Source organism: Myotis nattereri (genome assembly GCF_964212035.1).
Source record: "Myotis nattereri genome assembly, chromosome: 2".
Taxonomy (NCBI): domain Eukaryota; kingdom Metazoa; phylum Chordata; class Mammalia; order Chiroptera; family Vespertilionidae; genus Myotis; species Myotis nattereri.
The window spans coordinates 144,776,752-144,848,840 of record NC_138076.1 but is presented as its reverse complement, the minus strand read 5'-3'; positions in this window follow the sequence as shown (position 1 = coordinate 144,848,840).

Here is a 72,089-nt window from a genome sequence, read left to right as displayed (position 1 = left end):
AAAGTATTAAAGGAACCCAAATTCATATCAAACCAGAGCTCCCTGAATAGACATGATGTTTAGCCATGACAATATAAGAATTATGAAATATTAATCTTGAAATGTATAAAGAGTTAATGTGCAACAAGTGTAGGCTTATTCTGTGTGACTGCAAAGCAAACATTCAAAGATGTGGGAGGTTGTCGAGGCAATAACAAGGAACTGATTTTTAACAACAAAAGCTTTTATTAATCAAAGTTGGAGATTTTCAAAAGTTAGGCAATTCTGTGGTGTTTTGAGGAAAACTAAGAATAGATTACATTTGTCTGCTCTGTTTGTGAAATTCTAGAATACTCTGAATGACCTTTTATGTAAACCCATCAGAATCAACAGATAAATTCAATGTGCAAGTTAGAATTTCTAACAAAACTTTCAGCCTATTTTTTCATAGAAACCAGTTTTTATTTTGATTTGGGAAATTACAACATTTTCAGTTGCATAAGCATAAATACCAAAATGAAACAAAACAAAAATCAATTTACTAATTACTTGTAAAAAAAGAGTATTGATTTGGGGATCATACTTGATTATGAATATCATTTCTGTTACTTGCAATTAGTCTGCATATATTATTTAGCTATTTTTGCGGCTCAGCTTAATCGAATATGAAATGGGGATAAAAAATATCCCAATATTTTTTGGGATTATTAAATGATGTAAAATCCATAGTAAATGTTACTCTGTCCTTGATATATCATTGATTTAGAGGAAATTATTTTTTTCATATACAAATCATATAATACCCACATTAGATAATTGAGGGTCAAAGAGACACTCAAAATTTTAGATCTACTGGTTAGAATAGCCAGAACTAGCACTTGGATTTTTTATTTCTGGCTTCTGTTCTCTCCACGTTACCACATACTTTCACTCATAAGAAAAAATAAAATAAATAAAAGTGAATAAAGCTGATTAAAAAGGTAAAAAAAAAACAAGTAAAATTTATTACCAGCATTAATCATTAAGTTAATGCTTCTGTATTGAGAAGAAGTAGTCAATATTAGCAGAAACCAATTAAAGAATGACTCTCATCTGAAAAAACAAATCCTAAAGATTATAATTTCTCCTTTGCCAGGTATCTTTTTTTAATGCATATTTCAGTCTTTATAACTACAAAATGTCATTAAGTTGGAAATTGAACCAGCAATCTTTGGTCATATTGTGGCTTCACTGGTTTCATCTTGGGCATCAGTCTGCCTTTCACTGTCATAACTAAAGGGTTATGTTCTTTCCTATTGAATACATTTTAATGCTACTGTCCTAATCATTAAATAGGGACAAGGATAAATGTACAAGGTAATATAAATGTAATATGGCTCTCATTATATATTCAATAATGGTTTGGGAGACAAGAAAGTACACAGATACTTAGTATATAGGTAAATGGGTGGAGAGAGGAGATAGAGGAGAGAGGGGAGAGACAAGAGGAGAGAGAGAATTAGACTAAAGGCTGAGCTAACTATGAAAATAGTCAGAAATAATGTTCTGAACTATAACACCAGCACCATAACATGCACAACATTTTTACCTCATTCCAATGGACCTTAGAATGGCAAAATGTCTTAGAATATTTGATGCTAAGAAACAGGCTTGTGTCTTCGCAAGTGTATAGTGCTAGTATTATAAAAGCTGAAATCAGGTATTCTACAAGATAGCACAGTGGAATGAATATAAACTTTAGAGGAAGACAATCCAAGTTATTAATTCTGGTAATGGTACTGATGAGCCATGATAACTGGAAAAAGATTTGCAATCTCTGAGCCTCATTAGCTTCATCTATAAAATAGGCACAATAGCCGAAACCGGTTGGCTCAGTGGATAGAGCGTCGGCCTGCGGACTGAAAGGTCCCAGGTTCGATTCCGGTCAAGGGCATGTACCTGGGTTGTGGGCACATCCCCACTGGGGGGTGTGCAGGAGTCAGCTGATTGATGTTTCTCTCTCATCGATGTTTCTAACTCTCTATCTCTCTCCCTTTCTCTCTGTAAAAAATCAATAAAATATATTTTAAAAAAATAGGCACAATATTTTTATATAGGCTCTAAGAGTTAAATGAGATAATATTTGTAATGTAATGTGCCTGGCAAAAAGCTATACATGATTTATTTTCTTGATCCATAGTTTTTATTGTGTCAATGGCTGTCATTCTTGGAAGATATGTTGAATTCAAATTTTACAACAGTACAAGTTTTAAAAATATACTTAATATATACATTTTATTTTTAACTTAATAATAGTTTATATTAAAGTTCATGAAACAATTATTTTAGTAGATTATATTTACTTAATTTGTTAGTATACAGAGTCTCTTGGCAGAGTTTACTTTATTATAAATTATCTCTTTATCAATGCTTCTATCACTGTATCCATACATACCCATATTACATTTCAGCTACTATACCTGATAAGTATTTCAAATTTGAACCAAACTGCGGGAATGCTGTGTTGCTAGATATATTTATACTTTGTTTCTCAGATTTATATAGAAACAACACAGAATTATTCCATTAATTGCTATAATTTTTCAATTTTTCCATTTCTTTCAATGTCATAAAGAGCTATACAAAATACAAAAAGAAATAAAGTAAAAAATAAAAGCAGCTGTGCTCAAACCCACCACATTGAAGTTTGGTTATTGCCTGTAGAAATCATGTTTCAGTGCCATTTGAAGGATAGAATCTTCAATGTGTATGATATTTGACAAAATGAATTAAAGACAAAATAAAATGAAGATATGTTTTAAGCCTGGAGGTCTTCTGAATGGCAGAGCCTGCAATCAACTAAATGACTAGTCAAAGCGAAGGCAAAAGAGAAGGCAAGCCTGGTTCCCAGCTTGTGCTGTGTATTTCCTCTAAGTCTGGCAATAAAGTGAGAATATTGCTTCTGTGCTCATTAATTATTTATCACCAGCTCTCTGTACTTCTGAACAATTTCTGTTGAAGGAACTACAATACACATGGAGTTATTCATCAAACGCAGATGTTCGCACATTCCCTTTAAGGCTATAAACACAAATGCCAGCTGTCCAACGAGAATGGGCAGAGTGCTGATTTATTAAAAGTAGTGAATTCCCCCATATATTGGAAAGAGCAAAAATATCAGGTTCTGATAAATTAATAGGGATATAATACATATATTGCCACTTGTGGAAAAGATGTAAAGATACTATAGGTAGAGTGGACAATGTAAAAACTGTCTGTTGGAGAAATAACATAAAGACAGATTAAAAACAACATACTCTGGAGTTTACATCACAATGTAGCTGAAACTACTACTCTTCTGGCCTGTTACTTAGACTCATTGCACCAATGACACAAAATCAGAGTTAAAACAAAAATCCTTTATGCCCACGAGTTAAAAGACAGGATTCTCTAAGAAAATTTAATTTCTTAATTAATGAATGAAAGATTTCTGAATGGAATTTATGATAACCAGCACAATAATAATTGTCTATCTCTTTCCTCTTTTTTTCTACATTTCTCCTTATAACTCCTTACTTTCTTTGTTAATATTTGCATTGTTATTCACTCCTTCATCTACTGCAAATTGATTTTTGCCTCTAGATTTGCACTAGAAGTACCCTCTAAAGTAGTGATTTTCTAATTTAGTGTGCTTAAAAAGCACTTGAAAAGCTTGTTAAAATATAGATTCGTGGGGCCCATCTTGCCAAATTCTGATTAAGCAGGTGGGAATTAGTGGGCAGAGGTGGTAAAGCAGTAGGATTCAGCATTTCAAATCGAGGTGACCAATATTCAAAATGAAATTAACTGCAACTTTCCCCCAAATCTACTTTTGTCTTAAATTTATATATACCTTTAATCTTAAATTTCAAGCAGTATAGAGTTATAAAAAATAAACTAAAAATTCTCCTCTCACATTTTCTCACTCTTAAAACCTAAAGTTAAAGCAAGTTAACATTTGGATGAGTGTCATTACATATTTTTTGTTTTGTTTTAGTGTATGGATATGCATAATATGATTTAATTTATGTAAAACAAGAGGAACCTACATAGCCAGGTACATTTCTATTGTTGCTAATAGAAATTCAATTGATCATCTTGATTGTCTATGTAGAAAACTATCTGAAATTCATGAGAATTTTTATACTCTTCATTCTGTATCTCATATAGTTTTTTTAAAAATATATTTTATTGATTTTTTACAGAGAGGAAGGGAGAGGAATAGAGAGCTAGAAACATCGATGAGAGAGAAACATCGATCAGCTGCCTCCTGCATACTCCCCACTGGGGATGTGCTCACAACCAAGGTACATGCCCTTGACCGGAATTGAACCTGGGACCCTTTAGTCTGTAGGCCGCCGCTCTATCCACTGAGCGAAACCGGCTAGGACTCTCATATAGTTTTGTTTTAAAAAACCAGTACTAATAATAGAAAGTCTTGATTTTTTACTCACCAAATAGCATGTGAATTATAAGTTTTTGTAGGGAAACTTCATCTATGAAAAGAAGACTTCCCAAACTACAATAGCATTCCTACATATTCCATTTTCACCTTTCTGTTTGATAGCTTTACATAGATGTTTTTTTCTTTTGTTTTTTTAAAATATATTTTATTGATTTTTTACAGAGAGGAAGGGAGAGAGATAGAGAGTTAGAAACATCGATGAGAGAGAAACATCGATCAGCTGCCTCCTGCACATCTCCTACTGGGGATATGCCCGCAACCCAGGCACACGCCCTTGACCGGAATCGAACCTGGGACCTTTCAGTCCGCAGGCCGACGCTCCATCCACTGAGCCAAACCAGTTTCGGCAGCATAGATGTTAGTCAATACACAAATCTTTATAAATCTAAAATGGAATTTGGCTTTGTTGGGAAGGATGAAAATGATGAGAATAATGTCTTCATTTGTTCTCATAGAATACAATCCTGCCCCTCCTATTTCTTTATGAATTCTATCCATTTCTTATATTCAACTAAACTTTAATCTTTTCTATCCTCCATTATTCTGCCTTGGAAATCTACAACTTTGAGAGGCTCTACAGTCAGTAGGTGAATCCCCAATGCCTATATGCTGCGTCCATAAATCAGAGCACTTTATTGAGTTTGAAGCCACTCTGTCAAGCGTCTTGTTAGCCTGACAGCTATGCAGTTTAAAGTCTTATAAACAACTTTATCCTCCATCTTCAGCTTTCTGTACTGTCTCCCACAAACAATTTAGTATATTACAGGAAGTATAATGGATATAGACAAGGGATTGGGAATATTTTGTGAATACAAACCCTGGCTCAGCCACTTACCAGCTTGTGCCTTTGTGCACGTTATTTATCCTTAATTTCTCATCTGTAAAAGGAGGTTATGTTGGTGTGCCCTGTCCGTAAGGTTGACAGGAGCGAAGGAATAATGTATGCGATACACTGAGGATGCTGAAGAGCACAGAGTTGCACACCTGTGTGTGGTTAGTGCTCATTGTGCTGGACACTGAGCATAATTATGTAAAACCCTCTACAAAGAAAAGAAGAGCTAATTCCCGCAGGCAGAACACCAGTTTGAAATAGAAAAAGGATATTTAGGGAAACTACAGATTAATACATTTGAAAAGAAACAACCTCCTAATATGCTAGATAATGAAAAATAGGTAAGCATTAAGATTACCATATCCAAATTAGATCATTTGTTGACCTTATGCCAGAGAGAAGTAAGAACTCAGATGAAAACTTACACAAAAAGAACATTCCTACCATTTATCAATGAAAGTGCCCAAAACTTTCAATATAACAGTATTTGATATATTTGGTTCTAAACATAATAGGGATGGAAATACTTACAATTGCATCTATAATGATATTTTGTGAACTCTTTTATTCCCCTTCAACACAATGAAATAGTTTCAATTAGTTATCTTGGCATATATTAATTAATTAATTCAAGACATAAATTGGAAAGCTGACATATAAAATAATCCTCTCTGCCATCAAGAGTAATTACCTGGGCTTGTTGGAAAATGAAAATTCTCGAAGGAATGGTTATAATGAAAATACTGTGCCATTCATTAGATATTATTTTCATTGTTGCAAATAAATCAGCTGCATAATAATTTTGGAATTGGTCAGAATTTAAACGGCTTTATACGAAGTATTCACCATTTAACATGGTTTCAGATTTAAGATAATTGTGTTCTCAGTTTTTTGAAAGCTTAAAAAATTTTAATGTTTTTGTGTGTAGTGTGTCTTCATATCTATTGATATGTTCTCTTCTTATTTTGTTTTGTTATGTATTTAAGTGCAATGATTTTAAGTAAACATTTTACAGAGAAATACATAATGAGTAAATATGTATACAAATTGTAAATGTTAAAAAAGTTATATTCAGTAAAATACAAAATACAAAATCTCACATTAGACTCTAAATTATGCATTAGTACTTTAAAACCTCGATAAAAATTAAACATTACCTTCCTTTATGTGAGGATTAAAATTTTGCAGCTTCACTGGACCTAAATAATTACCACTGATTTATCAAGGAAAAATACAAGGGTGTAGATGACTACTGTGTTCTGCTAGTTCTATTTGATTAATCTATGGCCCAGCAAGAGCTCTAGAATTTAGAAAATTTAGTGGGGGAAGTGCCTTTTAAAAACTTTAATAAAATAATGAATGAAGCATATGGAATGGATATGTTAAGTATGAAAGAAAACAACAAACAGCCAGAAAATAAAACCCTAAGCTTTCAAAAAACAACAACAACAAACAACCAAACAAACAAACAAAAAAAACAGGAGTGGGTGCAAAACCATTTGTCAGTTTATAAAATCAAATTGGAGTATAGATTATATCCTTGTCATATTGTCTAACTCCCAAGCTATTAAACTGAAACTACAACGATGATGGGATTTTGTTGATGCACACTAACATCTAAAAACAGAATCTCTGGGTATTCTCAGTGGTGTTGCTACCACTGAAGAGAATAGTGACAGAGATTCAGAAAAGCTCTATCTAAAAGCCAAGCCTTCAGACTGCTCTCCTATCCTTTGTTTTATTCAAGAAGTCACCAGCATCTTCCAGCCAATGCACAATAGTCAAAGTAGGTTATTTTGACTCTGAAGATAAACTGAGTACAATTTATACAAAAGTAAAAAACAAACAAACAAACAAAAAACAAACAAAAAACACCCACTTCTGACTTCTTTTTCAGGTGCTAGGACTCTATTTTCTGGGCAACCATCTTAAACTCACCATTAGATGACTAATTCATCTCCTTATAGGTTCCATGTCATCCCTTAAAACAGGTGATGTTATTTCCTCTGGATTAAACTCTTCTTGAACTGGGTAGTTCCTATCATTCCCAGAATCTTACTTAGCCCTTCTTTCCAAGTTTTTTTCTATAAGTCATTATGATCTCCTTCAAAACAAACAAACCAACCCTAAGCTGCTTCTCCTTGCTTTTAAACCATGAAGTGATTCTCCCATCACTAGTCTCATGTCAATACATACTCTGCCACCAAGAGCTCCCTTATAAACTTTTCACTCTTAATATCCGCCTTTAAGTGTTTTCAGATTTGGCATATTTATTTCTCTTTTTTCCATTTTTGTACATTTTTCTATTTACATTTTACATTATTATTTTACATTTCATATTTTCTTTATCTTAATACATTATTATACTTAAAGTCTATATTTGCATTTTAAAATGTTGCTTAGAACATTAGTGTGAAATAGGCTCAGAATTACTTAGGAAATAGAATTTCAGCACAAACCTAAAGATTAGTTTGACATGATATGACGTGCAATACAAGGAAAAGTTCATAAACTTCCTTCTTGTTCTATTTCTAGAGATATGCAGACTAGAAGATAAGTGTTAGATCAACTACTTGGTCACACATGGCTTATGTTGACAAAGGCTTAATTAAATTATATTTTAAATTTGTCAAAGCAATATTTTTCATTTATTAGACATTTAGTAGCTTATGTAACATTTTAGAACATGATATAATTTATATTATTTGATTTTTATGAAAGCATTGTTATAAAGATTGTACTAGTATGCTGATTTTACTGACACAGACTCAGTGTTAATGGCTACTAGTCTCAGTTCCAAATCTTCAAATTTATACTCTATTACTCTTTCCCCTAAAGTGCACATCTTGACTGAGTAAGACTTTTTGTGTAAGTAGACTCATATCCAAATAAAATTAAGAAAGTTAGAATATTTTTCTGCTTCTGTTAAAAAATCTATATGTAATTGAATTGTATTTGTATTAGGCTTAAAAGGAACTTTTAAAAAAACGAAGAGTAAAAATAATTCATTCTCCGAAATGAGATTGAAACTTATAGACGAGTGAATTTTCCTTATCTCCAGAAGAATCAGGAGCTGGAGAATAGACATATTAATGATGTTTCTCCGATTCCTCTATTTCTGTTCCCTAATAATGGAAACAAATGAAAACCTCACCTTTACATCTTTTCCAGCTCTCAAATTTTCATAGAATACTACATAACAAAATTAAATGTTTATTAATCAAAAGAAAAAGGCCCTAAGAAACTTAAATAACAAAAATTTAATCAAGTAATACAAGACAAACATATACCTTCTAACAATTGTACCTGGATCAAATAGTCAGAATTCTAATGGGACCCAGAAAAGATAATCAGTCACCATATATTAGATTTTCAGCATAATTGATTTCATCATAAACTTTGTAAAAACATTAAATTTTAGATTTGGGGGAAAACAACTGGCAAGTTAATTTGACCACATATTATAAGTGAAAGTTTGAATAAACCAGTCAAGTTTACATAGATTAGAAAGGAGCCGAGACTCAAGCCCATGATCTGATATTCAGTGTTGGTTACATTTCAATAACAAAAATATTAACTTTTGATTAATTTAACATAGGCTATTCCTTAAACCTTAAACCATGAAGAAGAAATGAATGAAGCAGCCCTAACCAGTTTGACTCAGTGAATAGAGTGTTGGCCCACAGACTAAATGGTCCTGGTTTTGAATCCAGTCAAGGGCACATAACTGGGTTGCTGGCTAGCTCCCTGGCCTGGATCTGAGCATGGGCAGAGGTAACAAATTAATGTGTCTCTCTCACATAAATGTTTCTCTTTCTCTGTCTCTCCCCTCCCTTCTACTGTCTTTAAAAATCAGTGGGAAAATGTCCTTGGGTGAGGATTAACAACAACAATAACAACAACACACACACAAATAGAATGAAGCAGCAGTTGTGATATTGGTATAGAAACATTTTCATGACAAACCATTAAAATACATTATGTAATACATTATACAAACAGCTACTTTTTTTTTAAAAAAAGAAATGAGTCAAATTCCCATCTATTTTCAGAAGTGTTTGGAAAAAATGCTTGCTTTGTACAATTTAACAATATGGACAAAGCAATTATGCTATGTACTCTCCATTTGTTGACAGAATTTATTTGCCCATGTCATAGTCAGAGGGTAGTAGACATGAATGAGTCAAGTGCCCTTTCATTTCACTGGGATTCAGATTTAATTGAGAAGACTGCTTGGCTAATTTCCATCTCAGTGTCTCTATGAAATTGCTTGTTAGGTTACCTTTCAATTTTAATCACTTTCCAAAGTGAAAAGGCTCAGCACCTAACACAAGGATTGAAGAAATACAAATTGCTAATATAGTTTCCCAATGAATATCTTTGTAAAACAGATGTACCATTCATATTGAATTTCAAAACTATGATTCTTATTAGTCATATGTAGTTTAAAATGAAAAAATAATTGGCAGCTTTGTTAATTAATTATTAAGGGGGAAATCACAGATTTGATTCCTTGATGTGGCAAATACATTTTCAGATGGCACTGATCTTGTAAGAATTCTATGTAACTTACTATTGATGAAAGTTTTGTTCAATTTTCCAGACCCTCAATACATGTACCTGTTCCTTCATTTCAGGTCATTAGACACAGAATACTAGAAACCTACATTTTTGGGTGAAGAGATTTTCTAAAATACATCAATGCATGAATATATTATTCTCCTACCACCTGACAACAAAGGGCTGCATATGTTCAATGGGAGTAAAAAGAGTATCCTATCTAATAATAGACAAACAGGGCAATTGACCATACCTTCGCTACGCCTCCCATTGGCTAATCAGCATGATATGAAAATTAACCGCCAACAAAGATGGCAGTTAATTTGCATACGTAGGCTCCTAACGGTGGAGCGAAGACTGACGGTGAGCTGGGGCAGTGAAGACGAAAGACAAAAGGCGGCTCCGGCCGGGGCCATGAAGATGGAGGACGGAAGGCGGCTTCGGCCAGAGCGAAGGCCTGGGTCCCGGGTGCCAGAGGAAAACCGGTGCCCGCAGCCAGGAGAAGGGAAGGCCTATTACACAAATCTCTTTGTGCAAGAGGCCTCTAGTGTGTATATAAATATATATAAACATTTTCAGAATAATTGTACTAGTATTCCCTCCATTATTTAATACCATACATTTTTGTAACTTTAGTAGTGATCATCTAGTTTTTTCAAAACTCCTAGATAGAAATTATATTTTCCTCTACTTTGAATAAAGTAAACTGTTGCTATCCACCCAAGAAATGAGAGTAATTAGGCCAAACTTTATAAGAATTCTATGATTTGAAGCATTCCTCTTAGAGTCTTTCCTTCAGTTAGTATTCAAATTGCAGGCAATGACTTTCTAAGAAAATAATTCTATAGGATATTTAAAAAGTCATCACTTTGATCACATATATTGTCAAAGTTCATGGGAAATTATATTTAGATATTACATGTACAACATTGTGTAGTAAGCAGCTTTACCCCCTTTTTACAGATGATGAGGTTGAAGTATAGAGACATCAAATAATTTTCTCCCGGATACAGAGCTGACAAATGATAGAGCTAAGAGTCCGGATTACATTCGTCAAATGCTAAAGCTTGTGCTCCCTGCCCTGACCGACACTGCCAGTCCTGACAAGGTTAAATTCAGTGACAGGTTGATTTCAGATTACCTGATCAAAATTTGAGAAATAGCCACATAATTTATCTTCCACCTAAGAAACAACTTTACAACATCCTTTAGCAATGCAGTTTTGGATAGAGAGATATATATTCCATGTGTTTGTATGACTTACATTAAAATTTGGAAAAGAGCAATATTGAAGCCAAACAAAATAGACCACTATTTGTGTTTGATCTGAAGCCAAGAGATAGTTTAAAACTTAAATAGCATGTTGATTAATATGCTTTCTAATTAAACAGTAGTATCAGTTTTCATAAGTAACTTATAAAACACAGAAAAAATAAACAGCAGGGGAAAAACTAGCAAAAGTTTCATAATTTAAGAACAATTTAAAGAAATATTCTGCTACATTTATATATATAAACTTATATAATATCAGTACATTATACTATTATAGTATATATTATATATTATAGAATATAGTACAATGTATATTATAGTTTAATTATAATTATCAATTTATATTTTGTTATAAGTAGAGAACAATTATACATTTGCCTATAAATCTTTGTCATATATTTGATTATTTTATTAGGAAAAAATTCTAGAAGTAAATAGGAAGAAATTTAATTAACATGACTAGAACTTTTATATTAATTTATACTGCCAACAGCACTGTAAGGGAGTAATTAATATTTTACTATGCAGTGGATGTTAAGGTGTGCAGCTCACATCCTTTTCAGCACTGAGCTCTCATTACCCAAGCTGCTGGGAATACTGGTAGCTGATAATTTAGACCTCAACATAATGCTCATGAAATAAAATCTGCCCATTACAATGCTAAAGAAAATCACGACAAAGAAATGAATATATTGTTGCTGTTTCCCAGTGCTATGATTCTTCTTATTTGTTAAATAAAGTATGACAAATTCCATCTTGTTATAATTTTAAAAAGAGCTCTGTTAGCACCCCCAAAATGAAGTACTTATGTATAAATTTAACAATACATGAACTATACCTATATGAGGAAAAGTACAGAATTAGGAGGAAGGAAATCAAAGAAGACCTTATTCAAAAATTTCTATATTGTGAGTTCTGTTTCTTAAATTAACTGTATGATCAATTGCAAATTTTTTACATATTTTTTTTTCAATTAAGGGACTGTGTATCTTGGCCCGCATAAAGGCTTTATCTGAGACTATTTCTTCCTCAGTTGTTTCTTTGTCTTCTGCAAACAAATCCCCTAAACCAACCTGAAATTCATTCCTATATAGAAAAACTTTTTAAAAAAAGTTGGATGCTTTCTTATAAAGATTCATTTTTTTTATGCTTGTCATTCAAAACATTCCAAAATATTTACCAAAAATATTTTTTTAAAATTTTGTCCTGATTGAGGCAAAACACCAGTTTGAATACACAGATCCCATTTAATTTTTTAAAAACATTGAATCCATGTTACCTAGATTTTATTTTTAGTTTGCATTTCTCATTAGAACATTCTCTCTTTTGTCTGTCTTTCCTATATTTAATATGATCTCTCATGTTCATTATACCTCTGTCCTCTTCCTTTGAAATTTTGGAGAACTTTTCCAAGTTTGACCTTGAATTTGGTGATTTGATTTTCCTTAATGTAAATTTTGCCTTTAATTGATTCCATGAAGATTAATTTTGTCATTGCATTTATTGGTATACCTGCAATCTCTCATAATAATGTCAAATTCCTGTTTCAGCTCTTTCTGAAAGCATCCCTTTCACCTTGTTGACTGTTCAATTCTTCCTAAGAATTTTCATTTTAATATCTTTTGTTCCTATAATTGTTTCATTGTATTTTATAGAGGCCAAGTCATTGGTCATTTCATTGAAAATACTCATAAAAACATTCCTGACATTTTATTCTGTATTTTATAGTGAATTGCTTTTTAAATCCTCACCACTACCTTTTGGTGTCTGGGACAATCCTCCAACCAACTAACCCACCAGCCAAGGCAATGTCGTGAATTATTTTAATAGCTGTGCTCTTCTTCCTTTTTTCTTTCTTCTTGGTTGTCAGTTACTTCAGCCCCTCACCCCACAGTGTTTTCTTAGAGGCAATTTTCTTTCCTTTTTTCCTTATCTCCATTTTCAGTGTCTCCAATAGAAAACATTTGCCTTTGTTTTGGGGTTGTGTTCAAATCGCAATTTTCTGGTACTCAGGAACTCTGAGCCAGTCAAGTACAGGGGTGGGCAAAAAGTATGTATATAATTGTGAGTACATGAAACACAGATTTTATTCTCATATTATTATTTATTATCTAAAGGTTCAGTGCACAAATTCTTGCATGGGTGGGGTCCGGCTGGCTCGCTCCGATGGGAGCCCATTGGTCCGGGTTGCCTGGGGGGAGGGGTCACAGGTCATTCACCAGCCAGCCCTGCCCCAAATTGGGGTGTTTGGGGCCAATCAGGGCCCAGACCAAGCGGGTTGGCGGCCACAGTACGCATCATAGTCACCGGTCGTTCCAGTCATTCTGCATTTCCGGTTGCTGGGCTTTTATATATATAGATTCTTGTACTCATTTATTTTTATTATAATTGTAAACCTACTTTTGCTCACCCCTATATATAGAGACATGCTAAAAGTTATATTTCTTACACACATCACAAACTGATATTTTTCATATCTACTCCCTGCCTATAATGTTCTACTTGTAATACTCACTTTTCAGAAAGTCTTCAACTTTCTGAAAATTAGTTGGGTTAAAATAGTCATATTAGCTAGGTTATGACTATTTATTTTCTGTGGGTGGTTGTCCCTTCCTACATATAAAATAGATGTTTAAAATTAAGAAAACTGATACTGTTGTGTTTTATTTTACTTATATCAGAATAAAAAGATACTTGCATAATTGTTTTTTTTTTTTTACTAATACTGGTTTTTTGAGTCTAATGATTAACAGTAGACTACTTGTGAAATAATTTCCTACATGTAGTTAAGTGGTATTAATTTTACAATAAAAATCCTACACTTTCTTTGGTGAAATACTTAGCTAAGTATTTATCATGGTCAAGATTTTCTGCACAATAATGAACGAATGTTTTTCCATACTGTTGCTTTTAATTAGTTAATAGTATTTGATATTATGAGTCAATTGCTTTAAGTTTACCTAGGTATTTATTAGGATGTTGAGAGTAGCTAAAGATAGAGCTATTAGCCAAATTTTATTTTGAATATCAATAATCTTGTCTTGACTTCTGAAGTGGAGTACATTAAACATACCATGACCTTTTAAAATGTCTCTATCTAGAGCAATTTTAAAGCTATCTTACAAATGTTATGCAATTTAAGTCTAATAGTGAATCTCACTCTCAATCATGCTGATGTGCTTGGGCCACAGGACACATGCAAAGTATTTGAGGAAATTTCTTCATTGATTTCAAGTTCACTTACAGGAATCATAGCTGTGTTTTTCAGAAAATAGATTGTGAAGAATACAATCTTTGTGCATCTGTATGTGGGTAAATCTGTGAGCTAAATACACCAGTTCCCCCTTATGTGTGGTTTCACGTTCCTTTGTTTCAGTTACCTGCAGTCTACTGTGGTCCCAAAAGTGAGATGGAAAATTCTAAAGATAAACAATTCATAAGTTTTATATTGAGCACTGCTCTGAGTAGCCTGATGACATTTTTTCTTGCCATCCTCTCTGCTTTTCCTGGGACAGGAGTCATCCAGTGTATACACATTGTACGCGCTACCAGCCAATTGATCTCTTGGTAGCTGTCTTGGTTATCAGATAGACTTTTACGGTATCTCAATGAACTGTTATTTAACTTTATAATGGCCCCAAAGTGCAAGAGTAGTGATGTTGGCAACTGAAGTATGCCAAAGAAAACCTGTAAAGTGCTTCCTTTAAGTGAGAAGTTGAGTAAAGTAAAATAAAATATTTTGAGAGAGGGAGAGCAAGAGAGACCACATTTACATAACTTTCATTATAGTATCTATATACATAAAACCCTAATATGCAAATAGACCGAACAGCTGAACAACTGAACTGGCCGCTGTGACATGCGCTGACCACCAGGGGGTGTGTGTGGGTGGAACATGGCGAACATGGGCCGTGGTGGGATGGTGTAGAAGGTGAGTGGGGGCATCAGACCAAGGCGGGATGCTGATTGCTGTCATTGAGGTAATTCCCTGGTGGCTACTGAAAATTCTTTGCTCCTGCCCAGTGCTCGTATCCGCTGCCAGCACCAGTGCCCCTGCTCGCACCCGCTGCCGGCACCTGGCGCCAATCCCGATCACTCGGCACCATCAGCGGGTGCAAGCGGCAGCTGCCGGCCCCGAGCTCTCCTCAGGGCTTCTCCACCTCTTGGATTATATCCGCTATAGATAAGGGGGAATTAATATATTGTGATACATATACACTGTATATGTATATACATATGCATTGTGATACATACATCCTATACATAATCACACATTACATTTTATATATATCACTGTATATGTACATATACATCAGACATATATTGTTTTAAACATGTTATGGTTTAAATATCTAAACTTATAAAGATACAAGTATTTATTTAAATAATAAGATTGAATTTATGGTAGTATATTTGCATTTTCATAGAGATAATACATATTTGTTTTTTCAATAAAATGTTAATGTAGCAAATAAAATATTAATACTAAAAAGACACTTTCAAGTATCTGTTGAAAAACAATTTAGTAAAATAAATAATGTAAATGCTAAAATGGTTGTGCCTTAGGAGACCAGGTACCTAAAAGATGAAAAGCATATCTTTTGGAAATAAGTAATGTATTATCTCTAAAGCATGCTTAGAAATGCCCATGTCCATTACAAAAATGCTCTGCAAATATGTGTCATCCTATGTTTATAAGAATAGTGCCTTTTTTCCCATTGTACTCACAAAGATGTAAGGGAATGAAAGTCACCCCGAGGAGACTTTTTTGACAAGTCAACACTGTTGACAGTCATTGCTATGAGCATTTACAATGATAGATGAATGAGGAGTCTAGTGAGGATGTTTTTAAAGCTCCAGTGGTTAGGGAAATGTTATATTGATATAAAATTCAAAGTTGCCATGCTGAAACACGATATGAAAGAAAATATGATAAAATGTGTTTAAAAATGTACTCTTCAACCATTAATCTCAGTTCCTTTAATAAATACCAATATGAGTAAAACAACTTTCTACAGATATTTTGGCATTGTATTCAGCCATTCACTAAATATTTTTCTTTATTACTAATACATATATATATATATATATATATATATATATATATATATATATTTATATATTCTATAAGACCTTAAAAGGATTGTATTCTGCTTTTGTTAGGTGAAGTATTCACTAAATGTCAAATGTGAGGGATTTTTACAATTGGTTTTAAACTATAGTGATGAGAACTGCAAGGCAGATACTGACAATGGATAATGTTAGTAGCTACTTCAGTTTTCCCACTGGAAGGCCTCTCCTTCAACAAATGATTATGCTTTTAAATTCCTAAGGAAGCTTGGGTCTGAGTATTTTAATGTTTTAAATTGAATCTATTTAAAGTTTGTATTCTGTACTGTATCTCCTCAGTGCCCATTCTTTATGAATCATTTATAACATATTATTTATGATAAATAGATTTAGAAAAATATCAAACGATCATTTCCTAAGTAAACGTATCAAACACAATGCTCCATCTCTAATTGTATATTTCAGTACCTCAAACTAGATTTAGTACTCTCTGATTTTGCACAATCAGTAAGAATATGATTGATTCTAAAATACTTCATATTTTTTTAGTTTAATCATTGCAACCAACCAAATACTTCAAGGCCTTTTATGAAGTTCATATGAAGAATTACATATGTAATGCTTAAATATTTATAGAGCTAAAGAAGTATCCGAAATTGAAAGTCACATATAATTAAGGACAATTTATCTCATGGTTTTCCAGTGAAATGTGCTATTCTAAAAAAGGAGGGGGTGGGGCGGGAAGCACAACAAAACAAAAACAAACATCTGATTTAATGTGGTTCTTTTATTTCTGAGACAGTTAAATTGTATAATATTGTACCATACAATGTGTTAGGCACAGAGACATACTCCACTAAAAAGCAGCTGCTTTGTGGAGTTATTATGGATACAGTTGGTAATAATACCGACATTTCTGAAACACACAGGCTTCCTAGAATAAATTTTGATCCAGAGCCACAAAAGCTTGATACCAGATGAAAGTAGACACAAAGATACAACTTCTCCCCATCATGTTTTTTTTTCCCTCTTTTTCTGAAGGACAATAGCTCCTCCTACTGGAGAAAGAAGCAAATGAAAAAAGATAAGCTTAATTTTTATGTCTGATGTAAAATAAACCCGCTATTGTTAATACCAGAATAATATAGGAAGTTGGGGAATAATCCATTAGAGCCATTAGATTGTATTATACATTAATTACCTAAAGGAAGCAATGAATCCTCTTGGTTAATAATCTAAGCATGTGCATTCATGACACAGTGTCTTTTGCCAAACTTGAATGTGGTATAATTGAAAAAATCAGCTCCATTAAAATTTTCTATTGGCTTTTATTATGGGAAGACACAAAATCCCACAAATCATGGGAAAACTAAAGCAAAGAGCACTTTCTTTTTCAATTTGCCAACATCCTGGATGTTCAGCAGTCTGACATCATTCTGATTGAAAGACAGACGAGAGGAAGATGCATGATTCAGAATCTTTTTCACACAAACAAGCAATTATTATGAGCTTGGGCACTTTGTTGGTCTTTTTGTTTGAAGAGCTGGTTTAGTCATAGTCATTTTTACTCACATTTGCTAGTCCCATTTATACTCCTCAAGGCCATAATTATAAGTAGGATTTCAAGAACTTAGCAAGATGCTTTAAAAAACATTTTGAATGTGATTCATTTTCCTTAGGGAAACCTCCAAGTTCTGGATTTTTAAAATAAGAGTCATATCTGTTAAGTATTATCCTGTTCTTTCATTGGTAATAAATGTCATCTTTGTTATTATTGTCTTTGATTGTCTTGGTTTATGCTATTTTTCTATATTTACAAAATAAATTTTCTTCTACTTCCTTTAAATTCTATCACATGCTATCATAGACTGAAATAGAAATCTTTTTCATTTGCTATTGATATCTGAAAACAACCATCTTAGGAAATAGTGTCAAGTCAATTATTTAAAGAATTCTCTCTCAAATGGCCCCTCTCTTATGTTGCAGCTGCCCTAAGCCAACCTACCCCATTATCTCAAAGGCTAGATCATTTCAATAGCCTCCTATTGTTATACTTGCCTGAAGTCTCTGTGCTGAGAGCTTGCTCTGAATTATTATCAAGACTGAAATAATAGTCCTAGTTGGTTTGGCTTAATGGTTAGAGCATTGGTCCATGGACTGAAGGGTTGCAGGTTTGATTTTTGTCAAGGGCATGTATCTTGGTTCCTGGCCCTTGTCGGGATGCATGTAGGAGGCAACCATTAGATGTGTCTCTCTCACATTAATGTTTCTCTGTCTCTCCCTAGCCCTTCCACCCTCTATAAACCAATGGGAAAAAAAATATATCCTTGGGTGAGGATTTTTTTTTAAAAAAAGATTGAAATAATATTGCTCTGTCATTTTATCTACCTGTACAGCTATCACTTGATACAATTCAGCTTATTCATTTATATTTACATTTTACATTTTAAGTTCTACATAAGTTTTACCCTTGACCTTTAAATCTAGGTTTCCAGCCTGTTGAGGTGTTTTGTTTGGCTTATACAAAAAAAAAAATCTGTGTGTGTGGTGGGGGGGCGGGGGCTAGGGGGGAGAGGGGGAGGTGGTGAATTAGTTGCCAGCATTCAAAAATCAGATTTCATATAAAACCTGGATGCCCAGCCTCTCTCTAGGCCGTAGAGGATCTGGCACTTCCACCCCATATTCCCTCCTGCCAACAGTTGGCAAGCGCTGAGGAGCAGGTGTGGCAGCTGCTCTTTCCTGGAGCCAGGGCCTGCTTGCTCTCACAAGTGGCTTTAATTCATCACCTCCTGCCCCAGCCTCACCTCAGTTTGTTGGGCCTCATCTTTCCTAGAGAGGGCAGCTAGCTCTTCAGTAGAGCCTTCTCTTCCCTGGCTCCTTCACTATGGGTCATTTTCAGTTGTCCACCTGCAATGCTAAATTATGCTCACAGAGCCAGATAAAGCCAGAGATTACATCATCAAATTAATTTAAATGCTAATATTCACACTTATGATACAATTTTGTCCAAAGTGAAATTTACTTTAGTTTCACAATCAGCAAATATTATTAAAGATACTATAATGGATTGATCAGTATTGGGGAGAGTGCATACTTTTGAAGACAAGACAAAATGGTAGAAACAATTAAGAAGTATGCAGTTGATCCTTATTATTTGAGGATTTCATTATTGTAAATTTGCCTGCTCACTGAATTTTAGTTTTAAACCCCAAATCAATACTCAAAGGCTTTCACAGCCATTCCATTCATGGACACGCACATGCTCACTATAGCAAAGAAATTGGGTTTCCTGACGCACGCATTCCCAGCTGAGGTCAAAAAAGGCTTCCCTCTGACATCTTGTTTCAGCTTTCATAATGTAAAAGGTGTCCTTTCACACTTTATTTAGTGCCACATTTTTTTGTAGTTTTTCTTGGTGATTTAGCTGTTTAAAATGGTCCTCAAGGCTAGTGTTGAATAGGTATGATAGATAAGTTTTATTTAATCATGAGGTATATATAGTGTTGTTGTCCATGACTTCTATGTTAATGAATCAACAATATACATTAAATAAGATTTCTTGAAACAGGAACACACATACAACAAGATATTCTATTGACCGGTTAAGGCAAAGGTAAGACCAGAGGTTTCCAGAAACCTCACTTTTTATTTCACCAAGAACAATGATTCAGTGCTTTCAGTGATTTTATAGAGCATAACTACCACAAAGAATGAAAGCTTACTGTAAGTATATTTCTTATAGTGCAGCACATACTGTAAATTTACTGTGGAATTTAAAATAAGAAATTTTTTTCTGGGATAAGTTCATAAAGGTATGTATGATTTTGGTGAAAGTAAGTTGGAGACTCGTGTTCTTGGAGCTTTTAGGTAGGCAGAATGGAGACTCCTGAGGAATAAAAAAATGACAGAGGAAAAAGCAAAGAAGTGGGATTCATCAAGATGTGCTGGATGTAGCTGGGTAGCCTGGATCAGAATTCCCAGGATGGTGGTTGGGTGAGTGGAGGGACTGGGACCTAGTGATGAAAGGCACTGAGTACTAAGCTGAGAGCCTTGCATGTACTACCAATGTTGTAATGAGGTTTGGGATAAGGGAAAATTTCATTAGGATCTAGATATATCTGTTGTTACTATGTAAAATACCATCAATGGAATACCATGTCTATCATACCCATAACAAATCAGTTTCATATTTATTTTAGTTATAATTATTAGATCCAGATACAAATAAATTTAATTTCCATAACCTATACCTGAAATGACATTTTTAATTAGTTAATACTTATTGATAAAAATTCTTCATAAATAATCTATATTGTTCTTTGCCATAGTACTGATCCAATAATAATATAAATAACTAAGAAAATGTTAATTCTTATTATGTTTTATTAAGAATTGCTTTAAATTACTTTTATTAAAAATTGATATTTTGGAGGTTTTTTTGGCTGACTTTTATTAAGAGAATTAAATATTTTTGTTACATTGCAAGAGAGACCTGCCCAAAAGCAGTAATTAGAAGTTAACATTTGTTTTCTTTTGTTTTCTTCTACTTGCATATCTTTAGTTAATTTATTAAAGATTTATATTTTTAATTTAAAAAATAAAATGTTGTTAAGAAGCCATATCTTCAGAAGAGCTGTGTTCTTCTGTGATTTATTACCAAAAGGACCATATGGAGACATCAAAAGAAAAATCTATTTCCTAAATTTCAAGGAAAGTGTGATTATCTATTCCATGTGAAGAGAGTTGGAGGCCTTTTTTAAATGTGCACTTCAAAGATTGAGGAATTGTCTATTTCACTGAAGAGCAGAAACAACACCAAGGGCATGGAAAAGTTAAATTAATTCCAATTACTAAAAGGAAACACATAAACATCTGTAATTCTAATGGCCATAATAAATCTTAGCAGTTGAAAAAGTAAAATTCTAGCTGGCTTGATAATTGAATCAATTTTTCACTTATGGGCTGTCAATTACTTGACATTTTAATGCACGCCAAATACAGCTAAAAGTATTTTAATTAGAATAATGCTGCAAAAACTAACCCTACAGCGTTAATTGTGGTTCTGGAGCACAAAATGTGCATCTGAATACCTATTTACAGAGCAGAAGTTAATTAAAAGTATAGTTTTATATTGAACATGCACTGGGCAGAAAAAAGAGGAAAATAATTGGCAATTAGAAATATGTAAGAGTCCACTCTCTAAAACTAAGCAAACTTAAACAAGTTAAGAATTTCATTATTGCCCTGACCGGTTTGGCTCAGTGGATAGAGCGTTGGCCTGCGGACTGAAAGGTCCCAGGTTCGATTCTGGCCAAGGGCATGTACCTTGGTTGCGGGCACATCCCCAGTAGGAGATGTGCAAGAGGCAGCTGATCGATGTTTCTCTCTCATCGATGTTTCTAACTCTCTATCCCTCTCTCTTCTTCTCTGTGAAAAATCAATAAAATATATATTTTTTTTAAAAAAAATTTCATTATTATTTTGGATAGTATCAGAAGTTTGAACATTTCAACATTTTTTACATTGATGTAGATTGCATATGGTTGCTAGTTTCAAAAGCTTCAATTTTACTGTAATAACTTATATGGACATGATAATTTATTATTTTCAAGCTACCCCAACATAAATTATTTTATTTGGTTTCATGAAATGCTGAGGTTGGTTTGAGAGCTTCAGCAAATAACAGTTCATTTCCCCATTGTCAGAACTCAGCCCCTTCATCCTGCTCCACTACACCAACTGTTGGGTCCCAGCCCCTCCGCTAGAGACTGGACCTCCTGGGACCCTGGGTATTCGAAGATGAAGAAGTCATGAGAAGTTGTCGGTATACAAGAGAGTCTTTATTGTAGGAGCCAGTGGCTATGTTGCCATTGCTAACAAGGAGCCACTAGACAAAACAGTTCTTCAAAGTAAAGTCCCATACAGTAGCCACACACCTGCCAGTAACAATACATCGTTCCGACACAGCAGCAGTAGCCTCTGTGCCTATAGTAGCAGCCTGCTGCTTAGCAATACATCTTTCCTATAATACAGAAGCCTCACACTAAGCAGTTCAGCCTTACCTAGGAGCAGCAGCCTCTGTACCTATAGCTATTACCTGAGCAGCCCCGTGCTGCCTGCTGGTCAGTAATAACTTTATACTGCTTAGACAGAAGAGGCTTCTCGCCAAATAGTGACATCAGTCATTTGGGTTATAGAAGGGGATGCTTGCGCAGTGTAGATACAGATTACTGTGGACTTGCTCTTGCACCTGTGTATAGTCCTTGGACACCCTGATTAAGATTCCTACGCTCTAATGGAACGTCCGGCGTACTCTGAACAAGGCCTCTACACTCTAATTGGCCTTGAGCATCCGGTGTACTCTGAATAGGGTCCCCACACCTATCTAAGTTATGAGCCAATTGATCACGAAGTCAAAGGCAGAAGGTAAATCAAAACATCTAATGTCTGGAGGGGAAAGTGTGAAACTCAAATGATTATTCATTCCTTGGCTGGGTGTAGAAAAACCTGCATTCTTCATCCTACCGCTTCTATAGTTTATAAAATTGGAAGTAATGACTTTCCCAGGAAGTAGAATGTAGAATCTTAAGTTTATATACAGGGTGGGGCAAAAGTAAGCTTACAGTTGTGAGTATGTGAAACACATTTTATTCTTCTATGATTATTTACTAATTATTGTATTATTTTCCATAAGAACAACTGTAAACCTACTTTTGCTAGATCTGATTTGCTAATATTTTGTTGAGGATTTGGGTGTCTACTAGTATGTTCATCAGGAATATTGGCCTATAATTTTCTTTTTTGTTGTGTCTTTATGTGGTTTTGGCCTCAGAATTCACTGTTTTTCTATCTTCTTTACTGAGACTTTGTTAAAATAATCACCTTGGTTATCAAGCATCCCCTTCTATAACCCAAATGACTGATGTCACTATTTGGCAAGAAGCCTCTTCTGTCTAAGCACACTATAATATTTGACAAAGGAGAGAAGAGCATAAAATGGACTTAGGACTGTCTTTTCAATAAATGGTGCTTGGAAAGTTGAAAAGGCAAATGCAAAAAAAAAAAATGAAACTTGAGCACCAATTTACACTATACATATCATACACAAGACTGAACTTAGAGCAGATAAAAAACTTAAATGTAAGTTACAAAACCATAAATGTCCTAGAAGAAAGCACAAGTTGTAAAATATCACATTTCTCACAGCAATATTTTTTGCTGATAGGTCTCCAAGGGCAGGGGAAATTCAGGAAAAAATAAACAAATGGGACTACATTAAACTAAAAAGTTTCTGCATAGCAAAAGAAACCATCAACAAAATGAAAAGAGAACCCACTGCATGGGAGAACATATTTGCCAATGATACCTCTGATAAGGGGTGATAAGGGGATAATTTCCAAAATATATGAAGAACTCAACACCAGGAAGACAAACAATCCAAATACAAAATGGGCAGAGGACCTGAGTAGACACTTCTCCAAAGAGACATACAAATTGCCAATGAAAAAATGCTCAACATCACTGATCATCAGAGAGATGCAAAATAAAACTACAATGAGGTATCACCTCACACCTCTCAGAATGGCTACTATCAATAAATCAACAAACAACAAGTGCTGGCAAGGATGTGGAGAAAAGGGAACCCTTGTGCACTGTTGGTGGGAATGTAGACTGGCACAGCCATTGTAGAATACAGTATGGAGTTTTCTTAAAGAATTAAATGTGGAACTGTCTTTTGACCCAGAAATCCCACTTCTGGGAATACATCCTAAGAATCCATAAACATCAATTAAAAAGAATATATGCACCCCTATGTTTATAGCAGTGGTTATTTACAATAGCCAAGATCTGGAAACAGCCCAAGTGCCCATCAGCAGATGAGTAGATAAAAATTCTATGGTACATTTACAAAATTAAATACAAGGCTGCTTTAAAAGAAAAGGAACTCTTACCCTTTACAACATCATGGATGGACCTGGAGTATATCATGCTAAGCAAAATAAGCCAGTCAGAGAAAGACAAATACTATATGATCTCACTAACATGTGGAATCCAATGAACAAAATAAAATGATGACAAAATGAAACCAGAGGCATGGATACATGGAATAGACTGGCTGGTGCCCAAGGTGAGGGGGATGAGGGTGATTGGATAAAGAATGTGAAAGGATTAGCTAAAGAACATATCTGCGTACCCCATGGATATGGACAATAGTTTGGTGAAGGCTAAGGGGGGAGAGGCAGGGGTGGGTGAAGGTGGGCAAAGTGGGAAATAGGAAGACACCTGCAATAATGTCAACACTAAAAAAAAATCAATAAATCAATATGTAAAGTCTGGCTATTTTTTTTTAAAGAAAAGAAAGAACAGTAGTGAATTTCAAAGGATCGTTTTGCCCCAACAGCAAGTCCTTCAGCCATTGTTCAGCTGCCCCACACTGACCCAGAGCAGGAAATAAAGGATAAAACACAAAATATCTTCTATTTAGAGCCATTTCTAGGTTATCCCCCTTTCAATCAAGAATTATGTATTAATGACTATCACCCACCAAGGAAACTCATTCCATTGCTGCAAGGGCAGGCAAGAGGCTTGGAGGTTTAGGGGGAAATATCCTTTTTATAGAAACTAGAGCAATGGGAAAGAGGCCTCTTTTAATGTGAATCATCCATGAAAATTAGTCTTTGAAAGGTAAAGAATTTATGCTCTGCAACGTGACACAATTAAGACCAGAACTGAACTAATTATAAGTCTAATATTATTTCTACTATGTCTTGCTGCATCTTTGCTTTATGTCTGTATTCTTTATTTTGTTATTTGAATTGTTTCAGCTTTGACCATTGGGAGCTCTTTTAGTGACTTCTGTGACCCTTTCATATTTTCCATCGACATCATTGAGGATTTTTTTTCTATTATAATTTCCTTACTTTCTACCACCATAAGATGCTCCAAGCTATAACTGTAATTTTGACCAGGATTTAAAAAAAAAAAAAGAAAAAGCAAAGAGTGTATTCAGCCTCATCATCGCTAACACTAGAGAAACTGATTTGTGTATGATCAATACTATTCTTGTACTTAGATTATATATAAGGCAATAGTACCTTATTCTAAAAAGGGAGGCTGGTATGGGTTGCCCCTGGCAACCACCAACTGACTTTCTATTTCTGTGAGTTTGGCTTTTTTAAGTTCCACATATCATAAGAGAGATCATATAACATTTCTCTTACTCTGCTCTGTCTGACTTATTTCACTTAGCACATTTCATATTTACTCCACTCAAGTCACATGACTTGGTAAAATAGAACTTCTTATACCAAGGGTTGATCTTGATTTATCTATGTGACTCAGTATATTTTATTTCCTGGCTAGTGATTGTATTTCAGGAACACGGATATTGTGAATATTGAGAAATAGGATGGGATAAGATTTTTGCTGGAGAATTTCCAAAAAATAAAATACCAGCATTTGATTAGATGGTAGGTAAATATAATACTTAATACTTTTTTTTGCAGCTAAAAATGAAATCAACACATAGGGAGCAAAGATGTAAGAGTGTAAGGGTGAAACTATAGTAACCTGAATATTTGGTACAGTGAAAATGGATAAAGAAATGGAATGAGGCCTGGCCGAGTAGCTCAGTAGGTTAGAATGTTGTCGCTCTATGCCAAGGTTCAACCCCTGGTCAGGGCAATACAAGAATCAACCAATAAATGCATAAATAAGTGGAACAACAAGAAATGGAATGATAACCTGTAAACAAGAATAAGTACCCATTTTTCTGAGACCATTCTGAAGTGTTAATGACTGTTATATGGAAAACAAAAAGAAAAGTTATAGAACCAAAGAAATTTAAAAAATGGAAGCTATAAAAATGATCTTGGTTACATGCTTAGTAAGTTTGCAGATGACTACTCTTTTCAATACTTATACTTAATCTGAAAATGATTTTGTAAAGAGCTGTTCAGAGAGACAGAAAGGCTTAAATCTACTAGATGTTCACTTTAATCTTTATGAAATAAAATACATATGCTTCTGTTTTGTGATTGTAGAAACTAACTTAAATTTAGTTGAGGCAGTTTTTAGGCAATATTTTATAGTTCTTTTATTGGAATAATGGACTAAAGCAGTATTTTTACAGAGGTACCACTAGGAAGAAAGCTAGATATGCTTGCTTTTCAACATGTATATGCTAATACAAGTACTATTACATTTTATTGACTTGTAATAATTTAAGTCCACTAAAATGAAATTGGCAATGTATTTAATTTGATACTATTTCTATGTAAATATTCTTAGTAATAAAGAAGAACAAAAGTGCAGGAAATGCAATTTGGAAAACAAAACTGTTTCTAAGTGCAACATTTGTCAAACGTCTTTAGGATTGAGCAGTTTTGAGAATGATTAATTGTGCATGAATGCTGAGAAAACACAAATTCAAATAAATAATTGATTCCAGAAATGATTAAGTAGGCAGATACCAACTTTATCACTTATTTTGGCATTGCTAAGTGAGGAAGGGATAATGTTGATTTATATTACTAAACATTAGCTACAAAGCATCCAACTCTTCCTAGTAAATTGAAAATCTTAAAAAAATAAAATGTGTGAGGATTTCTTATACCCATTTTATCTTTTGGTTTCTGGTAGCCCTGTGCCTCCATTGGTCCTTTTCCTTTATGTTTCTGTCTGTTGTTTTGTTTGGTGGTATTCTATATTTTTTCCTCTTTTTTTTAAGTTACATGTCTTAGTTTTATATGTGAGTGTGTGTGTGTGTGTGTGTGGGGGGGGGGGCGGGTTTCCATAAGGTTTACGTGAAACAAAGTTCCATATATACAGTAGTCTCTTTTCTTCTGAATGTATCTTACCTTCATCTCCCTTTGCAACTTCAGAAGTTTACCTCCTTCCCTGTTCTGTTTTTGTTGCCACAAATCATTCCTATATATGCTGTGAGTTCATTTCCAAGTTGCAGTAGCTAGTGTCTTCTTCCTCTTTTTTGTTAATACTTCCTTTAGGCTTTGTGAGATTTGTAAGGGTAAAATGCTCTCTTCTAAAAAGGGGGACTGATATGAGTTAAAAGAGGTCAATGAGGAGAAAGGAGACATCTGTAAATACTTTCAACAATAAAGATAAATGTTAAAAATTAAATAAATAAATAAATAAATAAATAAATAAATAAATAAATGGGGGTGTAGAATCTTGCTTCTGTCTGCATGTTGGTGAACTTACTGGTAGTTTAGTGACCTTTTATTCTTTGTTTCAGGTAGACTAACCCCCTTGAGTATTTCCTGCAGTGGAGGTCTTCTGGTGGTAAATTTCCTCAACTTCTTTTTTTTTTTTCCTTTTTATTGCTTAAAGTATTACAAGGGGTATTACATATGTGTCCTTTTTTTTTTTTTTCCGCCCTTGACAATTCCCTGGCCTCCCCTACCCCGCAGTGTCTTATGTCCATTGGTTATGCTTATATGCATGCATACAAGTCCTTTGGTTGATCTCTTACCCCCCTCCCTCCTCAACTTCTCAACTTCTGTATATCTAGAAAAGTCTTTATTTCTCCTCTGTAACTAATGATAACTTTGTTGGATATATTATTCTTGGCTGGTAATTTCTTTCTGTTAGTAGTTTGAACATTTGATTCCACTCTCTCCTGCTTGTAGGATTTCTGCTGAGAAATCTGAAGATAATCTAATGGGCTTTCCTTTATAGGTTACTATTTTTTTTTTTCCTTAGTTGCCTTGAGAATTCTCTGTCATTAATTTTGGACAGTTTTAATACAGTGTGTCTTGGAGAAAGCCTTTTTGGCTTGAGGTAATTAGGTGTTCTGTTTGCTTCTTGGATTTGAGGATCTAGCTCTTTCCACAGGTTTGAATAGGGGCTCCATTCCCTTCTCTCTTTCTTTTTCTTCTGGTATAGTTGATGGGCATACAATTCAATATACAGATGATTTATCATAGAATTGTACACTTGAAACCTATATGATCTTATTAACCAATGTCATCTCAATAAATTTAATTTTAAAATTAGCAATTGAGTGCAATATCATTCAGAACTCTCCTAGTTTAGAAGTCTATGGTTAATTGTAATTATTTTTCCCATGAATGAAACTTGCTTGTTGAAAAGTGTTGAGGGTTGAGACTTCACCAATAATTTTTTAATTTGTGAATTATTATTGTTATTTCTATTGAATTTATTGGAGTGAGATTGGTTAACATAATTATATTATATTAGATTAGATTAGATTAGATTAATTATATTGTACTAGAGGCCAAGTGCACAAAATTCTTGCAAGGGGGGGCGTCCCTCATCCTGGCCCTCACCCTCTTGCAATCTGGGACTTTTCGGGGGATGCCCAACTGCTGGTTTAGGCCCAATCCTGCAGGGATCACTGGCTCCTAACTGCTTGCCTGCCTGATTGCCCCTAACCACTTGCTGGTGTGCGGGGCCAGCTGGGGCAAGGGGCCATACTCGTTCTAGTCTCTGGTCGTTCTGCTGTTTCCATTGCTGGGCCTTTATTATATAGGATTATATTATATTATATTATATTATATTATATTATATTATATTATATTAAATATAATATAGAACAGGAGTACTGTTCTAATGCTGAATTTAACACACCAGGCCAATTTCTTCTATAGGAGCTACTTAAGGTGCCTGAAAACAAAGTTCAAACTTCAGTTTCTAGAGGACACTGAAGGGCACAGATGATGAAGAAATTTCTTTTCTAAGCATCAGTATTTGTGGCCATCATAGGGAGACGGCCAAAGTTAACTATGTTATAGATTCTCTGCATGCTGAGTAAATACTTATACTGCCTTTTCTGACATTGCTTCTATGATGTAAGTTCTGTATAAGTTTCCTAAGAATATTTCCTTTTTCCTTAAGGAGGCGATATTTCTATGCTTCGTGAAAAATAAGATTATATAGACCATTGAATGAATGGTCACTAATAAAAAGTATTTCTTTCATTTAACAAATAATATTTTAGACAAATATTTATTTATTAATCATTGTAATAAAATATTTTTCTTATAAGAGCTGACTTTCCATAGTTTCTCTAATAAAAGCACTCCGTAGAAGGAACCCCCAGAAAATAAAATAAAATTTAAAATAAACATTTCTCTAATAAATTATAATATTTTATGGAAGTCAAAACAAAACTTTCTGTAGAAATTTCATACACATGTTTTGTTTATATCTTTAAATGACTAGAAAATACCACAAAATTATAGAATTGGGATAGTGAACTTAAACTTAAGCTAGAACTCTAAGAATTTTGAAACATAGAAAAAGTTTAATATGTAGGACTTTGTTTATGCATAATTAGAGTAGCCAACCAGTTTTGTTTAAATATGGTTATATGAAAATGGAATTCTGCCCCTCTGGATTTCAGGGCAGAAGATTTTAGAATGATGTTAATCCCATCAGAACTGTGCAGAAGAAAAATCTGCAGAAATCTGGTGTAAAGAAATGTCTAGCCTCTTACTGACCAACAATGTTCTATCAGGTTTTCTCTATGGATATCATTTAAGAGGCAGAATTTTACTTGCAGTTTATCCAAATATGGTGCATAGTATATGCAAAAGATGCTCCTCAAGCCTTGACCAGGTAGCTCATTGGTTGGGCATCATCTTGTACACCAAAGGTGGTGATATTTTTCCCATCAGGGCACATATCTAGGTTGCAGGTTTGATCCCAGTTGGGCTGTGAATGGGAGAGAACAAATTGATCTACCTCTTTCTCTCTCTCTTTCTCTTTTCCCTCCCTCTTCCTCTCAATCTAAAATCAATAGACATATTCTTGGGTGAGTATAAAAAACTTTAAAAAGATGCTCCTCAAAATATTGGTCATTAAATTGGTCATTTGCATATGAAGTAATATGCAAATTAGGCCAGGATACCATAATGGTCATGACCAGCTCAGGAGGAGGGGCCAGGCATGGCCCCAAGCCTGAGAAAACAACATGCAGGCACAGCCCAGAGCTGGAGCGAACAACCCCACAGAGGGATCCGAGCCCCAGCTCCGCGGCAGCAGAAGATGGCCCTGATTGGGCCAGTCGCTATGATGCCCACTGTAGCCAGAATACCAGCCAATTAAGGGTTGGGGCCAGTGGCCAAACTTGCAGCCCCTCCCCACTGCCAGCCTGTCCCTGATCGGACTCTCCCATTCCAATCATGAGCAGGGCGCACAGAGCCTGGACCCTTCCTGGCAGCCACGAGTCCATGGGCTTGAGAATTCTGATGACCCTGCCCAGAGAGTAGAGGTGCCTGAGGGGCAGGGACAGGGACCCCAGGCCTCCAGGGAGCACCCGCAGAGTTGGCAAGGCTGAAGGCCTATTGTGGTGAGGGCCTGCGAAGGGGGAGGAGGCGAAGCAAGCCAACATCAGCCCAGAATCCAGCCCTTCCCCTCCAGAGGCAGCAAGACCTAAACCCGAACCCCAGCCTGAATCAGAATAGCTCTAGGGAGGCTTCAGGAAGCTCTACGCAAAGCTGCTTGTTGAGAACTAGAGACTTCATGAGGCCCTGACCCAGACCAGGCTGGAACAGCTCAAGATGGAGCTGGAGCACACCATGTAGAGGCAGGAGCGCTTTGCAGAGAGGCCAGCCCTCCTGGAGCTGGAGAGATTTGAGCGCAGGGCCCTGGAGGGCCAGGCTGCTGAGCTGGAAGAGGAGCTGAAGGGCTTGTCCAATCTCTGGGCTGACAACCAGAGCCTCAAGGAGGAGAACTCGGCCCTGATCCACGTCATCAGCAAACAGTCCAAGTGACCCCAGAGGGCTTGCCCCTGCACCCATTTATACAGATGCTTCTGCCACACGCACCCCTTCCCCTGTGTGAGCATGAGTGATAGGGCTGCTGGGGAATCTCTGAGAAGCCATAACCTCCCCTTGGGACCTCCAGGCTGGGAGGGGAGGACAGAGCCCCCAGGAGCCAAGGGAGCCATCTGAGGCCAGGATGGAGAAGGGAGGCTGAGCCAGGTAGGGGGACCAGGGCTGCAGGCAGGAACAGGAAGGAACCAAGGACCAGGAAGTGCCAGGACCAGTAGCCAGGACCAGAGTGGCCACCCAAAGGTCCCCTTTCACATGTGCTGTGACCAGTCACCCCTCCAGGCCCTAGAGCAGGGATCCGAGAATATGCCAAGCATCCCACTGGCCTGGGCTAGGTGGGCTTGTATATAGGGTCCGTGTGCAATAGGGAGGAACATCTTCTATTTTTTGCTGCCCCCTCTCCAATGCTGTCCCAGCAGGGGGAGAAGGTATTTTTGAGACAGCACATGCACCACAAATAAAAGTCGTGAAGTTGCCAAAATAAAAAAAAAAAGCGGGCCAGCTGGCCAAACACCCCCTTCCTCCCCCCCCACCCCCCCGCCAGCCCTGCCCTAGATCAGCCTGCCCCACCACAATAGGCCTGCAGCCCCTCCCCATGGCTACCTGCCCCTGATTTCACCCCCCCACCCTAATAGGGGGTGGGGCTGGGTGGCCAACCTCCTGCAGCCACTCCCCTTGGCCAGCCCCACCCCAGATCAGCTCCCCAACCCCAATCAGGGGCGGGGCTGGCCGGCCAAGTACCCATGGCTCCTCCCCCAAGCCGCTGGCACCCTATTGGCAACCCCCACCCCATTCTGGGGCATGGCTGGCCGGCCCCCAACCACAGCCCCTCCCCATGGCTGGCCCCACCCCCAATCAACCCCCCAATCTCAATCAGACCAGCAGGGGGGGCATTTGGGGGTAATCAGGCTGGCAGTCTGGGGCGATCAGGCAGTGGTTAGGAGTAATCAGGCAGGCAGGCAGGTGAGCAGTTAGGAGCGAGCAGTCCTGAATTGCGAGAGGGATGTCCTACTGCCGGTGTGGAATTGGGCCTAAACCGGCAGTCTGAACATCCCCCAAGGGGTCCCACATTGGAGAGGGTGCAGGCCAGGCTGAGGGACCCCCTCCTCTATGCATGAATTTTGTGCACTGGGCCTCTAGTGTGTATTATCATCAGGAATAGATGAAAAATATCCAAGTTATTTGTTATGTGCTATATTTGTTTCTTAAAATATAACTTAGAATGCAAACATCATCTACTCTTTTTATTCTGGAGTTTGAATTCTTTAGTATATATAATTGATGATTCTGAATTACAATAATGAGTATTATAAGTACCGCGAGCTAACCGATTGCAACACTGGAGCTCCAATAATGAGTATTATAATTTAATTACAAATATCTCATGATGCTTATAATATGAAATAAAAATATATAAACACATATCTAAGAACACTGATCATTTTATAGTGATCTCATTAAATCACCTTGATTTTTTAAAATAATTCTTTTGGAATACTTTTTCTTTAAATGAATTCAATGTCATTGAATGATGCTTTGATGTTTCTCTTTAAATGTCAAAATATAATATAAGTTTTTAAAAATTAACTAAAGTTAAAGGTCTATGGCATAAAGAACCATGCCATTCCCCAAACTTCTAAAATATGTTATGGCTAAATGTGTCTTCATGCACAATTTGTCCTTCTCTGAAATCTCTTCTGTTTTAATAACTCCATTTTCTGTCTCTTTTAATTCAATTAGTTTCTGTCTTTTTTAGTTCAATTCAAAAATCACTTATTGAATGCTTACTCTTGAACAAGCTCTGTGCTAAGTTATAAAGATACAAATTTTAACAAGAAATAGAAATCTTTAACCTATGCCACTTGTATTCCAGTTGAGTTAACAAATAGGTGATATATAATTTCAAATACTGTGAAAAGTGCTATTAGGAATTCACAGAAGATGGTCACTTATATTCAGAAGAGTCAGGGAAGTATTCCTAATGGAATAAAATAGTGCTTGAACTGAGATTTGAAGGACACTTAATGTTAAATAAAAGGGGCACGAGAGGAAATAGCAACAGCATAAGTGCAGAGGCATAGAATACTCTGAAATGTGCCATGATCATTCAGGCAGATTGTTTTTACTAGACTGTAAAATAAATTCAGAACAAGAGGGAGTCAGGGCTGGAGAGGTGTGTATGGGCCAAATTTTTTATATTGGTTTTATTTTTATCTCATTTTGCTTCACAAATACAGTGAAAACTTGGTGGAAACATGAAAATACATGGAGACAGTACATTTTTGCCCTTGAAAATTATCTTCCTTGCCCCACTTGGCTTGGCTCAGTGGATAGAGCATCAGCCCACAGACTGAAGGGTCCCAGGTTCAATTCTGGTCAAGGGCACATACCTTGGTTGTAGGCTCAATATCAGTCTGTGCATGAGAAGGAGTCAACCAATCGATGTGTCTCTCACATCGATGCTTTTCTCTTTCTCCTTTCCTCCCTCCTATCTACTCTCTCTAAAAATCAATGAAAAAATATGCTCAAGTGAGGATTAACAAAAAAAAGGTCTTCCTAAAAATATTATGAGAGGAGCAAGATAGTGTCAGCATAATATGAATTATCATTGTGCTTTTAAAAATAATATGGTGATGGAATACTAACAATGATGATATTATTGCCTAGAATTGCTTTGTCATTTTCTTCCCTAGCTCTCTGGCTTTTCCTCTAAAGAATCATCAGTGGAGAGTATGTATTGCCACTTCTTCACATTTCTGTGTGAAAGGCATTCTACCAAAGCAGCACTCCCAGCCTCTCATCCACCCCCTTCACTAACTAATGGAAAGTTAGCATAATGACTTAATGGGTAAGTGGAGTAATAAAATGGTCATGTGTGGATTGACCCACTCTGGTTCCTCTTCAGTTCTACCTGCCGGCAGTAAAATGTGTTATCTGTGCAGAGCTTGGGGTTGTCCACTTGTGTCAGTCACTGGGAAAGATAACACAGGGGTCAGGGGGTCAAGAATTACAACCCTATTTGATATTGTGATTTTATTTATCTGTCTATTTCTTGGTTTGTTCCAATCTCAGAAAAGAGAGGGATGTTATGAAATGTCCTCTTAAAACTCTAACACCTATTAAGTAATCATTTAATATGATTTCCTAATTAAAAGTCAAGGTGCAGTTGAGAGGAAGCTTGGTTGTACTTGTTTCCCTCTTTACTTTACTTCATCATTCCTGGATTCATGCTCAGGTCTCCCTTCCTCAGACAAACTTCTATTCTGCTCTATCTGCATGAAGCTAAACTTGTCCATTTAATAACCTTGTGTGAAGTAACAAGATAATGAGTGGTGATGAGTTTTTGTGTACCCATCACTGAATAATTCATATTCAGCCTAGCCTATGTCCTCTGGGTGGCAAATATCTAAATCCAAATATGTGACTCTAAAAGTAGAAAACTCACATTTGATAACAAGCTTTTGGGGAAGTAACTTTTGAGCAAATGGGCTTTTTGGTAATGTTTAATTCCATTAAGTTGATAACTAAACATTGAATCCAAATTTGTGAATTAGCTTTGGCAGGAGCTTTTCAAAGAAGCCCTAAGTTCCAACAGCAACTAAGGCAATGATGGTGTGGCAAATAGTGCAGAATGTCTCACTCTACACTTCCTTACCTGTCACTGTTATACAAATAGGAGAATGAAATGCCAAGGTCTGTGCTTTACGCAGGGCATGCAATGCAATTCTCACCAATAAGATGTCAACATAGTCCCAGGATATGCATCCTTTGAAAATGTAAGAATAGTAGAAGAAAGCTTTCACTCCCCCCTTCTCTCCTACCCTGTGGACAGACAAAATAGGAATGCAGAAGTCATCTGGTAGCAATGAAGTCAAAAATCATATGCCGGCCCAGCCAGCGTGGCTCAGTGGTTGAGTGTCAACCTGTAAACCAGAAGGTCATGGGTTTGATTCCACTCAAGGGCACTTGCCTGGGTTGCAGGCTTGACCCCCCAGTGTGGGACTTGCAGGAGGCAGCCAATCAATGATTCTCTCTCATCATTGTTGTTTCTATCTCTCTCTCCCTCTTCCTTCCTCTCTGAAATCAATAAAAATATATTTTAAGAAATCATATGCCAAAGATAGTTTGACATCTTTGAGCACCACATGAAGAATAAGCCACATGCTTAAACAAATGCCTGTCAGGTGTTGTGTTGTTTTTTTTTTGTTGTTGTTATTGTTTTACAAACACATTACTAGTTGACAGGGATAAAAAGTACACTTTAACTTTGTATAGGTCATCGTTCTTTTTTTAAAAAAATTCTTTATTGTTTAAAGTATGACATGAGTCTCCTTTTTCCCCCCATTAACCTCTCCCTCACTATTCCCTCCCCCATAGGTCATAGTTCTTAAGCACAGAGAATTAAAACTAATCTAGCTGGTTTACTCATTAAGGAATCGGCTAGTGGAGGTCACATGGCAGAATTGTTAGATGGCCTTTAAGCCTGAGCACCACATTTCCAGGAAATATACATGGAGGACCACATATCCAGGGAAAATGCCCAAATTATATGAGGTGGTTACAATGGAAAAAAAAAAAAAAACATTGCCATAACCCCTATAATAGGAAGGAGAAATTCTACAACAATTTCCCCAGAAGACCCACATGCTTCATGTTGTTTATTTCTTCATCCATGTTTCACGAAGGCACATCTGCTTGGCAGAACCGCAGTCCCACGCCCGCATGCCAGTTAAAAGGATGTTTGGAAAATGCAGCCGTGGGTTGCCTGTCTCTATTGTTTAAGAAAATGAACCCCGGAAGCATTGAAATGAGTGGTGAGCGAGCTAACAGGAAGTGTCTGCTGCACACTGTGCCAGCCTTGATTGCTATTGACTTCCAGGAGTGGCGCTCTGAAGATCGGCCAAACATACGCAGGCTCAGCGAGAAAGAGTGACATGATTCATTAGTGAGATCTGCTGACAGACAGAGAGAAAGAGTTTGGATATGCCTCCCACGCATGTTTCATCTCCAAGCAAAGACAGGACAAAAGAAGCAACTGGGGAGTGGAAACTGGGGATTTGAGGCAGATAAATAGAGTAGAGTGAGAGCTGGAGGACACTAAGCTGCTATAATTGTTGAGCTGCTCAGTCCCAGGAGAAACTGGAGGGCCTGAGATAACCAAGGTAGATCACAAGGGAAGTAGTATTTTCCTGGAACAGAGATATTTAAATTAACTCTCTTCCCCGACGTGGTAGTTATTTTGGCACTTGGTTAGTCGATCCTCAGTTTATGGACAGAAAAACAACAAGGAAAGAAAGATGAATTAAATTTGTCCTGTGCATACATTTTAGGATAGCTGAGAATTTGTAAAGGGATATCATATTAAAAGGTCATTGGCTTCTAGATCTACTGAACAAAACAGGCTAAGACTCATAATATGGACATGAATTTCTAGAACTGTAAACCTAACCTGCCTTACTTGACCATTTTATTTCATATGTGAAGAATCTGTGACCCAGAGATATACTGTGGCCTATGCAAAGTAAGTTTAGCTGAGTAGCATTTTCTTTGAGTATGTTTTGGTCTTACGGTTTTTCTATGTAATCACATGCTCATTCAATCATCTATATGAAGATACTGTACCTTTTGCTAAACATTATAGATGAGACAAAGAATATATAACAAACAAGGATTCCATGATAAAGCAGCTTAGAATCAAATAAAGGAACAAAGATACATAAAGATGATATACTCTCTACAAATTCCAAAGAAAGGGAAGTCACGGTGAAATGAGGTATGTAATTGGAAATGATCAGCCTTTGGATTCAATTAACAGAACCTGTTTCTATGTGAAAAGGGAGAAAATTCGTGTTTTGTTTTTTTGAAAATTAGTTTTATAAAAATCACTGGGAAGAACAAAGAACCAAGTTGTATATTAATTGCCAATAACAATGCACAAACCATACTGCAGTACTGGCATGTTGAAGAACATTTCTTCAAGCACTAACACATCCATTTTCAGCTTTAATTTCCGACTATGACCTTCACAAGATGAGAAAGAGAGCTGCTGGTTAACAAGCTGTATTGGCTGTCAGGGAGGTTGAGATCATGAGTCGCTAGCATTTTTACTTTCTGCAGAAGGAGGGTGTTTCCCCCTCTATCAATATTCTTAAAGTAAGGAATTTTCCAAACATAGTGAGAGGATCAAACGCTGTCGCCTCAAATTTAAAAAGATGTCCACCACAAAAAGCTACTTAGTGTAATAACTCTCCCAAAAGAAATGATCACACTAATAATTCACATCAGACTTATTCTTCTACAATGTCATATCTCCTACCTTTTTGCAACAGCATGGATGGACCTAGACTGAGGATAGTGTGCTCAGAGAAGTAAGTCAGTCACAGAAAGATAAGTACCATATGATTTCACTTACATGTGGAATTTAATGAACAAAACCCACAAATAAAGTAGAAATAGACTCATAGATACAGAGAACAGACTGATAACAAGGGGTGGGGAGGGGTTGGGGAGTTGGATGAAATAGGTGAAGGGATTAAGCAAGATAGGAAAAAATCTCAGACAGACAACACCAGTATGTGAAGGGATGGTGGGGGCAGATAGATGACAGTAAAGAGAGGATAAATGGTGATGGAAGAAGTTGCTTCTATGTGGTTATTGAGAATAATCTGTAGTAAACATGAAAGCGCAGTTAACTTTTCATGACCCTGATTTCAATTCCATTGTATATACACCCAGAAGTGGGGTTGCAGAATCATATGATAGTAATTTCAATTTTTCAAGGAACTGCTAAACTGCTTTCTATAGTGGCTACACCAACTTACATTCCCACCAAGTGTACAAAATGTCTCTTTGTCCACATCCTCACCAACATTTGTTGCCTTCATACTATATAATAAAAGTGTAGCATGCAAATTGTACCCTCGACCAGAGTTCTTCCCAGAGTTCGAACAGGGGGCGGGCTGGCCTGGGGAAGGGAGGGAGGCCCCAGCCGGCAGCCAGAAGATGCTAGGGTCCCTACTAGTGCATGAATTTCGTGCACTGGGCCTCTAGTTTTTCATAATAACCATCTTAACAAATGTGAGGTAATATCTCATTGTGATTTTGATTTACACATCCTTGATGATTAGTGATTTTGAACATTTTTCATAAACTTGTTGGCATTTTGTAAGTCTTTTTTGAAGAAATCTCTATTCAGTTTCTAGCCTATTTTTAATCGGATTATTTGAGTTTTGTTGTTATTAAGTTATAGGAGTTCCTTATATATTTTGGATGGTAACCTTTTATCAGACATACAGTTTACAAATATTTTCTTTCATTTTGTAGGTTTTTTTCTCTGTACAAAGACTTTCTCATTTGATGTAATCCCATTTGTTTACACTTGCTCTTGTTACTCAGCTTTTGGTGTCATATCCAAGAAATCGTTTCCAAGGCCATTGTCAAGAAGCTTTTCTTCTCAAGTTTTATGATATTGTGTATTATGGTTAAATCTTTAATCTATTCTAAGGTGGGGGTTTTTTTTCTACTTTTTTAAAAAATGCCATTGGGAGCCCTGCTCTGGTGGCTCAGTGGATTGACCAAATGGTCCCAGGTTTGAGTCCCAGTCAGGGCACATGCCTAGGTTGCAGGCTCAGTCCCCAGGAGATAGCGTGCATGAGGCAGCTGAACAATGATTCTCTCTCATCATTGGTCTTTCTATCTCTCTCTCTCCTTTTCCCTTCCTCTCCAAAATCGATAAAAATATATATTTTAAAAATGTGATTGGGATTTTGACAGGAATTGCATTTATCTGTAAGTCATTTCATATCTCAATGTTAATTTTATCCACTCTTTCAAAGAAACTTTGAATTAAGTCAGTTATTATAGGATTGTTAGCTCTCTTAATTTGAATACCAATCAATTAAGAGAGGGAAACAGGTGAAAGTTAAGGTGAGAAGTCCAGGAGGAGTAGAGCAATCTTGACTTGAGATGGTGTTAGTTAAAATGCAAAGTCAAGGGGAGCTGCACAAATAAAGAAGACTGTTAGGCTAATTACATACAGAAGCAATGCACAGGAACATGTAGACAAAAATATGAAGTTTTGAAGCTGGGAGAATAATAGGAGAATAGTGACACTTATTGAACCAAAATATAACTTTTTTATTTTTAAAAATTTTCCCCTAAGACTCAGCAGTCATGTTTTCTGGTGCTTAGAGAAAATCAGTGTAAGAGAGAAAAATCAAACAGAAAATTAAATATATGAAATGAATAAAGAATTTTAAAGGATTTCCCAATCCTGGTTCTGATTCTTCCTGAGATTTTCCTATATGCCTACCTTAAATACAACTTTGTTGTTTTATAAAATCTAGGTATCCTTATAATTACTTACTTACTTTTTGCCTCAACTAGACAGAGTTGAGTTACTGTCACTTGCAAGCAAAACATTACCAAGAGCCCTTGCCTGGTGGCTCAGTTGGTTGGAGAATTATCTGGTGCCAGAAGCCAATTCCAGACAGCAGGGCTGAATCTGGAGTAGCTGAAGGGCATTTCCCCAACGTGAAAAGGGTGATTGTTTACTGCCAGACAGCTCAGGGCATCTTAATCTACATGTTATTGCCTCCTACTGGCCACACCATAACAGCTGTAGGCAAATTCTTCCAATCTGACAATGGATTCTGTACCTAACCCTACTCTTTGAAGTGTATATCTCCACCTTGCCTCAGGACAAATTGTGTTAATAAAAAGCAAGGGGTCCTGAGATATCTTAGTTTCTTTAGCTAGGCTCCTCTGATTCCCTATAACGCCTCTCAAAATTATGCTTCATCTCAGGACTCTTTATTAAGTTACACACAGCCCTTCTCCAGATTGCTGAACCCTTCTAGATGCTGGAACAAGAACCCCGGCAATCTGGCACATTAAGAGGTTGTGGGTTTCATTCCCAATCAGGCCACATATCTAGGTTGTGGTTCAATTCCCAGTCAGGGAGCATATGGGAAGCAACTGATCTGTGTTTGTCTTCCTCTCCCCTTCCCTCTCTCTCTAAAATCAGTAAACATATCCTGACGTGAGGATTTAAAACATTACCAATAAATTTAATGAAAAAAATATATCTAGTATTGGAACTATATTAAATGGTAAGAATTTATGTAATTTTTTAATGCTTGAAGGACTAAACTCTCTATTTCATAGATCTTAGGTAGATATCAATTCTATCAAGGTCAAGGATGAAAAATGTTGCCACGTCAAGGTTGAAACAAGACTTTTCTGAATATCCTGTGATCTTTTTTCCAGAAGCAAGGATTAAAATCACTGAGTAGTCAGATGTGCTACTAAATACAATGGAATACTACTCAGCCATAAGAAAAGATTAAGTACTACCATTTGCAACAACATGGATGGCTCTTGCGAATAGCATGTTAAGCAAAAGGAGTCAGATAGGAAAAGCTAAGAGCCGTATGATTTCACCATATGTGGGATATGAAACTCAAAGTGATAAATGAACAAACAAGAAAACCAAACAAATAAATCTCACAGACAGACAAAATATGGTGTTCACCAGAGGGAAGAGGGGCTGGGGGGTAGCAAAGGCTAAAAGGCGTCAAATATACAGTGACTTTGGGTGGAGGGCACACAATGCAATATACAGATAATGTATCATAGAATTGTACACTTGAAACCTATAGATTTTATTAGCAATACAGATTATGTATGTTTAGTGATAGAAAAAAATAATTTAAAAAAGCACTGAGGAATGAAGAGGTCCGATGGAAAGGAGCTCCTCTTTAGAATTTGAAGTCAAAATGTGCATTCCAAGATGTAACTGCATGCAGCCTGGGCTTGAGGGGAAACTAGGTAGAGTGACCTTAAGGAAGACATTAGGGCAGAGTTCTTAAATGCGGGAAGGGAGGACAGGGAAAGCAACTGGCATTTTGCTTCAAGAGAAAAATGTCCAGGTCAGGAGACAAGGAAACAATTTATACTTAAAGGCAGAAAATTCTGGCTCTTCCAGACCAGCACTGTCCAGTAGAAATATAATATACTAGTTACCCAGTGCATGGATTTGTGCACATATAAAGGAAATTAATTAGAAGGTGGCCAGCAGGGCCAGGACTGGGTGAGATGGGCCAGGCACGCCCTGGAGCCAACCCCCTGTGGTCCCTCCCCAGCCGGCCACACCTGGAATGGCACCATGGCTCAAAGGGCATCTGTGGACTGAGCGGGGTCCCTCTGGCAGGTGGGGTGTCTCTGCCTGGCCTGTGGGGATTGGGCTGAAACTGGCTCTCTGACATCCCCTGAGGGGTCCCAGAGTGTGAGAGGGCATTCTGCAAAGTTGCTGTCATACAAGGTGTGGAACGCAAACGCAAGTGTGTATGTAGTAAACCGGATTCGGGGGCTGACAGTGCCCCAGCAACAACATAACCCATGGCCGAAGGTGAATCACGTAGCCCCTCGAGGAATTGGGCTCCCTCCTCTCTGGTTTCGGGTGTGTCACTGCAGCTCAGCAGCTCCTGCATTGAGCATTTGCCCCATGGTGATCAGTGTGCAACATAGTGACCGGTTGGACCGGTGGAGGGACACTTAGCAAATTAGCCTTATATATATATTTTTTTTTCTAGTAGCAAAATAATAAAAGCAAAAAATAAAAAAAACAGGTACAACTAATTTAAAAATAGATCTTTATTTCATATATCCAAATATTCTTATTTAAAACTATAAACTTTACAAAAATATTAAATAGGTATTTTACATTTCTGTATCAAGTCTTCAAAATCTTGTGTGTATTTTATACTCATATCACATAGCGGTTCAGACTACCCTCATCCCAGTGCTCAGTAGCCACCTGTGGCTCTTGGCGCCTGTACTGGACCTCAGGCCTATGCAGTAGTGGGGTAGCTAACCTTGTCTTCCTCTTCTCCGAATGTTCTTTTTTCACTTTTGGATTCTTTCAACCCTGTAGGTAAAATTAGTTGGAAATGGTTAATTTTAAAATTTTGCACTAAGTTTGCGTACTAGTAAGTTTTCAGGTGAGAAGTAGCCCAAATCAGACCTTATCAAACCAAATGCCCTCATGAAAATTCTTGAATGATGAACTGAATTTGAACATGAATTTGGAGTAATTTTTCCTTGTACAACCATAGCCATGGATCTTGTGGGTTTTCCTGGAAACCATTCTTTCCTACCTTCAGGCTAGGTAGAAAGATACAGCTTTGTCTAAAATATGACCTACCTAAACTGAGACTAGATGTCAATTATGAAGAATATTTCTTTTATTTATTTATTTTTTGGTAAAACTTTTTTAAAAAATTGTATTATTATTATTCTTTGTTGTTGAAAGTATTACAGATGTCCCCCCCTTTTTTCACCATTGACCCCCCTCCTCCCCACTCCTACCCCTGCCCTTTTAAATAAGACAAAAAATATAGAGTCTATAAAATGAAAAGTATAGAAATTCTACTAAAGAACTTACACTTTTATGTAAACTGCTGCAGATTCAACTTTTAAGAAAATCAAGAATAAACCTTTTCAGTATTATTTTGTTTATTATTATTAATGTATATTTTAGTCCTAATCTCAATTTGTGTGATATTTACATATAAATCTGTTCGCTAGTCTACATTTCTAAAAATATTCTTTTTTATTTTTCAGTTGTATTTGACATACACTATTGTATTAGCTTCAAGTGTATAACCCAGTGATTGAGCATTATATTACTTATTAGACTACAATTGAATGTAAGACTCTAATTTTCTTGATTTTTTTTGATACCCAGTAATATCAGCAATGAAATGATCACTAGATGGCAGCATAACTCAATTCTTACAAAATACATTTCAACTAGAGGTTTGTTTTGACTGATATTTGTTTCAAAAATTCTGACAAAACAATATATTGAAGTAACATATTAGTTTGTCTGAATTACCAGTTGTATCTAATAGCAAGTAATTTTTTTTTTTAGAATAAGGAGAATGTATTTGCTATGCTCTAAGTGAGAAGGCAACAATCTTTTTAATTATTGAAAATAAGTTAATGTAATGTTAGGTCTAACAAGGATGTAAACTAAAGTTTTGGAACCTGACACATCTGAACTTAAACCTGGCTCTTCTCTTTACAAGTGACAAAACTTAGAAAATTAGTTTTGTTTTTTGATATAATCTCTTTGTAATTGAAACCTTTGATGTAGCATTTTTACTAGTACATAGAAAATGACTTCTCTATTAATTTGTCCTATAATGATTACACTTCCATAGTATTTAACTTACAGTATAATTACTAGGATTTAAATAATTACAGCTTTGTTATTTTACACATGCATCATGCAAGTAAATATTCTCCCACGGTCTTTATACATACAATGTCTTTAATTTGTGTCTTTCTTAATTCTCCGGTTATAATGACCACACAGTAAATGTGTTTTTATTATTTAAAAGAGATGAGCATTATGAACATGATTGATTTGCTTTAAGAATTCTAGATCTTTATTACTGAAATATAACTGCATGTATTTTTTTTAGAATAGGGCCAATGTGTTGCTTATACTCCAAGTGGGAAGGCAGTAGGCTTTTTAAATCAAGATAAACTGGATGAAGATCAGAGGTTCAAGTTAATAGACTTTAATAAGAGCATACCATTTGTTGTTGCAGATCCAAGATTAGAGACAAATTACTTTTTCAATATACAACATACTGATTCTTCTTTTGTTCATGAACAAAAGCCTGAAACTTTAGATATTTATACTTTAGACATAATTATTCTCTCCTTCTCACCCATCAAATTTAATCACAGATTCATATCAAATGTACCTCCCCAAACCTCTTGAATCCATCTTATTTTATTCATTTCCAATCTTTAGTTAAACCCTTTATTATCCCATTTGTATAATTATAATGGTATCTGAAATGATCTCCTGTTCCTAGCCAGGAACCTAACTACTATTCTACTACTTCCTCCTTTAAAATATTCCGGCTCACTTTGACTGAAATGGACCTCGCAAGAGCATGCTATTTTCAGTATTCATAATTTGTAAAAAGTGACCCACAAGTTCGAGAGATGAAGCATATAAAGCTCTTCATTTCCTTAGAGATGTGTGTGTATGTGTGTGTGCATGTTAAATCTTTATTGTTGAGAGTAATGCAGGTGTCTCCTCCTTTGCCCCCTCCCATTGCCTTCCTCCACCTGGATCCTGCCCCACACCAAGTTTTCACCACCCTATTGTCTGTGTCCATGGGTTATGAATATCTATAATAATAAAAGAGTAATATGCTAATTAGATCAGACATCCTTCTGGACGACCTTCCGGACGAAGCCAGGGCTGTGAGGGAAGCCTGGGTCCCGGGTGCCAGAGGGAAGCCAGTGCCGGCAGCCGGGAGAAGGAAGGCCTACTCTTGCATGAATTTCGTGCATCGGGCCTCTAGTCCTATAGAATAAAAGCCTAATATGCAAATTTTCCCTTCAGTCGGTCATTCGACCAGCAATTTGACCTGGAGTTTGACCACTCGCTATGACATGAGCTGACCACCAGGGGGCAGCGCGGAACATGGTGGGCACTGGTGTTTCGGCACTGGCAGCGGGTGGCAGTGGGGGCACTGCAGGCCCTGATGGGCTCTGATGACAGCGGGACCATGGTAATGGATGGTGGAGCAGGGAGCGGGCGGTGCCAGGCCAACGCGAGTGCAAGTGGGGCCCTGATTGCCCTGCCAATCACCCCGCAGATGAAGACCAGCTTTGGTGATGGGGTCAGGGCTGCTGCCTGGCTCCCAGGCGTTGATGGAGCTGGGAGGGGGGTCCAGCCCTGACTGATTGCCCTGCAGGTGGGATGGTGGAGCAGATGAGGGGCCGGTGCCAGGCCACAGAGGGGTGCCGGGGGGCTGCGGGGCTGTGAGGCTGGGGCACAAGTTGGGGCTGCAGGCCTGGGGGTGTGAGTTAGGCCCAATCCCTGCAGGCCACCCCGAGAGACCCTACCTGTGCACAATTTTGTGCACCGGGCCTCTAGTATGCATATACATTTTTGGGCTCTGCCTCCCTAGTTACCCGAGCTGGGCACTCTAGGTGTGGCCCTTTGTGGGCTGTGTGCACTGTCCTATTGTAGTTGAGTCTTAATTGCTGTTGGTGTCACTGGTAGGAATTGACCCCCAGGCCAATTGGCTGTGAGGACGACCTATAACCACAGCAGAAGAAGAGCTTCTATGCAGGAGCCACCCCGATAGAACAGGACTTGCTTCAGCGGAGTTTTGTTGCTCACCAAGTCTTCCCCTGAGTGTGTTCCTCATGGATGTGATAGAGTTGTAATCTGGTGTGGTCTGAAGCTGTCCACTGGGTGCATTGGTTCTTGGGCCTTCCTGGAAGTGCAAAGTCAGCCACTGCCTATGCCCTGCCTGGGGCCACCCAGCATGAGCTACAAAATGATCTGCAAATGGCTGCTACTTGTGTTGGGCTTGAAGATGCCCAGGAAATGCCAAGCTGTGGACCTTGGCAAGCTGCTGTTGGTGCTGGCCCTGGGGCTACTTATTGAGGAGCATGGGGCATGCTGATGGCAGCTGTTGCTTGTTGGAGAGATTTTAGGAAGATCTGAAGCCTGAGCCAGGACAGACAATTCATATGGAAAAGACACTGCAAACAGCTTGGGTGGGTTACAAATTGGGTGGGGTGGGATCTCAGGGAATCACCAGGACAGGCTAGTGTGGGCCAGGTTGATGGAGACTCAGATATGGTGTCTGACAGTCAGCTCTGTGCCAGGGGAGGTCCCAGCACTTTTTCTAATAGAAAGCTGCAGCCCAGTTCTTGCCTGATGCCAGATGCCAGATAATTTAGTTCCTCCCCATATGTTTCTGGATCCTCTCAAACTGCTCCCCCACTGCTGGAGCTCAGAGGGGACTGCCTGGCACTGGAACCCTGGGCTAGGGGCCAGGTGTGGGCTGGGACCCCTTGCTCCTTCGGGAGGCCTCCTCTGCCAAGATGTTCCTCCCAATTAAAAACACGCCACACATGGGTGTCGGGCCATCCTGTTCCATACCTCTGCCCCTCCTACCAGTCTCAGTGTGGTTTCTTCTTTAATCCTTTAGTTGTAAGACTTCCATTCAACCAGATTTCAGACAATTCTGAATGATGGTTGTTCTGTATTTCAGTTGTGATTTTGATGTGCTTGTGGGAGGATGTGAGTACTGTGTTTACCTACATTGACATCTTGGTTCACTTTCCTAGAGATGTTTTATGTAATTAAAATTTTTAAAGGAAGTAAGAAGAAAATAAAGTTGAGATTTTTATTTTGTCCTTTTACTGCATAATTGAAACCTTAGTAGGAAGTTAGACAATCCTCCACTTACTCAATACTTCTTTCTGCATCTAGTCAGAGATTATACCTCTCAAATGATAAAGAAGACAACATAGAGTGTTATATTTCATTCTGAGAATTATGTAGGGCCAAATAAAATAAGTAAGTGAAAGTAAGGCAAAAAAAGCTTGGTAGAAGTATCTCTTGGAGCTGTATTTTCCTCACGTACTTGTCATGTCCAGCTTTGATTTGGATACTAAGTGGCTGTTTCATCCAAAGTCATCATAAATGAAAGTTTAGGATAATTGAGAATGTCAATGCAAAAATTACACCAAAGTCAGACAAGCAAGACTTTATTCCAGATCATCAATTTGTACGACGTGACTGGACATTATAAAGTGAGAATAAAGGAGTAGGGTGAGGGTGATCAGGACCGCAGTAGAGTTAGGAAAATGAAAAAGTCTGAAAAGGTGGAAGGACAAATTGGTCCATATGGAACCCACCTGCTAACTGGCACTTACCTAAGTTAGGCTCCTCCTCCCGCCCCCCACCACGCTACCTCCTACACACAGGCTGGGATACAGGGGCCCTATTTTCAGGTGTTGGCTAGAACAAACAGTACATTCTCTTAGCAGCCTGGAGTTTTCTCAGATAGGCACTTTAAGGGGAATTAGGATCATCCCAGGGATACTGCCTTGAGCAATTGGAAACTATGTGAGAATAATGAATTAAGAACTATGCTTCTTTTGGAGTAAGAACACAAAATGGACCCAGATCTTTGCTGGATCCATTGTGTGACTTGAGCAGTTCATATGGACTCTCTGAACTTCATGTTTGTTATCTATAAAATGGAAATAGCATATGCCCTTCACAACTCAGAGTCACTGCAAAAATCAAATGAGGTAATCTAGGTAATGTAGACAAAAGTAAATTATCGTCCTAACTGATTTGGCTCAGTGGATTGAGTGATGACCTGTGTACTGAAGGGTCCCAGATTTGATTCTGGTCAAGGTCATGTACCTTGGTTGTGGCAGCTTATCGATGTTTCTAACTCTATCCTTCTCCCTTCCTCTCTGTAAAAAAATCAATAAAATATATTTTTTTAAAAAGTAAATTATCAACACAAAAATATTTTCAGCAATAATAGATCATTATTTTTCTTGTGACTACAAGTAGACAATTATGAAATAACGAGTTGAAGAACAACAAAAGAGAAAAAAGTGGTAATTTGAAAAATAAAACCTTGTTCACATGGTGATATAATTGTGATAGGATAACTTTTGTAACTATTTTTTTTTTAATTCTCCCACTTTCAGTCCACAATTTATATTTTTTAATTTCATATCTAATCTAATAATAGACAAACATGGTAATTGACCGTAGCTTCACTACGCTTCCCATAGGCTAATCAGCGCAATATGCAAATTAACTGCCAACAAAGATGGCGCCCAATTTGCATATGTAGGCACCAAGCGATGGAGCGAAGCCCGCTGGCCCCAGGCAGAGGCAGTGAGCGAAGGCCGGCATGGCGAGGGAAGAGCAAAGCCGGCTGCGCCGGCCCCGCCTCCGGGGCCCAAGCGGCGAGCAAAGAGCGAAGCCCTCCATGACAGCCCTTCCCGGTGAAGAGCGAAGGCCTGGGTTCCAGGCGCCGGAGGAAAAATGGTGCCAGCAGCCAGGGGAAGGGGCCCCAGAGGGTTCCCAGACTGCAAGAGGGCACAGGCCTGGTGAGGGACCCACCAGAGTGCACAAATTTTTGTGCACCGGGCCTCTAGTAATATATATTTCCGTCAGATTCCCAGCTGGGTGATTCTAGGTCCAGTGTAAATATGAATGGCATTTACACTGGAAGCTTCAGCCTAGTTTCATTAGCATGTAGCTTAATGTACTAGTATTCTGCCCAGAAGTCTATGGCCTCATATTTGCAGAATGTAAGGTCTCATTTACTTTTGAGTTTCTCCACAACAGTTGAGGGACCAGCCAACTTCTCCTCAATTTACCTGGTAGACTTTAAAGTCGATTAGCTGTGTGTATCCATCTCTCACTGGAAAAACAAAGTTCAGAAGCAACTACCACGATGCAGAGTTTTTATAGCACAAGAAAACCTTTGCCTTAAATAATTTTTATTTTGCCCAATAAAGCTAGTAATCAACATACCTACTCTCTTATCACTTATCAGTTGGTATCAAGAGAAAGGGCGAATGTTATGCATCTCCCATTCCATCCGTAATAATGAAATCTGTCATTTACTAGGTGCAGTCTTTGTGCCAAGCACTAAATCAAGGGCTTTACATATTTTAATTCTAAAAGTAGTCTTCTGAAATAGATATTATCATGTGGTCTGATAAAGGTCACATAGGCAGTAAGCAGTGGAGGCAAGTTTTAAATGCAGAATTATATTAATCCCAAATCCATTTTGCAAGCACACTGCTCTTTAGCATCTTTTTATTTTTATTTTTTTTATTTGGCAGTCCCAGGAAATGTTTTTGGAAAAGGTGATCGCCGTGACAGCCTGACACTCTCTTCTTGAAGCACTCCAAATTCTCCAGCTGGGACCACTTCTTCCCACCTGCAGGCTCTGTCCCTTCTCAGCTGCTAGGAACCTCTCTTCAAAAAGCTCTAGGTTAGTGGTCGATTCCTCAGCATTTCATCTTGTTAATCCTGCTGGTTTTCTTGTTAATTGGTGCCTGAAGCCTGCTGCTGTTCTCATCAATACTTCTGAGGCCCAAGTCCTTTTTCCTTCCTTCCTTCCTTCCTTCCTTCCTTCCTTCCTTCCTTCCTTCCTTCCTTCCTTCTTTCTTTCTTCCTTTCTTTCCTTTACTTTTTAGCTTTCATCACCTTTGGATGCTTGTTAATTTCTTCTAGATTTGTATGATACTCACAGATTGTCTGTATCCCTAAAAATTGCCTGTTCCCTCACTCCCAGGAGCTGTGTTTATCGCCTGTCTGTTAACCCATTCTTTATTCCATTCTATATTTGCCAGCACCACGGGTCTGCATATCTGAATCATTGCTGGTCACATTCTGAATCCCGTGCTTAACCAGGAAAACTGATTATCAGCACTGTCTTCTGCAAACTTAGTACGCAAGGCTTTGTTTCCATCCCAGGGTCTACAAATTTACTTTTGGCCCAACTGATCAGAGACCACATACCCATTATGATGATTTTCAGCATCCTCCCATTTGTCCTTTTAGTGAAAATTTTTACCTTAATGCCCATGTCCAGCTGCCCAATAATTTAATTATGTCTGTTAAACGATGAGCTATTTCTGCACTTCCTACTTACTTACTAAATGTAGTTATTTGGTGAATATTTGAAAAGCCCAGCTAGTGATTTCACATTAAATACACCACATACATATATAGCCCTTTAGATGTTTCTATTTTAATTTTTTATTTAATTTTAAACAGAACAGTTTTAAGAATAATAGAAGAACTCACATATATTTTACCCTATTCAATAATTCTTTTTATTTTTACACATTTGCATTTTTTTTTTCCTCTCTAGTTGTATACATACATTTTTTTTAACCATTTGATAGTAGGTTATGGTCATCTTGCCCTTTGGCCCCACAATGCTTCAATGTGTGTTTCCCAAGAACAAGTATAATCACTTGCACAGATATATTAGTTATAAAATTCAAAAATTTTAACATGGAAATATTTTTAATCTGTAATCCATACTCAAGTTTTAATAATCATTTTAATATAGGAATTATGTCAGTGGTTCCCAAGACCACCCTCAGGTTTGATTCTAGAAGTACTCATAGGCTGAAGAGAAGCTGTTGTAATCATGGTTATATTTTATTATTCTGAAATATATTCTAAAATATATTCTGAAAGGATATTGATTAAAAGCAGTAAAGGGGAAGGCACATGGGATTAACTCCAGGAGAAACCAAATGCAAGCTTAAAGGTATCTCTTCCCATTACAATCGTACAGGGACACACGTAAATGTCTCAGCAAGCATATGTGACAAAACATGAAAGTATTGCCAACCAGGGATGTTCACCCAAGCTTTGGTGTTTCGCACTTTACTGGGCATCAGTCATGGCATCCAGCTCCTGCCTGTCTGACCGACTGACCTCAGCGACTCAGGGACCAATTTCCCTGCTACTACCCTAAACACCAGGAGAAAGGTATAAACCAGGGGTCGGCAAACTGCGGCTCGCGAGCCACATGCAGCTCTTTGGCCCCTTGAGTGTGGCCACGAAGATTCAATTGCACTGTACGTGGTATTTTGTGGAAGAGCCACACTCAAGGGGCCGCAGTTTGCCGACCACTGGTATAAACCATAAATCACAGGATCAGGTAAACTTACCTGTCAAATTGACACAGTGTGGCCCATGACCTCAGACATATAAAAACATTCTTATCAAGCAGAAAATTCCAAGGGTCGGAGGTTATTTCCCGGGAGCCAACCTAGGGCCAGTCTGAAGACAAGCATTTCTTTGGAATAGGCAGGGTGTAAGTGAGCAGGCCTGCTGAGTTAACCCTTTCCTGACTTGGAACCAATCCAATATCATCTATTACGTTTACTAGTCATGTGTCTTTAGTCTTTTAAATCTAGTTCAGTTCATCAGAAATTCTTTTGTCTTTCATGAGAATGTCTAAAGATAATAGACTAATTATTTTATAGAACTTTCCTCAAACTGGACTTGTCTGAAGTTTCCTGATTAGACTCTAATGATACATTTTTGGCTGGAATACCAAAAGGGTGATCCCTCTTTCTGTCTTACACAGGCAAGAAGAACGAATCTCTAGTGGGGGAGTTCAGGCATCAGTGCAGGGGCAGATCATTATGAGAGGGCCATATTCATAGGTCTCTTCAGATGACAAAACTTTACCTCTTACTAAATCGGTCATTATTTTAGATCAACTGCACTTATTGCCTTGTTGCTTAATTCCTGAAACAAACTTCACCAAAAAGGCTTTTATGTAAGCAGTTAGCATCCATTGCCTAGGGTGACCATATAATTTATTACCCACACTGGAAAACCTTTGAAACATGTAGCAGGAGACATATTTGTTGTGCTGGAACAAAATAGGTACAAATTGAGATGCATGATCACCTCAACCCTATCAAGGCTGCGGCTGAACATGAGTAGTAGTAGTTGAGATTAAATTACTTAGGTTAAAGATAAGCTTATTGTGCCCCAAATCAAAACATTTATCTTTATTTTTTTATGTTGAAAAGTACACTTCACTTTTTTAGGACTCAGTATGTTGCAATCAGTTTATTTTTCCATTAGGCTCATAGGAAGATTGTCAAGACAAAATGATGCAATGTTTTCTGAATAACAAGGACAATATTGTGACAAATAGAAAGGAGAGTTTTAGTAGTCCTGGATAGAAAGTTAATCATAACAATTCTGGTGAGCACTTTGCAGTTTACATAAGTTAGATTCAATTTACTACAACAAATATAACTTACCAGTTATAAAATACTACACATAGATAGGATAGATATAATACAATTCCCTGCAGCAAACACATAACACAGGCTTAGTAGTAATTATAATCTCAAGCGTACGATTTAATTACACCCAAATAACTGTTAAATTAAAAAAAAAAAAACCAAACATTATAGTTAAAGAAGTATATACAGAAATTTTCACATTTTTAAGCAAATAAAAATAGCAAAACAATTCTATACATACTGCTTATACTGGGCAGGCTCTGTTCTAAGTACTTTTTCATCACCAGTGCACTGAGATAGGTATTTTTATTCTACTTTTTGTCTCTAGTGTATAGGTGAGGGAACAAAGGCATAAAGAAATCAACTAACTTGTTTTAAAATCATAAAACAAGTTAGTGGGCAAGCTAGAATTCTCCCAGTTCATTAGGCTCCAATGGTCATGTGCTCTTAGCCACTCTGCAAAGCTTCCTTTCAATTTCTGGCATGCCAGGAGCTCAATTTACTATTACAAGGTAAAAAATATAAATAATTCTATTGAAAGGGCAAGTCATCGCGGGGCCTGACCACACTGCTGGCGGCCTCGGGCACCGACTCCCCAGCCCACGGCGGGAGCCCGGCGCAGGCTGCCACCCGCCCGCCGCCCCTGGTGGCAGCAGCAGCAGCAGGGCGGGGCGTGTGCCCTTGCCCGAGGAGACGGAGGAGGAGGCGATCGCCGGCGCCCCCGGGAACGAGATGGAGGACATGGACTTCCTGTCTGGGCTGGTACTGGTCGATCTGCTGGACCCCCAGCAACCGGACTGGCCCCTGGAGCCCGGGCTCAGCTCGCCCTGGGGGGGGGCTAGGACTGCGCCCTCCATCTTGCCCTGGGTCCTCCAGTTTTGGGGCGGCCGCCATGTGCTCAGAAGAGTGCCTTCTTCCCGGAAGCCCAGGCCCCTGCTGGCCACGCCCAGGATTTCTTTAAACTAACCAATGACAATCAAGGGACGTGCGCGCCAGAGAGATGACCACATCCTGTGTAACAAGACCCAACTCGCGCCTGGCCAATCGGCGGGGCCCACAGTCCCCTCCTCTGCCCTTACTATAAAACCCACAATCCCATCAGGCCTCGCTCTCTCTCTGCCACCTGCTGCTGTGCCAGTAACGGGGGAGGCAGGGGAGCCAAACCTAGGTTTGAAATGGAGGACTCTTTGCTTTTGCATCGGACTCGCTGGCTCTCTGATGGGCTTTTTGGGAACCTTGAAATCTGGGCACAACACTATTTTAAACAGAATTATGTCCTCATTACTGCCAATACCCTAACTTAATTTGTTGTGTATTTATTTCATCTGAATTGTGACAATTTTTAGCCTTCTCCTTTCTTGATAAAGAATAGAATACTGGCCCTAACCGGTTTGGCCCAGTGGATAGAGCATTGACCTGCGGACTAAAGGGTCCTGGGTTTGATTCTGGTCAAGGGCGCATGCCCAGGTTGCAGGTTCAATCCTCAGTGCAGGAGACAGCCCATCAATGATTCTCTCTCATCATTGATGTTTCTATCTCTCTCTCTTCCCCTCTGAATTCAATAAAAAAGTATATATATTTTAAAAAAAGAATAGAATACTGACTAGACCCTTCTTGTACACTTCTCTGCCTCTTTTTTTCTCATTATAGTTTTGACTATGTTAACCAAAGATAAATCAAGGTACAGTACTAAAAGAAAAGAAAAACAACAACTCATGATTTGAATTTTCCTTAATTTTCCAAAGGAAAGTCTCTTGATCCTCTTTTTTCTAGCTACTTGTTCCAATAACACTGAACCATCTTTTAATTTCCCACATCATCTTTTCTCTCAAACTCTTGCCTATCTGCATGCTCCTCTCTCTAGCTATAATACCATCACTGTTTTTTTGGAAGGGCTATCTCATCTTTCCCACTCAAGGTTTAGTTTGCTCCATCAAAAATTTTCCCTGGCTCATAAGTATATTTTCACCTCCAACAAGGCTATTCATCCCAGAGGAACCCTCATACTTAGACAATAACACTTTAACACTGAGAAGGAAAATAGGGGGGCAACTTTGGGGCCTTACAGCCTAGTTAAGTATCTAGTTAAACAGTAATCTTACTTCCCCATTCTAACTGAGTTGGGTGGAGCTGCAAAGCCCACCCTGAGGGGCCCGCCACAAGACAATATATACAGGCAGTTCTCAGGTTACATTGGACTCGACATACGTCGTTTGGTGGTTATGTCGCCATCTCCCATTTATTTATATATATTAAAAAAAAATAGTTCCGTCATTTCAACGTATGTACATATGTGCTTTATGTTTTTTATTATTTATTTACCACAAGTAAAGGTCAGGAATTGTTATCTTTCTTTTAATTTTTTTTTACTGTTTCACTTAATTACTGCTGTGTATGTGCTCCATGTGAGTGAAGTAGGTGCTTATGTAGGTGGGTTCTGACTTACGGCGAAAATCAAATCGCATTAAGTCGCACCGTAGGAACGGATCTCCATGTAGCCCGAGGACCTACTGTATATCAGAACCTCCCACATTGTCAGTTCAGGCTTTGGATTAAAGTCCCCAGGACTAGCAGCGCTGTGCAATAAAGGACCTTTCCTGACTCCTCTGGGTGACGGCTGTCGTTCTCTTGGGCCATTTGCCACAACAACACTACATTGCAATCATCTGCTTTTCTCCAACTCTGAATTTTTGGGCTTTGTTTAAATAATTTAGAATTTTTGAGTGCCAACTATCATTATATTTCTATACAGTCTCTTCTTCTTTGAAATATGTACTAAGCCCATAATTTGAAGTATTCAATAACAGCATCATTCATTTACATTGAAACTATGAACCATTATAATTATCCTTCCAGTCTTTTTCCTTTTTAGCATTTTAGTTCTTTTTTTCCCCTCTGTACTCTATGATACTTATTCTTTACCTAGATAAGTTACCAAAAGGAGTTATTCTGTTTTTCACTTTTAAATTGCACAATTTAAAATAATCAACAATTGCATACTACATCTTTTCTCCTTCAACGTTATTATACTAGAGGCCCGGTGCACAAAATTCATGTGGGGGCGGGAGGGGGGGGAGATGGGGAGGTCCCTCAGCCCGACCTGCACCCTCTCCAATTCAGGAGCCCTCGGGGGATGTGCTTGGGACCACTTCCCCTGGTTCTCTGCTCTCCTCGGGGCCTGCCTGTTCCACACCACGGGGATGGGCAAGCAGGCCCTTCTGGGTGCTGCCTGCGGGCCTGCCCTGCCTGCTTGCAGATTGCTGTGGTGACCGCCCAGCAGGCCCTGCTGGGTGCTGCCTGTGGCCGATTGCCTGCTCCCTGGTCACCACCACCACCACCCAGGGGCCCCTTCTGGGTGCTGCCTGCAACCCGCTTGCCTGCTAGCGGGTCGCCACCGCCACTGCCCAACAGGCCCTGCTGGGTGCTGCCTGTGGGCCCCGATTGCCTAATCCCTGGTTGCTGCCACCACCCAGCAGGCCCTGCTGGGTGCTGCTTGCGGCCCCCCTTGCCTGCTGGGCTCACGTTGCCGGCGTGACGCAGCCAGCGTCCTGCCCAGCAGCTATGGGCACCACCATCTTTATTGCAGAGTGATGGTTAATTTGCATATTACTCTTTTATTAGATAGGATTGATAGTTCTCTCTGCTTCTCTTTATTTATCCAGAAAGGTGACCTCTTGTTTTGAGTTCTCATATTGGATTCCCTCTTCAAGTTGACAAATAGATTTAATTAGGTAATAATTTTTTAACCTACTGTGTGGGTTCACTAGGTTTGATTTCTGGGGTCTCTTTTGCAGTTTGAATTCTGCAGCCAGTAGTAAAAACAGTGATCTTTGTTTGATGGACTAACATGTAATGATGCAAAAAAAAATGGAGATCCCCAAAAAATAAAAATAAAAAATAAAAAATAAATGGATTTCCACACCCTAAGATGTGAAATGCAGTAATTGATCATCTAAAACCTTCCCCTGTACAAGTGAGAAGCACAAACAAATGAGAGAGGGTCTTCTCGACTGCCAGACCAGGTGCAATTCAGGGCAGCAATGTATTGCTCCTCCACAGTTCCCCTCCAAGCACCAGGAGAATCATGTGGACATGGAGATGACAGTATATAGTAGATTGAGAAGTGCACCTCCTTCCACAGGTTTGTCAGGTCTCAAAAGCCTCCTTAACCAGCTGAGGCTGCTCTGCTAGCTGCAAAAGCTGAAGCCATTGCTTTAGAGTCTCTTCAGGTGGCTCAGCCAGCAAAGCTCTCCTGCTATCATCCCCAGAGAAATCACAACTTCCAGTGCACATGCTCACACTTTACTAGCAAATTGATTGTATTAGTTGAGTCCTTCCAGCAGAGTGGAGAATTACAGGGAATCGGAATTTCCTCCAGGACTTCATCCTCTTGAAATTCCCCTAGTCGCAGTGTAAGCCACATTGCACAATAAATGGATGATATTTGTAGGGGTAACCTGAGATATTCTAGTAAATATGTAAGTTTATGTGGGGCAAATACTTTCCTTGATTATCATTTTCAAAACATACTTAATAATTATTCCTAGGTCTTTTAGTTAGCAATTTATGCCAGTATACTAACAAGTAATGCAATTATATCTCTCCTGTAATATTGATAAGATTAATTTTAATGTCTGTTAATGGTAAGACAATTCTCTGCTATACTTAATATATACTTTAGTTAAAGGCAAAATGAGTTGAAGGCACAGTGATATATAAGAAGATGCAATGGTCTGGGGTTGTTTTTGAAATGTAACTCCCTTGCAATAATAATGTTCGGGGAGAAAAACAATGTTGTTTCAATGATACCATATGATAAAAATTCTCAGCTTCTATAAAAGAGACAAAACTTAATGAAGTTATTTTAAGGGTTTACAATCTTATCTTAGTAACCTAGAATATTTAATACAATGATTAATGTAGATACCTTTGTTACTAGTGCTGACAATATAGAAGACAAAGGTTTCTGTTCTGATGATGATAATTCCAATTACTGTGCTCTCCTTAGTAATAACAGGAAAAATGTCTTTAGTGTTGGTATTTGATTTTTATAATGATTTCAAGAGTAGTTAAATATGGGTTCCAAGATATAATTTTAATTTTGAATTTAGCTATTCAATTATGTATATTGTTCTGTCATTATCAAAGAAACATTACTTACCAATAATAAATCAAACAAGAATTCTTTGTATAAAGTATGTGGAAATATAGAAAATCTGTATTAATCAGAAAAAGTATATAGAATTCGTGGTATTTTTTAAGCTGGAAGAGAGTTTAGTGGAGATGTAGGGGCAATATCCTTTTAAATTTCACATGTTATTAATGGTTTGAAAATGCTTTGTGTTTTAGGATATAAAAATTCAAACTGATCAAGTTAAAACTTTTAAAACATTAATTTTAATATTAACTTAATATGATTTTGAAAGATTTGGATATGATGAGCAAATCAAGGAAATTTCATTGGAAACAATACTTAGTATAAATTATACAACTTTTATAGTCCCGCATATATTTCACTTTCCACATTCTAGGAGAAAAATATTCAAAGAGCAAGTTATCACTGAAACTTTGGCCATATTTGTAATCGTATTTCCAAGGACATATAGATTAGCTTCAAAAGCAAAACAAAATCAGCATCATTTTCCTTGATTACTGTACCAAAAAGTGTGATTAAAGTCAAAACTAAATTAAGAATTTTCTTATTTTGCTTCTATTCCTGATATAACATGGATTTTTTTTTATTTGTAAGGAATTTGATTATTTAATTGCCATGAAATTTTACTCAGTTTAAGCAAATGTCATACATTAAAATGAACATTTCTTTCCTGAAACAGATTTAGAAAACAGAAGTTAGAAGGGGCTTTGAAAGTCTTCTATCTTTTCCAAGAGTTGCTCATCATTAAAATTGCATGGGAGGTGGGGTGCATTTCCTTGGACATTTACACAGTGATTCTTACTCAATAGATCTGGGCTTTCCACAAAAATAAATGTGTTCTATGGACTTCAGGTGATTTGTTGATAAACCACATTTGGAAAAAACAGATTTGGTCTAATGACATAAGGGAAAAGTACTAGATTTGAAATTAAAAGTCCTATGTGTTTTGTAGGTTTCCAAGTGATTAGACTTGGTTTTCATATAAAATGTCGGGTTTTTTTTTTTTTTACATTGATGAGGTAACTAGCACATTGTAAAGTTTAAAGCCCTAATTTTATTTTTAAGAAAAAGTTTTAAGTCACTTGTTCAACATCACCAAGTGTCTTGGACAAATTTTGATCATGGAAAATAATAATTTGCTTTTAAAAATACCTATCATTTTATGAAGGAGTCACAAAAAAAGCTATTTCATTTTTTTAAATATATTTTATTGATTTTTTACAGAAAGGAAGGGAGAGAGATAGAGAGTTAGAAAAATTGATGAGAGAGAAACATGGATCAGCCGCCTCCTGCACACCTCCTACTGGGGATGTGCCTGCAACCAAGGTACATGCCCTTGACCGGAATCCAACCTGGGACTTTTAGTTCGCAGGCCGATGCTCTATCCACTGAGCCAAACTGGTTAGGGGAGCAGAAAAAAGCTATTTTAAATATTAATTTCACCTAGTTCATTCAGGGAATTATTTTTAAAACTTAAATTTAGATACAGATAATTTTGTAAATTAATTTTGATGGAAAAAGTATCAAATTCATGCATTTGACAAATACTAGTTTTTGTTTTCTGATCACAAACTTTGTACCAATCAAATAGTTACAAATGCATTGTAAGTAAGTATTTGCTGTACATTTATTATTGAGGCCACTAGGAAAGTATTATTATTGCTGTAGTTTAATGGCAAAGCTCACATTCAAATGCAAGTTTGTGAGATTGAAAAGCTGAAGCTATAATGACAAAGCGATGCTATTCAATAATAAATTTGGTCTTTACGGGTCCAGAGTGGGGTTGTCTACACAAATTAGACATTTCATCTCAGTCTAAAGAAGAAAAGAGTTGTTCCAGAAATGAGAAAAAAGACAAAAGAGAGAACGGGGCTTGAGGGGTAAAAAGAGAATAATAGGCAAAATTGGTAGAAAATGTGAAAATTTGACATGTCTCATAAATGTTTAGAATGTTTAGCCTGAGACTGTTATTAACACAAACCACCAACCACTTCCCTGGTCCCTTTACTTCTACCTGTACTTGAGACTTCAGTAAGTAATTAGTATTTTTCAATTTGCAAGGGAGCCAAATATGTATTTATTTGTAATGTGATACTTTGTAGAATTGTGTTCTAAACAAGTGACTTCCAAAGCACAGATTTATGTTTTGTACAGTGCCAAATATTTTTTAAATGCTGGGACCCCATCAGCCTTGCCTATATCTACTGATTGTCAAGCAATTGAATAAAAATTGTTGGGGGTTTGGTTAAGCATTCGATATTTTCTTTCTATTCCAAATGCATTTAATTTTTTTATTTTTATTTTGTGGCCCTTTTCTCCTCAGATGTCATTCAAATGTTTGGCAGTATTCAAACACCATTCCCTGTTTCAATAATGTAGATATCCCAACAAATAGTTTAATGATCTAAGGTTTACCTATAAAGCAAGTTTTTCAGAAATAGCTCCAATATAAATATGACCAGAAAACTGTGACCAAAATGCAGATGTTATTTTATCAGTCTTTTCTATGATTTTTTTCTTGTCTCCATATGAATCAATTTCCATAAATCTATTTGACCCAATAAATCTTTATAATTATAGAGGGGAAAACTGCCCTAAATTTCAAAACATGTTTTTGGATTGCTCATGCTTTTAATATTTCATCTCTATTAAATATGCAGCAATTTTGTGATAGAAAATTTTATTGCAGATAAGCTTAAACTATAGAGATTGGACATACATTCCGCTCTACTTTTCTGAATTGCATATAAATTAAAAAGGAAAACATATAGTTGAAATGCCTGTACAAATAAGTAGGGTATAATGAACAAGTCTAATATGTTTAGAAAGTTCTGCAAGTACAGGGTAGATGAGACTAGCTCAGGTGCTGAATAATTCTAAATTAAATTAGAGATACGTGGGCAGAATTGCAGAGCTCCTCCTAAACCGTCTGATTAGAGAAGAAAGGACTGAGGATGGGGGTGGAACTTACAGAAGTCAACTAGGGATAAATCAAAATTCATGAGAGACTTTAGGAGATACAGCGGAAACAACTTTAGGGGATGATCAACTGCTGTTGAGCATACAAAATGTGACAAAATTCTATTGTGGGTGTATTCAGAATCTCCTAGTCTGAAATTCTGCCCAATTTTATCCTCCTGTTGTCCTACTGTGTTGTGTCTATTCCTAGAATCTATCCTTTCATTGGCATGTAGGAAGGAAAGGGCAGAGTTTGACTGAAGAGAAGGAAGGAGCACAAGAAACAATTATTTGAATCAATATAGATCACTAAGAACTGAGAAAGATAAAGAGAACAAATTGATAAAGTGAGGGAATATTTTATGGTTTGGGCAGAAAAGGATTAAGTCCGGGGGATGTAGAAATGTAGGCAAAAAGAGAAGGGGACTTAAGGAATGTTAGGGTTATAATTTGCACCTTCCTTTCATGTATTTCTAGGTATGGAAACAAAATTACAATATTTTAAAACTAAATTTTAGTTACCAAATTATCAATTGTAATTAGACATTGTTCATAAATGGAGCCATGTAGGAAATAACTTCTTTTTTTGAGTGCTGATCCAGGATTTTGTACTTAATGTGCATTCCAAATAAAAATCATTGATTTAGATATTACTCAAAGCGACTGGACATCTGGATCACTGACATTGTAAGAAAGTAGTAATCCTTTAAATAAGAAGCATAGTGTCTGCTCAAATGGTGGCAAAAATACAAAAAGTTCCCTGAAGACCTGATGACTTCAGAGATGAAAATAATAGAATTATATCCTTGGATATGAATTCTTTAGTCTGAGGCTCAAACCTACAAAGATCAAATGTAAATTTGTTTCATGAGATATTCATTTTGAGTATTCTCTGGGGCTACTTATAACCAGTCATGTGAGCTTTCAATTTGAAACCAAACCTGCTGTATGCCATTCAACAGTTAGAAAAACTAGACTTTTATATTCAAAAAACATAAAGCAACCTCAAAACAATTAGGAATTAATATACCATGTTGGACATCATGTCCATTCTCAGGAGCCATTTTAATTCTAGCTGGTGTTTAAATAAATTAAACCTGAGGAAAAATATAGGTGGATCAAGTGGCAGATATGAAGTAGGACTGACCTTGTAAATTTAGACCTAAGCTCTACGGCAAATTTAAGATGCTAAAAGAAATGGAGTATCCCTTCACTCAACAATATCCAAAAACAAGTGAGTAGGGAAAAAGTAAAAAATCCACAAAAAACAAAAATAAAATGGACTCAAATATAAGTACATCAGGGACAAGAATTAATCTAAAAGGAGAATAAACCTATGGGAAAAATAGAGTTCAAATATACCTATCCTATATAATAAAAGGGCAGCCACCATAAGCATAACGACTGTAATGACCAGAAACCAGAACCACCAGGCTCTTCATCAGGCTAGCCCCTTCCCCAAGCAAGCAGTTAGAGGCAATCAGGCAGGCAGGCCAGTGGTTAGGGGTGATCAGGTAGGCAGGCCAGTGGTTAGGGGTGATCAGGTAGGCAGACAAGTGGTTAGGGGTGATCAGGTAAGCAGGCCAGTGGTTAGGGGCAATCAGGTAGGCAGGGTCCCTCACAGGGCTGGCCCTGCCACCCAGCAAGCAGTTAGGTATGATTAGGAAGGCAGGCAGAGTGGTTAGGGGTGATCAGGTAGGCAGATGGCCCCTCAGGGGCTGGCTCTGTCCTCCAGCAAGCAGTTAGGGATGATATGGTAGACAGGCAAGTGGTTAGAGGTGATCAGGTAGTAAGGCATGCAGTTAGGGGTGATCAGGTAGGCAGACGGCCCCTCGCAGGGCTAGCCCCACCCCCCAGCAAAGAAAGAGGGAGGCCCAGGCCACCAGCAGCAACTCTGTGGCAGGTGTGCAACTGGCCAGCGAGCCCCCGGCAGAGGGAGGCCCAGGCCAGCCAAGCCATCACACTGTAGCCTGTTGCCTGCAGAGGGAGGCCACCACTGGCAGGGGAGTGGGGGGCAGTGCTGCACAGATGGCAAGCAGTGGCAGGGTCGGGGGTTGGGGCCAGTTGCCTGATTTCAGGCCAGGCCTAGGGACCCTACCGGAGGGGTTCCAGATTGTGAGAGGGTGCAGGCCGGGCTGAGGAACTCCCTCCCAAATTTTCATGCACCGAGCCTCTGGTAATAAATAAATGTGAGAATTGAAATTATCTACAAACACTTAACTTACATTAACATGACTTGAGTGTTCTACTTTCTGCCTTAATATGACTTTATTATAACTGGGGCATTTTTGCTCAGTAAGATGAAGTTGCAAATAACTTTAGTTATTTGGCTTTGAGTAATATTTAAATCAATGATTTTTTTATTTGGAATGCATATTTAAGTAAAACAAAACCAGACAACTCAATAGAAAAATTAACATAGATTGAAACAGAATCTTGACAAAAAAAAAAATGCAAAAAAACCAATAAACATATGAAGTCAGATTTAATCTCATAATCAGCACTCAAATAAGGAACTTCATGAAAATCCATTAACTAGAACAATTAACTAGAGTAGAGTAGCATTTCCTCCATCCTCAGAACAATAAATGACTCTTTATTCATAAATGCTCACTTCAAAACCCTCACTTCTCTGTGTGTGACAACCCTAGCTATTATATTACAGATTTTGTCTAATCTTCATTATTTTTCATATTGAAAAAACACCTTAAATCAGGCTCTCCAAAGAATATAAATATCACATTCCTGGCCTCCACCTTCGGTGTCACCACTAGGACTCTGTCAGGATATACTTATCTCCCTGACTGCAGTGAAAGTGAGGGTATAAGAAATAATATATTTTTTAAAAAAAATTCTTAAAAAAAAGGGAGAAAAGAGAAATAAAACAAAAAGTAATATTAGCCAGCCCTAGCTGCTTTTGCTCAGTGGATAGAGCATTGGCCCACGGACTGAAGGGTCCCAGGCTCAATTCCAGTCAAGGACATGTACCTTGGTTGCAGGCTGGATCCAGGCCTTGGCCAGAGTGCATGCAGGAGGCAACCAATACATGTGTCTCCCTCACATCAATGTTTCTCTCTCGTGTCTCTTCTCCTCCCTTCCACTCTCTCTAAAAACCAAAGGAAAAATAGCCTTAGGTGAGGATTAACAACAACAACGAAAGTAATATTAGGCATAAAAAGACTCAATATTGTCATTACTCAATTTATCAGGAAGAAATAATTCTAAATCTCTGTCTTCCTCTCTTTCACCTAAATATATTTGCTAAAATCCAAAGAGAATTTGAAAATTGTTCTTTAAAACTGAGATAACAGCTTACATTTCTTTAATATTTAATAAATCAAGTGACATGCAGCATACTTGAACTACACAAATACAAATCTTTGAAAATGTATTGAAATACACCGAATGTTGCACATAGATATTACAGAAGATAAGTTCTTTACAATTTTAGATGGAACTTTCACAAAAATTGATTATGTTTCAGTTCTAAAACAAGTCTCAATAAATTTTAAAAACTCAGCAACATACAGACCAAGTTCTCTTAACCTAATGCCATTCAATTCAAGACCAATTAAACAGCATATCACCTGGAAAGAATGCATAGCACAGCTACTCGAGGACATTGAAAGTCAATATTAACAAGGAGATTTGTTAAGAAAGCCAGAATTTGAAGTGTTACCAAGCTGCTGGTGAGGTTAACAAATTTATTTTCTCCTATCTTTATACCACTTAGCCCTGGATGCAGACATAGTCACAGGTGGTACACTACAGAATAAGGTAAAGAGAGCCCCAGATTTCTAGCTAGAGAACAAAAAAAAGAAGGAGAACTACAAGAAAATGAAAATACTAGTAAAACTGAACAAAGGGAATACTTGGGAAGATTACCTCTTAGCATAGTATTTTATTTCTTGGGTTCACCTCTGAAATTCACATGAATGGGTCAGATTGATTTTACGGACCTTCACAAAGATCCCAGAAGCCACTGGGCGCCCCACCTGAAGGACAGATCCAAATGGAACTGCAAATACTTTTAAAATGGAAAGATCTGAAATCAACAATCAGTGCTCCAATGTTAGACAAAATAAATCCAAAGTGAACAGAAGGGAAAAAACTAGAACTAAGGACAGAAATCAATAAAATTGAAAACAGAAAAATGGTATAGACAATAATTGAAACCAAAAGCTGATTCTGTGAAAAGATAAAATATATTGATAAACCTCTAATAAAAATGTCAAAGAAAGGGATAGGCATACAGTACTAACAATATAAATGGAACTTTATAAAAAATGATTGTGATTTTAAAAAACAGACAACTCAATAGAAAAATTGACATAAGATTGAAACAGAATCTTGACAAAAAAAGGAAATCCAAAAAGCCAGGAAATATATGAAGTCATATTGAATTTCATAAATAATCAGAAATATGTACTTTAAAATTACAAATGAATTCAACTGAGCATCTCAAAGACTAAAAATATTATGAAGTCTGATACCCACTGTAAGACAATTTTTTATTCATTCGTAAATAATAAACACTCCTAATGCAAATTATACATTTATATAACCATCTATGAAAAATTTGGCATTATCTAGTAAAGATGAAAATGTATATATCTTGGCTGCTAGTAATTGTATTTCTAGGAATATATATATATATATATATCTTAGAGAAGTTATTCTATATGTGCACATAGAGCAAAACCAAAGACCATGCAAAACATCATTATAATTTTAAACAAAGGACAAAAACAACACAAATATTAATCATGACTGTACTAGCAAAACATAGTCCGTTATTCACTTAAAGGAATAATGCAAAATTGAAATGAACTTAAACTGCATATAACAGGGATTGAGCTCCCAAAAATGTTGCAAGAAAGAAGCAGTTTCCCACAAATTCATATACCATGATCCCACTTTTGTAACTTTCAAAATCAGGTATTAGTTTTCAGCGTTTACTGTGTAAAAATGACTTGGAATCTTTCTTTTAAAATATAATGCACATAACATTTTAAAAATTGATGACTTTTCTGATGTAAAATCCTGACTACCTTAATAATGCATATAGGTACATGGACATAGGCATATACATATGTATGAACACATGCATGCACACACATACATTTAATTAAACACAAAATGGAATCAGAAAACTTAGAGTATTTCAAATCTTAGGTGTAAAAGGTAAAGAAATAAACATATTGATTACAGAAAAGTTCGAGGTATATAGAAAATACGTACTTATACATATCTGTAGTTACATACCTTTTCCACATATATACACATATATTTAATATTAAAAGGTAAGAATAAATCAATTAGTAGAAAAGCAATAATCAATGAACATTTTTTATCAAAAGTTAGTTGATTACCAGAAAGAAAAACCACACAAAACATTTATTGACATACTTTGGTGATCAGTTATTTCAAAGGTAAAAGGAGTTCATTCCAGTTTGGAATAAGACTTTTCAGAGTGGGATGTTGATAGCGGGAAAGGCTGCGCCTGTGTGGGGGCCATGGATACATGGGAACTCTCTGCATCTTCTGCTCCATTTGCTGTGAATCTAAAACTGCTCTAAAAATAAAATCTATTAATTAAACAAACAAATAATGGGAAATTAAGGGGAAAAAAAACTTTTCTATAACCCCAAGCAATAGCTATGGATTAATGAAAAAGAAGATAAACCCCCTGTCTATAATCAGGTACATACCATAAATTCAATGGCATTAAAACATATTCTTAGCTTTGTGAGAAGTTAAGAATTATTTTATCCATATACATAAATACATTGTGCAGAAATTACTTGAAAGAAATACTATTAGCCTGGTTTCTCTTTTAATTAGCATTGTCTAACTAGGTTAACACTATTTGGAGATGTTTAGATTTGCTTGCAGGAAGGGCAGAGGATAACTGCTAGTACATTGTTTCAGATGGCATTTGCCAACAACACAACGAAATGCCTACAATCAACTGGATTTAACCTCCTTAGAAGACAGTACAGCAAGCATCTGTAACTTGCTGCCTAAAACCTTACCCCAGGAGTGTTCCTGTCCAGTGTATAAAACATCTTCCTTGAGTGAAGTCTAGTAAATAATTTTTCACCCTTCTCTTTACATATTCATGAAAGTTTTACTGCCCCTTAGAATTCGTGTTCCCAGGAAATTTTCCACTCATTCCATTCTTCAACCCAGCAACATTATGTATATTGCCATGTAAATACGGCTTCTAAACATTACAAAACTCACCAGGTTGTGCCAAACAGTACATTACCTGAATGGTTAGGCAGTAGATAAGGCATTCCTGCACTTTAACAGCTTTATTTTTTTTTTGAGAAAATAATTTGGCATTTATATTAGAGGAAAACATATGTGGCTATTAGACTTGCTGCAGCGTAAACTCCAGAGGAGAAAGGCCCATATTTGCAGTTGTGATTGTTGTAGATGGCATTGAAAAACAATTCCCAGTAATTGCCATGGTGTCTGGCATTATGTAGAAAAGAAATAAATTGCAATAGGAAAACCATAAACTGTTTTTATTTCTTTTATTTTGTTCTAATGAAGTTATATGATTGAACTTATTTTATCAACTGTCTGCATGTAAGATTATTTCCCAATAGACAAGATTGGATGGCACACTTTTTATTACATTATTTTGGCCCAATCAATATTCATATCTGATATTTTAGTTCTCAAACCTTTTAGTTGACGAAGATAGCAATCATGTTTAAATTCTCATTTAGCACCAAGAATGTTTGCTGATGGAGTCATATAATCAAAAGTATATTTAAATCTAAATTACCTAAATTATAAGAATAATTAAGCACACTTGAGAATGTAGCCTATATTAAGCTGAAATGAAAACCCACTCTGTGCATATTCATAAACCTATATTTTTCATGTTGGAAAAAATGAAAACTAGTGAGTTTTAATCAAGTTTTATCAACTCAGGATGTGACTTTTCATGCTTAGGTAAATAATTTATATTCAATTTAAAATCAGAAAATGGTCATTTAATTTATGAATAAAATTAAATGTTGTTATACTTTTAAGGACAAGTAAAGGGGAGTTTCTGGCTTGACAATTGAAACTATGGGGAAAATCTGAGGATAAATAATAGATATAAATAAAGGGAAAACAATTAATTTAGAAGACCCAACCAGGAATTTACCTAGAGAAAAATAAAATAGAGCTGCACATAAACTATATATCAAGAACACCTCCTCCTTCATTTTTTATTGATAATATATAAAATATTAAGGATCAACTACATGTAAGACATTTTAACTCCAGTTCCTTCACTGCCTCAAGAAAATCAATAAAAAGCATTGGGAGAAATATGAAAGACACTGGAAAGTTTAAAAATTAAAGCTTAGAAAATTTTTTAAAACCTGGTTTTAAAAGCTGGTAGCTAACAGCTGGGCTGTAGTGCTACTACTGAGCATTAAAAAAAAAATCTACAAAATATTAAGAATAATTAGCCCTAGCTGGTTTGACTCAGCGGTTAGAGCATTGGCCTGCAGACTGAAAGGTCTCAGGTTCCATTCCTGTCAAGGGCACTTACCTTGGTTGCAGGCTCAATCTGCCCCAGTTGTGGTGTGTGCAGGAGGCAATCAATCCATGTATCTCTCTCACATCAATGTTTCTCCCTCTCTGTCCCTCCCCTCCCTTCCATTTGAATCAATGGAAAAAATATCCTCTGGTGAGATTAACAAACAAACAAACAAACCAAAAGAATAATTAGAAAACATTACCCCCTGACTGTGGTGGAAGAAGAAAAAACAAGACCCCTTGGAATCATGTCTTAACACAAAACAAAGACAAGGACACCCCCAAAAAACAACCAAACATACCGCTCTCCAGCCTAATGTGAATGACAACTAGTTCTTTGCCAATGTAAACTCCAACCGTCCATTTTTCTCCTTCCTCCCAGAAAAAAACAAATAAGATACCTTCTCATTAAACGTTCCCTGAATTGTGACAGCATCCAAACTAGAACCAAACAGAGCCCAGCCACCGAAAAGGCTTACAGTCTCTGTAACAAGTGTCAAACAGCAAGTTATCATCAGCTGGTATGGAGGTTTTGAAACACTGGCCCCTGAATTTAGTGGCTGGGCTTATACCTTGAATGTCTCATTGTCCTTCTGCAGTCCTGACATTACTGGACAAGACTGCTTGGAAAGCCCAGCAAGTGTCTTGGCCAAGCCCTTAACTCTGGGACTATAAATAATACTTTTAGCTATTCAATCTGTTTTTGGGGACAGCCATATTGGCTACGTGTTACCATATTCCCAAGTAATAGATAAAATCTGGATCTTAGGTTAAGTAATTTCCAGAGCCAGGAAGCCAACGTGTGTGTTGCCTCAGTAAACAGATATCAACATAATTATCTCTATGGAATTCCTGCAAAGAAGTTGGGCTACACCTCCAGGTCAGGTCTTTGAGCAACTCTTAGCTCTAGGGATGCTCCCAAGGATGAGAAATACCACTTGAGCTCACCCCTGAAAGTCCAAGAGAGGTGTGAGAATCATGGGGAGAGTTGCTCAGGCAGGTGAGTCTGAAAGGCCCCTCAAAGGTTCAGACAGCTCTGCCAGAAGCTTATCTGCAAAGTCAAATCCCCAACAGAATTCTTGAAGACAGAATTTGATGGTGCTGAGATGAAACCTGGAGCAGTCACCGCTAGGAAGCATAAAGGTGCTCCTTACACCCTGCCAAAGAAATGGCTCTGCTCCCAGAGTGCCCTGGGCAAGTCTCTCCTGCAAAGATTCTTCCAGTCAGTCACTCATTGCCCACAAAAGTTCAGGTGCAGCCAGTAGATTCTCAGCATTAGATTCTAGCAATAGGACAGGGAACAAAATAGAAATAGATCTTTTTCTCAGGAAAAGCAATTAAGCCACAGTTGCAACACAGTGTGACAGGGGAGATCATTACACCTATCCCAATTTGTAAGGACCTAGGTCAGTTCCCAGGAGCACCTTTTTCATTAAAAGGAAGGTAGGAAAGAGAGGGGATGGAACTGTTTCGAAGGTCTGATGAGGAAAATTTCCCATCTCTAGCTTCTGTTCCCTTTGTGAAGTTGGTGTCCAGTGTACTCCTTTGGAGGCACTAGGAAACAGGTGGCAGGACTTGTGGGAAATGGAGAAGATTTGAAACACTTTAGAACAGGAAGAGAATGTTGGCTAACGAAGCAGTGATGCAAACTCTGTGGGCCAGGGAGATTTGGCTGATGGGCTCACTTCATGTATCCCATGTACTAGATCTGTACCTAGCAGATATGGTAGTTACTTAAGAAATAGTTGCAGAATAATGAATAAATAATTAGTTTGCAGGTGGTTTCTGAACTGAGATGGTATTTCCTTTTCCCCCTCCATCTGTGTGACACATGCATGTTAGAGAGCCCTAGAATTTTGTCCTTAAATATACTTTCTTCTGTCTACACTGACTGCTGACTTTTATTATTTTTTATTGTTTAAAGTATTAAAAATGGTAGTACATATGTCTCCTCTTTTTCCCCGCTGACCTCCCCCCTGCTCCCCTGCCCCCTGGCACATGCCCTCATCGCCCCCCCCCCCCCCCCCCCCCCGCCGCCCCAGTGTCTTCGTCCATTGGTTATGCGTATATGCATGCATACAAGTCCTTCAGTTAATGTATATCTTTAAGCAGTCTTCCTCCCTGAACATCAGCCTTGGCTAGCCAACTGCCTATATGACATCACCAACTGGATGTCTAAGAGGCTTCTCAAAGCAAAAACATACAGCTTAGATTTCCCCTTTCACGATCATCCCAATAAATAGCAACCACATTCTTCTAATTCCTTAGGCCAAAATTGTGGAGTCATTCTTATGGCTTCTTCACTTTGGGAGAAGTGATGTGAGTGCCATCTTTCTGAATGCACCCAGAGAATCAGAATACCTGTGTCCTCCATACAAGTGCACCTCTCTGTGGATATCAATTAATCACCCACTTTCTTTGGTCGGTAAAGGGTTTGTTCATTGGGCTCCTGAACCATATTCCATGGTGGCAGGGATACAGGCTCTCCATGAGCTCAACGTGAACTTGCTCTCACAGAGACTTGCCTAGCTGCATAAAGGCAGAGTGCTCAACTTATATTAGCAACTGTGAACTGCTCACATAATACTCTTTTTTGAGGAGACTTGGTGCTAGAGTGATCATATTACAACCCCTCCACCATGAAGGATGCAATGATTTGTGTGCACTGAATAGACACTATGGTTTTGAATTTGTCTTCCTTTGCTTTGCCACCATCCATAAACTTACTGAATGCCTAAGACAGTGTTGTGAGAATTCCCCCACAATATCAATTATAACCCAGAGATTTTCTTTACAATGAAAATAAGCGACCAACAAAAAAATAATAGACTGATATTTATTGTCTTCACAGAGATTATTTGGTGATTATATAACCAAAATGTCAAATTTATTGGAAGAGTTCCAGGCACATACTAAGCGTTATTTATCAGTTGAAGACCGCATAATAGTACCACTTGTGAGACAACACTGAAGCTACTTCTAAATCAATTACCAATATTTGGTGCTTTCTTTACAATACCTAGAGAACCCAAATCTAAGTTAAATGGATTAAACTTTTTATTTTCACACTTAGTGATTCATTCTAAAATTTTTAAAATTCTCTTATTCATCAACTAATAATTACTTCCATATTATGAACCAATATTTTCCAAATTTGCATGATCTTAAAACATCTACTGGGATACTCATTTAAAAAGAGCATCTTTCAAAATTCTGTTTCAGTAGGCCTAAAGTAAAACCAGTATTAGTCAACATCCACAGGATAGTGGTAGGTCTGTACTTGAGAATTTAGGGTGATAATTGCTTTTCCTTTTCCTATAGCACTGGATATTGTTTGCTGTTGATTCATTCTATAAAATGGGACAGTACGTTCAGTCCTCCTGATTGGCAACAAATGAGTACAAAGTTCATCCTGAGCCCCACTTATCATCTCTCTGGGCCTTAGTTAAATACTCATTTTATATCTGCTGCTGGATGTTACATTACTGTGTATTGTTCCAAGCCAAATTCCTATTTCTCATAGACTTTCATTTACAAGTATTTTGGCTGGTTTTCTGACTCTATTCCAATTAAGTAACAAACTTACAATCCTCAATAAGAACCTTTACAAAAATATTATTATAATTATCCCTACTCAGAGCAGTTTTACTTGTGAGCTCCATGACTTCCAGGATGCAATGTTTATGTTCCAGTACCATGCCATGATGGCTTTGCTGGTTTCTGAAATACATATTCTCTAACTCATTGTAGAAAAATTAAGTACCAAATAATGGTAAGTGTATGGGCTGTACTTAAGTCATCATTACTGTGGGAAGGGGATCTTTCCTCTCTGTGGCAAGCAGCAGACAATGAAAGACTCACACACATTTCCCTTCTTTCTTTTAAGTTTCAGGAAAATTTATGTTTTGGAAAACAAAACAAATGTAAGCCATTGATTATCATTTTTATCAGCCAAGTATTTTTAAAAAATTTTCTCACTTAAGTCCTTTGCTCATATTTTGATTGGATTGTTTATCTTACTTTTGTTAAGATGTATGACTTCCCTATAAATTTTGTAGATTAGCCCCTTATCAGATATAACATTGGCAGACACTTTCCCTGAAAGTGGACATACAGAAGGCCATAAGACATATGAAAACATGCCCAAAGTCAATAATCACCTGACAGATGCAAATCAAAACGACAGTGAGACACCATCTCACCCATCAAAATGGCTATCATCAACAAATCAACAAATGACAAGTGCTGGCGAGGATGCAGAGAAAAAGTAACCCTCATGCACTGCTGGTGGGAATGCAGACTGGTGCAGCCACTGTGGAAAAATTAAAAATGGAACTCCCATTTGACCCAGTAATCCCACTTCTAGGAATATAGCCCCAAAACTCAGAAACACCAATCAGAAAGGACATATGCAGCCCTATGTTCATAGCAGCACAATTTACCATAGCTAAGATTTGGAAATAACCTAAGTGCCCATCAACAGATGAGTGGATTAAAAAAACAGTGGCACATCTACACAATGGAATACTGTGCTACTATAAAAAAGAAGGAACTCTTACCATTTGCAACAGCATGGATGAACATGGAGAGCATTATATTAAGTGAAATAAGCCAGTTGGAGAAAGATAAATGTCACATGATCTCACTCATTTGTGGAATTTAATAAACAACATAAACTGATGAACAAAAATAGAGCCAGAGACATAGAAGCATTGAACAGACTCTCAAACTTCAGAGGGAAGGCAGGGGAGGAGG